This window comes from Anomaloglossus baeobatrachus, chromosome 5 (genome assembly GCF_048569485.1).
Source record: "Anomaloglossus baeobatrachus isolate aAnoBae1 chromosome 5, aAnoBae1.hap1, whole genome shotgun sequence".
NCBI lineage: Eukaryota > Metazoa > Chordata > Amphibia > Anura > Aromobatidae > Anomaloglossus > Anomaloglossus baeobatrachus.
Window position 1 is genome coordinate 595,985,965 of NC_134357.1, and position 71,908 is coordinate 596,057,872.

General features: G+C 51.1%; 1 protein-coding gene across 1 annotated transcript; it reads right to left on the reverse strand.

Moving 5' to 3' along the window:
- Window positions 1–1,437: 1,437 nt before the first annotated feature.
- CACNG4 (calcium voltage-gated channel auxiliary subunit gamma 4) lies at window positions 1,438–52,974 on the reverse strand. Its single transcript, XM_075348026.1, has 4 exons — window positions 52,646–52,974; window positions 18,500–18,583; window positions 5,023–5,163; window positions 1,438–4,799 (listed from the first exon to the last, which is right to left on the reverse strand). The coding sequence occupies exons 1-4, from the start codon at window positions 52,866–52,868 to the stop codon at window positions 4,264–4,266; spliced, it is 984 nt and encodes a 327-aa protein (XP_075204141.1). The 5' UTR covers window positions 52,869–52,974; the 3' UTR covers window positions 1,438–4,263.
- Between the last annotated feature and the right edge of the window lie 18,934 nt (window positions 52,975–71,908).

Sequence of the window (71,908 nt, forward strand, 5' to 3'; positions counted from 1 at the left end):
ATTAGATACACAGCTCAGCAGACAGTATCACACAGGAGAGGATAGATACAGCTCAGCAAACAGTATCACACAGGAGAGGATTAGATACACAGCTCAGCAGACAGTATCACACAGGAGAGGATTAGATACACAGCTCAGCAGACAGTATGACACAGGAGAGGATTAGATGCACACCTCAGCAGACAGTATCACACTGGAGAGGATTAGATACATGGCTCAGCAGACAGTATCACACAGGAGAGGATTAGATACAGCTCAGCAGACAGTATCACACTGGAGAGGATTAGATACATGGCTCAGCAGACAGTATCACACAGGATAGGATTAGATACACGGCTCAGCAGACAGTATCACACAGGAGAGGATTAGATACACAGCTCAGCAGACAATATCACACAGGAGAGGATTAGATACACAGCTCAGCAGACAGTATCACACAGGAGAGGATTAGATACACAGCTCAGCAGACAGTATCACCCAGGAGAGGATTAGATACACAGCTCAGCAGACAGTATCATACAGGAGAGGATTAGATACACAGCTCAGCAGACAGTATCACCCAGGAGAGGATTAGATACACAGCTCAGCAGACAGTATCACACGAGAGGATTAGATACACAGCTCAGCAGACAGTATCACACGAGAGGATTAGATACACAGCTCAGTAGACAGTATCACACAGGAGAGGATAGATACAGCTCAGCAGACAGTATCACACAGGAGAGGATTAGATACACAGCTCAGCAGACAGTATCACACAGGAGAGGATTAGATACACAGCTCAGCAGACAGTATGACACAGGAGAGGATTAGATGCACAGCTCAGCAGACAGTATCACACAGGAGAGGATTAGATACACAGCTCAGCAGACAGTATCACACAGGAGAGGATTAGATACACGGCTCAGCAGACAGTATCACACAGGAGAGGATTAGATACACAGCTCAGCAGACAGTATGACACAGGAGAGGATTAGATACACAGCTCAGCAGACAGTATCACACAGGAGAGGATTAGATACACAGCTCAGAAGACAGTATCACACAGGAGAGGATTAGATACACAGCTCAGCAGACAGTATCACACAGGAGAGGATTAGATACACAGCTCAGCAGACAGTATCACACAGGATAGGATTAGATACACAGCTCAGCAGACAGTATCACACAGGAGAGGATTAGATACACAGCTCAGCAGACAGTATCACACAGGAGAGGATTAGATACACAGCTCAGCAGACAGTATCACACAGGAGAGGATTAGATACACAGCTCAGTAGACAGTATCACACAGGAGAGGATTAGATACACAGCTCAGCAGACAGTATCACACAGGAGAGGATTAGATACTTCTGCCACCCTTTGGTTGTATTAAGGAATCACACACAGATTTTGGACATTTTACTTTATAAATATCACATTTTGGACATTTCCGGAATTTCAAGCTGTAAACCTACTTTTGTATTAACCCTTTACTGTATTCCTGTTGTTACCGGGGATGCTGATGGAGGGCTGGGGTTGTTCCTGGAGGCATGGACACGCTGCCCACCCCTCCACCCTGATCCTGGCTCTTTAGTATGATCCAGAGGAAAACTCGGCACCAAACTCTAGACCTAAACTATGAGGAATGTTCTTCGTATCCTACAGACCCGTTCGGTGACATGTCCATCATCCCAGAGGGCGAAGAAATGTCCATGGGGACTGGAGCCTCTCATAACACACAATGTCCTGGTCACTGGCTCCATAAATAACAGGGCCACCTGACATCCACCATGTCTCACCTGTAGACCACGCTGGTGGAGTACCATCTTCTCTACTTCTGGATTTGAAGACTGCAGTGTCCTGAGTATCTACAGAACGTCATGGGGGACATTACAATAACTTTTGAAGTTTCTACCCTGAAACATACAAAGTTTTCAGAAGTTCACAGTGTTGGACATGTCTATCAAAAGTGAGGAGGCAACGGAGGCTACAAAGTATCACATTGTTGGGGCTACAAAGTATCACATGAGTGAGGCTACAAAATGTCACATTGTTGGGGCTACAAAGTATCACATGAGTGAGGCTACAAAATGTCACATTGTTGGGGCTACAAAGTATCACGAGTGAGGCTACAAAGTGTCACATGAGAGGGGGTTCCTGAGTTTTATAGTAAATGTCTCTTTAGGTTTTTGTCTTATAGGTTTGGCCACCACCAATAGTGGAACAGACCCTGGAGGTGACTGGTTGAAGAGAGTCTTCAATATTTACTGATGACTACCTCCAATGGGTGTTGATTATGCTGAGGCATCTCCAAGGTTGTACAAGTCTTGGTCCATATGGTTGGCCAAACCCGTGGCCACCATATCTAATGGAAGAGCCTTTGATGAGGTGGTTGGAAATGGGTCCGATGATGCTGATGACACTAGTAAGGCAATATCTTTAAGACGCGGATTGATCCTCAAGAAGAACTTCTCATCGATGGGTAGATGAACCACAATACACCCCCCTACCTAAATACTTCAAGTATTAGTCAATGATATGTTTAATTTCTCCAGGGTAGAGGATCATGGTCAACATGCCAGCCAAGTCCATGAGAGACCATAGAGGTGGGGTGGGGGAGGTTCTGAGGGTCTTTTTGAAAGTGTCAATACTGATATGTATTGTGGCGGGAGGACCAAACACTGTCATATTATAGATGAGGTCAAGATGTTTCTGCAACAGGTCTCTGATCTTGATTACCAAAGCCAGGAGGCTGCGAGTAAAGCACCAAGGACTCCAAGTCACTGTTTTTCACTAGTATTACTGGACAATACTTGTAGAGGACTTAGATGGGTGGAAAGGACTTTGAGGGCATGTATACTTTTGCAACAGTTTTGCTTTTTTTTAAAAAAAAAAACAACCCAAAAACAAAACAGGAGTCTCACGTTCCACATATACAGCTCCTATGCAAAACTTTATATCTCCATGGTTACTGCCTACATGCAACCCTCATGTTACTCTCTTCCATCTGTCCCCTAGTGCTTGACAATGGCCATGTGAAAAATGGTTAAAAGGTTCTGGTTACAAAGGGTTTTGGTCTGTAACCATGGCGACACATGGCTCTGCATAGGAGCTGTGAACACAAAACAGTAGACAATTTATAATGAAGAGCATAGTTGCTAAAGTATGCATACCCTTAATTGTATCAGTCTATTGCAACAGTTTTGCCATTGAATAAGTCACATTGATCAAAACAGTCTTAACACTTAGAAAACTTAATAGCATGGCCTTGATGGGATCCATTTAGGAGCCCATTGGGTTTACAGTTGGTGCCAACTTCTCACAAGATCTCCTTAGTCTTATCAGAATCTGAAATAATAATAGAAAGGAAAACTTTCGTAAGCAATCAAGTTCTCCATATGACCTGAAGCTTTTGTGATTTGTGGCTTGTGGTTGAAAATGTCTTATTTGGATGAACAATAATTCCAGCCTAATTTTGAGGGGCATAATCATTTTTTTGCCCCTTCTGTCTCATCTTGGACCTTCACTGCCAATATCTGACTTGAAAATCACAATACGTTACTTTATAGTTTGGAGGGTAGGGTAAAAACTACTGTCTAGTACAAAACACAAGTTGGGGGTCATCTCAGACCCATGGCGGTGCCACTTTTTCCTCTGTTATATACAGCAAAAACTTGGAATCAAGTCTCTACCATCGAACACTCCAAGGACTCTGATTCATGGTGGTCAACCACAATGGCCGACCCCTGATTACCCTCCACATATGATATTTGCCACCCTCTAATAGGCCTTCGTCAAACTGGGGTGGTCCTTCTGTTTACTACACATATATAATAATAATAATAATAATAGAAAACTTCCTTAAGCAAACAAGTTCTCTATACAACCTGTAGTACTTGTGATTTGGGGCCTGTGGTTATTAATGTCTTATTTGGACGAACAATAATTTCAGCCTAATTTTAAGGGGCATAATAATTTTTTATGCCCCTTCTTGCTCATCTTGGACCTTTCCTGACAATATCTGACCTCAAAATCACTATACATTACATTACTTTTATAGTTTGGAGGGAAGGGTAAAAAAACTACTCAGTCTAGTACAAAACATGAGTTGGGGCCATCACGGACCCATAGTGGTGCCACTTTTTCGCGCTATGTACAGCAAAACTTAAAATCCAATCTCTGCCATCTGACCTCCAAGGACTCTGATTCATGATCAACCACAATGGCCAACCCCTGATTACCCTCCACTAATGATATTTGCCACCCTCTAATAGGCCTTGGTCAAACTGGGGTGGTCCTTCTGTTTACCACACTGATGTGAAGACCATCCTTTAGTTCTTTCTGGAAACAGTTGTGGACTTGCATGAAGCTGATATCTTGATCGGGATTAAAACTGGCAGGGGTGGTGATTTTCAGGGGTTCCCTGGAGAGGGTGTACATGGAGATGTCCCCCATGGGGATGGCACTAGCATATTTGATGGCTGCTGAAGACACTTCCCGGGATGGAGAAGCCTCTGTAGACCTGGAGCTTGACCTGGAGCGTCTCCTACGATACCTGTAGCTCGGCATTCTGGCATAAGGCGAGGACAAGGACTTCATGAATTCCCTCCTAGACTTGAACCTTATCTCTTTGTTCCGTTCTATATAGATATTTACGGCCAGGACCCCAATACTCTCCGCCACAATAAAGGACAGCGCCCCGAAATAGAAGGACCAGCCATAGTTGTACTGGTTCTTCTTGTCCTCATCCTTCTTGTCACTGGGGTCTCCAGCATTGCTTGATATGTACACGATGATCCCAATGATGTTGCTCAGACCTGGGTATAGAAGAAAAACATAGAGCACAGCGGCAGTTTAAAGCATGAAACTGAGCTGCAGTCATTGATCATAACTGTGCCTTAAAGGAACTGAACTGCAGTTTAAAGCATGGTGGAGAGATGTGAAAATGAGCTATAGTCACTGATTATAATCTGTCTTAATGCAATGGAGCTGCAGTTTAAAGCATGGGGAAGAGATAGAGTCAAATATAAATGTACTTACCAGCTGCCACAAAGAGTATGCCGGCACTCAGGATGATGTTATTCTGCCGGTTATAGATGCGCCCGGCCCCGACACACAGGCCTCCCAGTAACAGTAGGACGGTGCTGAGGATGGGGAAGACACTGGAGGCGCGGACGATACCTGCGGAGATAGATTGATGTCACAGGCCGCAGGGTCTGACCTCTCCTGGTCAATATACAGAACCCTACAAGGAAACGTTTACTACCATGTGGGGAACGTTCAGGCAACAAGATTTAGGGGGGTTTCTCCATAATCGGGACAGATGTGGGAATGGTTCAATTTTGGGGAATAATGGGGTAAGAAGGCTCAGGGCTGATGGGGGAGTTACTAAAGATGTGACAATTGAAGGTTCAGACATGGGGCTCAGGAGCTGTGGGGTAAATGTTCTGAAAGGCGGGGTTCAGGTACAATAAAGGGTGGGGGCCTTACTCACTGCGGTCGCTACGTGTGATAAGAGGGGAATTAGCGGGAAAAGGGGCTAAGGGCACTTATTCTGCTTCGGGTGAGGTCAGTGTGTACAGAAATAGGGTTACTGTGTTATAAAAGGTCTGATCTACGCTGGGCCATGTACGGAGGCAAAAGAAGGAACACAGAAGTGCCAAAATGGAAAGAATTGTTGAAAAATCACTTCCATTATGTTACATTGTATCCGGTTGTCACAAACCACCGGGGGGGTCACTCAGAAATCCCCCGCGCTGGCTACCAGTACGTCACAATCGGGGGGTAACAAGTGGGGGTCACCCCTCCTTTATACCTCCCGACCGACAGACAGAGCACGTGACGCGCTCTCTAGCGCCCCTCTTATAGTCAGGCCAATTATGGAATTGCCCGACAATAAGCAAGGAGGCCGCTATACTACTTATGCCGATTATTGAAGGGTCCCCGGTGAGAGTAAGGTATATATTCCCCCGACCTCCGCGGGCGGAATATATAAACTCTCCCCGAATCTCACTGGCCTCCCCACAATAATCCTTGGCACAACTCGCTGCCACCAACCGATTTACGGTAACTATTAGCCGAACACACAGACGTGGGATTCGAGATCGAGATAACAGAACAGCCCAAGATTAATTATATAATTTAATCGCCTAAAGCACACTAGAAACTACAATATATACAATAGGGAATCTACAGAATATACAGTTATGTCAGAGTACAGTTACAGATAAAGCATGGTTTACAAACAGGCATACACAGTTCAATCAGTTACCTTGTGCGTCTGGCCACAGGGGGGCGCTGTAGACCAGGTTTCCAGGAACTCTCTCACAGGTCTGTCCCAACCAGGCCCCCGAGCAGAAGAACGCTGGAAAATGGCCGAAGTAGGGTTATCAACCTGGGCAGATCCAGGTCCCCTCCTACCTTAGTGACCTCACAGGGAAGCACTGCCACTCCCCCTGCATGGATCAGAATTATCCAGCAAAGGGGATTTTGGCTATAACTTTGCCTGGGAGCGTCGTAGGCAGACGCCAATGCTCTCATTGTGACAGTTATGAATTTAGCTGCAGAACGAGGGGACTCATGACCTGTCTACGAGTTCCCATATGGCTGATATCACGTTTGGTGTGTTTCCCAATGTCCTACTTCCATAAAAAGGGTGTGCCAGCATCGTCCACATGCGGAGACACCATTGTTATGGTTGCCATATTTATCGGAGATATGGCTTGCGAGATATGAACCATTTTTTACTGGAGTCGTTCTGTCTGGCTATTTCCATAGCCTTGCTAACTAGCTAGCAGCTCCTACTACAGGGTGACGGCAGGGAGTCATCCTGTATCCATTGTCCTAAAGCCACCTAATTTCCATATCACAGGACATGGCCATGGATTTGTTGCTAAACCAGTTGTGTGAAGGGAAGGGGGTAGTGACACCAGGAGAGGGCTTCCTGACATGACTTGAATGTCATGATTTATCGTCATATCTCCGGATTTACCTCACACCTCCCCCCTTTTGAGGGCGCTAGGGGGCAGCACACTCCGGTGTTCCCCCGTGCGCCCGTCCGCGACCTCTCCTTGTCGGGACAGCCCGTCTGCGTTACCGTGGTCACGGCCCCTTTTGTGGCGAATGGTGAAGTTGTATTGCTGGAGCGCAAGGCTCCATCGCAACAATCGCCCATTCGTCCCAGAGACGGTGTGCAACCAGCTGAGGGGATTGTGGTCCGTCTCCACGATGAAGTGGCGCCCGTATAGATAGGGTTGCAGACGCTGCAGGGCCCACACTATGGCCAGGCACTCCTTCTCCATCGTGGAATAGGCAACTTCCCTTGGTAACAGCTTCCTGCTCAGGTACAAGACTGGGTGCTCTTGGCTCGCAGAGTCCACCTGGCTGAGCACCGCACCGAGGCCGAAGTCACTGGCGTCGGTCTGTACTACAAACGGCCGCGTGAAGTCGGCTGCCTGTAGCACGGGCGGGCTGGACAGGGCGTCCTTTAGGGCCCGGAAGGCTGTCTCGCAGTCCATTGTCCAATCGACTGCAGAGGGCAGCTTCTTCTTGGTGAGGTCCGTCAAGGGCTTTGCCAGGCTACTATAGCATGGAACAAACCTCCTATAGTACCCAGCGGTCCCCAAGAAGGACATCACCTGCTTCTTGGTCCTGGGGGTGGGCCAGGATGCGATGGCCTCCACTTTCTCAGGCTCGGGCTTCAGCGTTCCCCCACCTACCCGGTGACCGAGGTACTGGACCTCGCTCATGGCCAGCTGACACTTTCCCGGCTTGATGGTCAAACCTGCCCGGTGGATCCGCCTGAGCACCTGTGCTAGATGCTCTAGGTGGTCCTCCCAGGTGGGACTGAAGACGGCAATGTCATCTAGGTACGCGGCCGCGTACCCTTCAAGTCCCTTGAGCAGGGTGTTGACCATCCGCTGGAAAGTGGCAGGGGCATTCCTCATCCCGAATGGCATCACCGTGGACTCGTACAGTCCAAATGGGGTAATAAAGGCAGAGCGTTCCCTGGCCTTGCGAGTCAGGGGGATCTGCCAATATCCCCGCCTCAGATCCATGATGGTCAGGTACTGAGCCCCGGCCAACTGATCGAGCAGGTCATCGATGCGTGGCATTGGGTACGCATCGGCGACCGTGACAGCATTGAGCCCCCTGTAGTCCACGCAGAACCGAGTGGTTCGGTCCTTCTTAGGGACGAGGACTACAGGCGAGGCCCAAGCGCTGTTGGATGCCTGGATCACCCCCAGCTTCAGCATCTCGTCAATCTCCTGGCGCATGTGTTGCTGCACTTCCAGGGAGACCCGATATGCTGAACGCCGGATCGGGGGATGATCCCCAGTGTCCACGTGATGGACAGCCAAGTCAGTCCTTCCGGGCTGGTTGGTAAACAACCCCCGGAAGGGGTGTAGGGTGGCCCACAGCTGGGACCGTTGGTCCTCCAAGAGCTGGTGGCCAACCTCCACATCCTCAAGGGATCCGCCTGCCCTAACCTGGGCTAGCATATCCAAGAGGGTTTCCGCTTCTCCCTCCTCGGGCAGGTTGCACACGGGGAGCGCACATGCCTCCCGCTCATGATGTGCCTTCATCATGTTCACATGGAAGGGCTTCCGCCTTCCACGGGCAGGGTCCAGGGTGACCAGGTACGTCACAGGGTTGAGCTGCTGGTACACGAGGTATGGGCCTTCCCAGGCTGCCTGAAGCTTGTCCTGTGGTACGGGGACCAGTACCCACACCTCTTGACCCACTTGGTAGGTCCTCTCACAAGCGTTCTGGTCGTACCAACGCTTCTGATCGGCCTGGGCTTGAGCCATATTGTCGTGTACCAGTTGCGTCAAGGCCTGCATTTTGTCCCGGAAGCGCATGACATACTCGATAACCGACACTCCAGGGGTGGCCAAATCCCCTTCCCAAGCCTCTTTCACCAGAGCCAGGGGGCCCCGCACACGTCGCCCGTACAGGAGCTCAAACGGTGAGAATCCTGTTGAGGCCTGTGGAACCTCCCGGTAAGCAAATAACAGGTGTGGGAGATACCGCTCCCAGTCACGCCCATGGGAGTCGACCAACATCTTAAGCATCTGCTTCAAGGTGCCATTGAACCGCTCGCACAGGCCATTAGTCTGTGGATGGTACGGGCTGGCCACCAGATGTCGCACCTGGACTTGCTTACAGAGGGTCTCCATCAGCTGGGACATGAATTGGGTCCCCCGGTCAGTGAGCATTTCCTGGGGAAAACCCACTCGGGAGAAAATCTCCAGCAATGCGGTGGCCACCTTGTCAGCCCGAATGGACGACAAGGCCACTGCTTCTGGGTACCGGGTGGCATAGTCCACTACCGTCAGTATGAAGCGTTTCCCGGAGCTGCTGGGGATGGCCAGCGGGCCGACCAGATCCACAGCCACCCTCCTGAAAGGCTCATCGATGATTGGCAGAGATACCAGTGGGGCTTTGGGGCGTGGCCCCGCCTTCCCCACTCTCTGACAGGTTTCACACGAACGGCAGTAGGCAGCCACATCGGCCCCCATTTTTGGCCAGTAGAAATGCTGGTTTAACCTGGCCTTGGTCTTAGCGATCCCTAGGTGTCCGGCCATCGGAATCTCATGTGCGATCCGCAACAACTCCGTCCGGAACGGATAGGGTACCACCAACTGTCGGTCCCTGGGCCACGCCTCCGGTGAACCCTGCTGGACCGTGGCCCGGTACAGCCGTCCTTGGTCCCAGACCACTCGCTCCGGGTCCGAGTCCGAGGGAGGCTGTGCCGCCTGCTCCTTTAGAGCTTTCAGGCTGTCGTCAGCTTCTAACGCTGCCTGAAACCCCTGACCAGATGTGGCCAGAATCGACGAGACTGTCACATCTTCGGTCAGTACCCCGGGACCTGTGTCCTGGCCTCCACCTGACTCGGCTGCCACTTGGTCAGAAGGGGAAGAGCTATCGGACCTCCGGGAGGCCCCTTGGCTTCCAGCACTCCCACTGCGGGTGACAGCGGCCACAGCCGCTGCGACCGTGGGTCGTGCCTGCTCCTCCTCCGTTCCTGACCAAGTCGCCGGTTCAGGCAGACCTACCTGGCTTCCTGACACCCCGGTTGTGGGGGAACCATGCACCGAGATCTTACCTGGGAGCACTTCCGCTCCTGGACCGGCCCCAATCTCACCTGCCTGTTCCCCTCCTGCAGCAACAGAACCCCGCTGTGAAATCTCTGGGGACCCCACATTTGCTGTGGTAGCCCCCACCCCACACACTGGTCCTCCCCCTGCAGCACCCTGCTCTCTGCTTATCCCTGCAGAGGGCAACAGATCCCAGCTCACAGGCTGGTTACTTGTAGAGGCATTGTCACACCTTTCTCTGACCCCCTCCCCTGTCACAGCTGCAGCTGCGTGTGTGTCTATGGTGTCTGTGCAAGCAGAAATATCAGAGTTCACTCCCTCCTCCCTTACATCATTCATAGATAACACATTAACATTGTCCGGAGGCACGTCAGCACTGGCTGAAGGTTCAGCCTTTGGGGCGGGGCCAAACTGGGAGGTTATTTGCCCCAAATCTGTCCCAAGTAGCACGTTTGCAGGGATCCGATCAGTTACCCCCACCTCCCTCACCCCTCGCCCTGCGCCCCAGTCCACATAAATGTCAGCAACAGGCAGCGCCGGGTCAATGCCTCCAATCCCGGAGACAGCGAGGGTTTTTCCAGGGATCAAGTCTTGGGGGGACACCATCTCAGGCCGCACCAGAGTCACCTCCGAGGCGCTGTCTCGCAGTCCTATGGTCACAGACTGGCCGACGGTGACAGGTTGGAAGCTGTCCAGGGACCTACCACCACCCCCACCCACACAATACACCTTGGGCGGCCCTTGGGACGGGGACGGAGCCGGGGCCTTGGGACGCTGAGGGCACATGGCCTTGAAGTGTCCAGGTAGGTTGCACTGGTGGCACCGTCTTGGTTCCGCCACGGGCCTGGAGAGGGGAGTTGAGGGGGACACCCCCTGCAGTCTAGGGGCAGGTGGGGCAGTCGCAGAATTCATCTTACCCCCTCTCCAGGTGCTGCTGGTGGCCGCTCTCCTGGCCTCAGGGGCCCGGTTGTTGGTGTAGTCATCGGCAAGGGCAGCTGTAGCCGTGGACCCCTTTGGCTTCTGGTCTCGGATGAACTGGCGGAGATCCTCAGGGCAGTTCCACAAGAGTTGCTCCGTGATGAACAAGTCCAGGATCTCCGGTCCGGTGGAAAGCTGCAGGCCTTGGGTCCAGTGGTCGGCAGCTCGGGCAAGTGCCCGCCTGTGGTCAGCCCAGGAGTCCTTTGGTCCCTTCTGTAGGCTCCGGAACTTCTTGCGGTAGGACTCCGGGGTGAGGTTGTACTGTTGGATCAGGGCCCGCTTGATGGTGTCGTAGCCCTGATCTGCCTCAGCAGGCAAGTCCCCAAGGATATCCAGGGCCTTACCCCTTAAACGGGGGGTCAGGTATTTGGCCCACTGGTCCTTGTTCAGATGGTGCTGCAAGCAAGTCCGCTCAAAAGCAGTCAAGAAAGAGTCCAAGTCTCCATCCTTCTCCAGCACTGGGAAGTCCTCAACACGGACCTTTGGAAGTTTGGTGTCTTGAAGGTCACGTGTGGCTGATGAGGGCCGGAGCTGAGCTAGCTGCAGCTGGTAGTCACGCTCTGCCTGGCGCTCTTCACGCGCTGCCTGCCGCTCTGCCCTGCGCTCTGCCATGAGTATCTCGTAGGTATCCCGGTCTCCAGCCTGGAGAAGGGCCATAGCCATTTGAAGAAGGCTATCCGAGCCTCCCAGGCTCGGTGGAATGGCACGTGGTGATCTGCGGCCCGCTGCGGAGCCTGGTGCTTCACTGTCCATTGCAGAGCGGAGGGCTGGCATCTGGCTCGTTGAGGAACCTTGGGCGAGCTCCTCCTCATCTTGTCCAGCAGTCCCAGGTTGTGCGATGTCCTCTGCAGAGCTGTTCTCTGGCGTCGGGCTCCTGGAGGGCTCGTGGACAACCTCCTCATCGTCTCTGGCCTGAGCATCGGCCATTCCTTTGGCTTTGCTCCTGGTGCTATCAGCCATTGTTGCAGACTTTGGTCACTGACACAGAACTGACACCTGATGCCTCCACACACCTTACAGTATCTGCACTCTGACACTCTAGTGTTGAGCTAGTCTGAAGACCCCAGCAGCCACAGCTGCTGCAGGCAGTCTTTAGTGTCTGGGAGTATGGGTCTCACACTCACACACACTATTATCTCGATCCCACCGCTATGCCACCAATATGTCACAAACCACCGGGGGGGTCACTCAGAAATCCCCCGCGCTGGCTACCAGTACGTCACAATCGGGGGGTAACAAGTGGGGGTCACCCCTCCTTTATACCTCCCGACCGACAGACAGAGCACGTGACGCGCTCTCTAGCGCCCCTCTTATAGTCAGGCCAATTATGGAATTGCCCGACAATAAGCAAGGAGGCCGCTATACTACTTATGCCGATTATTGAAGGGTCCCCGGTGAGAGTAAGGTATATATTCCCCCGACCTCCGCGGGCGGAATATATAAACTCTCCCCGAATCTCACTGGCCTCCCCACAATAATCCTTGGCACAACTCGCTGCCACCAACCGATTTACGGTAACTATTAGCCGAACACACAGACGTGGGATTCGAGATCGAGATAACAGAACAGCCCAAGATTAATTATATAATTTAATCGCCTAAAGCACACTAGAAACTACAATATATACAATAGGGAATCTACAGAATATACAGTTATGTCAGAGTACAGTTACAGATAAAGCATGGTTTACAAACAGGCATACACAGTTCAATCAGTTACCTTGTGCGTCTGGCCACAGGGGGGCGCTGTAGACCAGGTTTCCAGGAACTCTCTCACAGGTCTGTCCCAACCAGGCCCCCGAGCAGAAGAACGCTGGAAAATGGCCGAAGTAGGGTTATCAACCTGGGCAGATCCAGGTCCCCTCCTACCTTAGTGACCTCACAGGGAAGCACTGCCACTCCCCCTGCATGGATCAGAATTATCCAGCAAAGGGGATTTTGGCTATAACTTTGCCTGGGAGCGTCGTAGGCAGACGCCAATGCTCTCATTGTGACAGTTATGAATTTAGCTGCAGAACGAGGGGACTCATGACCTGTCTACGAGTTCCCATATGGCTGATATCACGTTTGGTGTGTTTCCCAATGTCCTACTTCCATAAAAAGGGTGTGCCAGCATCGTCCACATGCGGAGACACCATTGTTATGGTTGCCATATTTATCGGAGATATGGCTTGCGAGATATGAACCATTTTTTACTGGAGTCGTTCTGTCTGGCTATTTCCATAGCCTTGCTAACTAGCTAGCAGCTCCTACTACAGGGTGACGGCAGGGAGTCATCCTGTATCCATTGTCCTAAAGCCACCTAATTTCCATATCACAGGACATGGCCATGGATTTGTTGCTAAACCAGTTGTGTGAAGGGAAGGGGGTAGTGACACCAGGAGAGGGCTTCCTGACATGACTTGAATGTCATGATTTATCGTCATATCTCCGGATTTACCTCACACCGGTGTTTCACATTTGTTACATTGTATCCATTGGTTCACCTCTCTGTTACTTTGTATCTGATGTTTCTCCTCTCTGTTACATTGTATCTGGTGTTTCTCCTCTCTGTTACATTGTATCCGGTGTTTCTCTTCTCTGTTACATTGTATCTGGTGTTTCTCCTCTCTGTTACATTGTATCTGCTGTTTCTCCTCTCTGTTACATTGTATCTGGTGTTTCTCCTCTCTGTTACATTGTATCCGGTGTTTCTCCTCTCTGTTACATTGTATCTGGTGTTTCTCCTCTCTGTTACATTGTATCTGCTGTTTCTCCTCTCTGTTACATTGTATCCGGTGTTTCTCCGCTTTGTTACATTGTATCCGGTGTTTCTCCTCTCTGTTACATTGTATCTGGTGTTTCTCCTCCCTGTTACATTGTATCCGGTTTTTCTCCTCTCTGTTACATTGTATCCGGTGTTTCTCCTCTCTGTTACATTGTATCCGGTGTTTCTCCTCTCTGTTACATTGTATCTGGTGTTTCTCCTCTCTGTTACATTGAATCTGCTGTTTCTCCTCTCTGTTACATTGTATCTGGTGTTTCTCCTCTCTGTTACATTGTATCCGGTGTTTCTCCTCTCTGTTACATTGTATCTGGTGTTTCTCCTCTCTGTTACATTGTATCTGCTGTTTCTCCTCTCTGTTACATTGTATCCGGTGTTTCTCCGCTTTGTTACATTGTATCCGGTGTTTCTCCTCTCTGTTACATTGTATCTGGTGTTTCTCCTCCCTGTTACATTGTATCCAGTGTTTCTCCTCTCTGTTACATTGTATCTGGTGTTTCTCCTCTCTGTTACATTGTATCTGGTGTTTCTCCTCTCTGTTACATTGTATCTGGTGTTTCTCCTCTCTGTTACATTGTATCCGGTGTTTCTCCTCTCTGTTACATTGTATCTGGTGTTTCTCCTCCCTGTTACATTGTATCCAGTGTTTCTCCTCTCTGTTACATTGTATCTGGTGTTTCTCCTCTCTGTTACATTGTATCTGGTGTTTCTCCTCTCTGTTACATTATATTTGGTGTTTCTCTTCTCTGTTACATTGTATCTGGTGTTTCTCCTCTCTATTACATTGTATCTTGTGTTTCTCTTCTCTGTTACATTGTATCTGGTGTTTCTCTTCTCTGTTACATTGTATCTGCTGTTTCTCCTCTCTATTACATTGTATCTTGTGTTTCTCTTCTCTGTTACATTGTATCTGGTGTTTCTCCTCTCTGTTACATTATATCTGGTGTTTCTCTTCTCTGTTACATTGTATCTGGTGTTTCTCCTCTCTATTACATTGTATCTTGTGTTTCTCTTCTCTGTTACATTGTATCTGCTGTTTCTCCTCTCTGTTACATTGTATCTGCTGTTTCTCCTCTCTGTTACGTTGTATCTGGTGTTTCTCCTCTCTGTTACATTGTATCTGCTGTTTCTCCTCTCTGTTACATTGTATCTGGTGTTTCTCCTCTCTGTTACATTGTATCCGGTGTTTCTCCTCTCTGTTACATTGCATCTGGCGTTTCTCCTCTCTGTTACATTGTATCTGCTGTTTCTCCTCTCTGTTACATTGTATCCAGTGTTTCTCCTCTCTGTTACATTGTATCTGGTGTTTCTCCTCTCTGTTACATTGTATCTGGTGTTTCATTCCTTTGCTACATTGTATCCGGTGTTTCTCCTCTCTGTTACATTGTATCTGGTGTTTCTCCTCTCTGTTACATTGTACCAGTGTTTCTCCTCTCTGTTACATTGTATCCGGTGTTTCTCCTCTCTGTTACATTGTATCTGGTGTTTCTCCTCTCTGTTACATTGTATCTGGTGTTTCTCCTCTCTGTTACATTGTATCCATTGTTCATTCCTTTGTTACATTGTATCTGGTGTTTCTCCTCTCTGTTACATTGTATCTGGTGTTTCTCCTTTCTGTTACATTGTATCCGGTGTTTCTCCTCTCTGTTACATTGTATCTGGTGTTTCTCCTCTCTGTTACATTGTATCTGGTGTTTCTCCTCTCTGTTACATTGTATCTGGTGTTTCTCCTCTCTGTTACATTGTATCCAGTGTTTCTCCTCTCTGTTACATTGTATCTGGTGTTTCTCCTCTCTGTTACATTGTATCCATTGTTTCATTCCTTTGTTACATTGTATCTGGTGTTTCTCCTCTCTGTTACATTGTATCCGGTGTTTCTCCTCTCTGTTACATTGTATCCATTGGTTCATTCCGTTGTTACATTGTATCCAGTGTCTCACTTCTCTGTTACATTGTATCTGGTGTTTCTCCTCTCTGTTACATTGTATCTGGTGTTTCTCCTCTCTGTTACATTGTATCTGGTGTTTCTCCTCTCTGTTACATTGTATCCAGTGTTTCTCCTCTCTGTTACATTGTATCTGATGGTTCTCCTCTCTGTTACATTGTATCCATTGTTTCATTCCTTTGTTACATTGTATCTGGTGTTTCTCCTCTCTGTTACATTGTATCCGATGTTTCTCCTCTCTGTTACATTGTATCCAGTGTTTCTCCTCTCTGTTACATTGTATCCGGTATTTCTCCTCTCTGTTACATTGTATCCATTGTTTCATTCCTTTGTATCGGTGTCTCTCTTCACTGTTACATTGTATCCGATGTTTCTCCTCTCTGTTACATTGTATCTGGTGTTTCTCCTCTCTGTTACATTGTATCCATTGTTTCATTCCTTTGTTACATTGTATCTGGTGTTTCTCCTCTCTGTTACATTGTATCTGGTGTTTCTCCTCTCTGTTACATTGTATCTAGTGTTTCTCCTCTCTGTTACATTGTATCTGGTGTTTCTCCTTTCTGTTACATTGTTTCTGGTGTTTCTCCTTTCTGTTACATTGTATCCGGTGTCTCTCCTCTCTGTTACATTGTATCCGGTGTTTCTCCTCTCTGTTACATTGTATCCGGTGTTTCTCCTCTCTGTTATATTGTATCTGGTGTTTCTCCTCTCTGTTACATTGTATCTGGTGTTTCTCCTCTCTGTTACATTGTATCTGGTGTTTCTCCTCTCTGTTACATTGTATCTGGTGTTTCTCCTCTCTGTTACATTGTATCCAGTGTTTCTCCTCTCTGTTACATTGTATCCGATGTTTCTCCTCTCTGTTACATTGTATCTGGTGTTTCATTCCTTTGTTACATTGTATCTGGTGTTTCTCCTCTTTTACATTGTATCTGGTGTTTCTCCTCTCTGTTACATTGTATCTGGTGTTTCTCCTCTCTGTTACATTGTATCTGGTGTTTCATTCCTTTGTTACATTGTATCTGGTGTTTCTCCTCTCTTTTACATTGTATCTGGTGTTTCTCCTCTCTGTTACATTGTATCCGAGGTTTCTCCTCTCTGTTACATTGTATCTGGTGTTTCATTCTTTTGTTACATTGTATCTGGTGTTTCTCCTCTCTGTTATATTTGTATCTGGTGTTTCTCCTCTCTGTTACATTGTATCTGGTGTTTCTCCTCTCTGTTACATTGTATCCGGTGTTTCTCCTCTCTGTTACATTGTATCCGGTGTTTCTCCTCTCTGTTACATTGTATCCGGTGTTTCTCCTCTCTGTTACATTGTATCTGGTGTTTCTCCTCTCTGTTACATTTTATCCGATGTTTCTCCTCTCTGTTACATTGTATCTGGTGTTTCATTCCTTTGTTACATTGTATCTGGTGTTTCTCCTCTCTGTTACATTGTATCTGGTGTTTCTCTTCTCTGTTACATTGTATCTGGTGTTTCTCTTCTCTGTTACATTGTATCTGGTGTTTCTCCTCTCTGTTACATTGTATCTGATGTTTCTCCTCTCTGTTACATTGTATCTGGTGTTTCATTCCTTTGTTAAATTGTATCCAGTGTTTCTCCTCTCTGTTACATTGTATCTGGTGTTTCTCCTCTCTGTTACATTGTATCTGGTGTTTCTCCTCTCTGTTACATTGTATCTGGTGTTTCTCCTCTCTGTTACATTGTATCTGGTGTTTCTCCTCTCTGTTACATTGTATCTGGTGTTTCTCCTCTCTGTTACATTGTATCTGATGTTTCTCCTCTCTGTTACATTGTATCTGGTGTTTCTCCTCTCTGTTACATTGTATCTGGTGTTTCTCCTCTCTGTTACATTGTATCCGGTGTTTCTCCTCTCTGTTACATTGTATCTGGTGTTTCTCCTCTCTGTTACATTGTATACGATGTTTCTCCTCTCTGTTACATTGTATCCATTGTTTCATTCCTTTGTTACATTGTACCTTTTTCCTCTTCCTTTCACTCTTTTTGCTGATGGTTTTGTTAACGCTTCAGTTCAGGCCTCCAGGCTCGCACTATTTTTGGAAATCCTTTGTCTCCTGTTTGGTGCTTGCTGAACTGGAAACCTGAAGTCATCGACCTGTGCCAGGTATTGGGCCCCGCACCCACATTTCTGCTGTGTGATGTTCTGTCCGGGGTCACATCTGGCCTCCTCTGACGGTTTTGTCACAGATTGTACAGAGTGGCAATATAAGTGAGGCTGTGGCATGAAACGCGCGGGGACAATGCTGCACCTGACCTGTGCTGTGGGGACTTTTTCCCTATGTAATCACTTTACTGTCTCTATGAAGAACAGAATTTGTCTAAATATTGAAAACCAATGTTTGTTTTTTGCTATAAAAAATAGACCTATATTGAAAGAGTATTATATCCATAAATGAAAAATGTCACAACCTGCCTGTTTACATGTGTGAGAGGTTGTCAGTCCCGCCCCCTAGTGATGACATCACTGGTATGGCATGAGATCAGTCAGGAGGCCACACCCCTTATATACAGCCACACCCCCTGGTGATGACATCACTGGTATGGCATGAGATCAGAGATGAGAGCACACCCCTTATATACAGCCACGCCCCCTGGTGATGACATCACTGGTATGGCATGAGATCAGACAGGAGACACACCCCTTATATACAGCCACGCCCCCTGGTGATGACATCACTGGTATAATATAATAGTCCTCATACTTACGCAACAGATATTCAGAGCTGTCGTGGTCGTAGTCATTATCTTCTGGGAAGTGATTAATCCTGAAGCAGTTTCCCCTGTAGAGACCTGAAGAAACAGAAGAAAACATGGCGGATGAATATTCCCCAGAATTGTCTAAATACTAAGTGAAAATGTAAAAAAGCAATTTCACCCCCCGCTACTAACACCTTACCTCCATAAAGTCAGTTCACTCTCCCTAGTAATGGCTGATAACAGGGAGTAATAGATTGTACTCACCTGTCCTACAGTCTCCTCCCCCAGTAATGGCTGATAACAGGGAGTAATAGATTGTACTCACCTGTCCTACAGTCTCCTCCCCCAGTAATGACTGATAACAGGGAGTAATAGATTGTACTCACCTGTCCTACAGTCTCCTCCCCCAGTAATGACTGATAACAGGGAGTAATAGATTGTACTCACCTGTCCTACAGTCTCCTCCCCCAGTAATGGCTGATAACAGGGAGTAATAGATTGTACTCACCTGTCCTACAGTGTCCTTCCCCAGTAATGGCTGATAACAGGGAGTAACAGATTGTACTCACCTGTCCTACAGTCTCCTCCCCCAGTAATGACTGATAACAGGGAGTAATAGATTGTACTCACCTGTCCTACAGTGTCCTTCCCCAGTAATGGCTGATAACAGGGAGTAACAGATTGTACTCACCTGTCCTACAGTGTCCTCCCCCAGTAATGACTGATAACAGGGAGTAACAGATTGTACTCACCTGTCCTATAGTCTCCTCCCCCAGTAATGACTGATAACAGGGAGTAATAGATTGTACTCACCTGTCCTACATTCTCCTCCCCCAGTAATGGCTGATAACAGGGAGTAATAGATTGTACTCACCTGTCCTACAGTCTCCTCCCCCAGTAATGACTGATAACAGGGAGTAATAGATTGTACTCACCTGTCCTACAGTCTCCTCCACCAGTAATGGCTGATAACAGGGAGTAATAGATCGTACTCACCTGTCCTACAGTCTCCTCCCCCAGTAATGGCTGATAACAGGGAGTAACAGATTGTACTCACCTGTCCTACAGTGTCCTCCCCCAGTAATGACTGATAACAGGGAGTAATAGATTGTATTAACCTGTCCTACAGTCTCCTCCCCAGTAATGGCTGACAACAGGGAGTAACAGATTGTACTCACCTGTCCTACAGTCTCCTCCCCCAGTAATGACTGATAACAGGGAGTAATAGATTGTATTAACCTGTCCTACAGTCTCCTCCCCAGTAATGGCTGACAACAGGGAGTAACAGATTGTACTCACCTGTCCTACAGTCTCCTCCCCCAGTAATGTCTGATAACAGGGAGTAATAGATTGTGCCCACGTGTCCTACAGTCCCTGTGATGGTGTGATACTGTGGGTTATGTAAGTGAGGGGGTCAGAGGTCTGTGTAGACCTCATGGAGTACTCACTTATTCAGAAGGGGGGCAGGTTGTGATAGAGTGATATTGGGGGTTATGTACCATTTTGTGTGGGTTCATGTTTTGGGCGTAGTGGTCTGTCTATTCAATATATTGTTTGTCCTGTTAAATCAGGTTATAACCCCTTGCAGCGCTTCTGTCCCTAGGTCTGGGGGAGGGGGCCTGGGATCCACCCAAACTCTCTGCTTACCTGGGAGATTAGTGATTCTGGGTGAGAAAGACCATAGAGAAGCAGGAAGATTCATCCTCTGAGGGGGACGTTGACACCCTAGAGAGACTGTGAGAAACCCCGAATCCCCTGGAGAAGGACTGCTGGAGGATTGTGACTGAACTCCGAGACATTTATGCCATTAATGGACTATTTTACCCTCTGTGTGGTGGATTATTTGATGGACATTCTGTATTGCATGGAATAAATGCTCTTTGGATTGTACCGCCATCTCTCGCTCTGTTGATTGTGTGATATGGGAGAAGGACCCTGTCACAAATGGTGGCAGCGGTGGGATCAACAGAGCGCAGCCTAATGGAGATCCACCCACAGAGTGAGTACAGAAACTGGATCGCATCCAGTCTACAGGAGAGAGCCAGAGATCTGAGCCTGAGCTACCAGGGACTGAGGAAAGAGGCCTTAATTGATCTACTGGTGGGTGCGAGCCAGTCCACCTCCTCACAGATGTCTGACGGACAAGCACTGGAGACAAGGATCCCTAACTCAAAAAGCCAGTGGTTGGTGTGGTATGAAGAAGCGATGGCAGCTCTTGGCCCCGGTGTATCTCAGGAGTATAAGGAGGAGGCTGCTCGCCGAGCACAGAGGAGACAAGAAGCAATGGAGTCCGGCAGAGGGAGTAATGTGAGTTGGAGTAAACCCAGCGATCCGGGAGTCTGTACGGATCACCCGGGTGGACTTCAAGCCATGTGATGAGGCTTCTGGAGATGTGGAGGGGTTCTTCAAGGACTTCGAGCAGCAGTGTGACATGATGGAGGTTCCCCACTCTGGCTGGAGGCGTTTGTTAGTGGGATTCCTGAACGGAGCCTGGCAGAGGCTTATCGCACCATTGCCTCACAGCAGAACCGGGATTACAACATTGTAAAGCGGACTATCCTGGATTACCATCACCCCAGACTCACATAGGGCACAGTTCCGAGACCTCCCATGCACCACAGGGGGATCGTTTAGGATGTATGCTCATAAGATGTCCCAGGCATGTTGAAGATGGCTGGAAGCGGAAGACGCCTTCACTGTGGAAGACGTTATACAGGTATTTCTTATAGAACAATTTCTTTACAAGTGTCCCTCAGAAATACGGGAATGGGTCAGAGAACGCACACCATGCGCCTTGTATAGATCTGCAGCCCTGCCTGATGAGGCCCTTACTATCCGACCGCAATGGAGGAGGCTTCTGGACAATAAGCCACAGCCTGCTCTGTGACGGGGTATGCAACAGAGAAGTAAGGGACGCCAGGCCGAGGAACAATCCAAAGGGCTTTATTGGAATCACAAAGATAAAGCACGAAACATGAATATAAATCGTTAAAGTCTGCAAGGAGTCCACAACAGGACAACAGAGCCGGGGGCGCCTCCCGGTATTCCGACGCCAGGAAAAATATGGCAATGGTCCTTATATGCGTTCCTTGAGTCCAACAGGGTGAACAACAAAACACAATCCCACATGGCCACTGATCTCCAATCTGTAACAGTCCATACACAGGCTCTAGGATCTAGCCTCAGCTATAGATTTGAGTCCTTCTCTAGCCGAGCTCCAACAAACTGACTAACATGGGTCTCATTATTATCCTCTCCTGGGATCAGCCCCTTAAGTGGGCAGAAGGGCCCACCTCCCCTGGACATTTGATACATGTAAGGATTCTAGACGTCCTGGCTCTGTTCTGTCTACCAAGTTGTGGATTGGAGGAGTCCCATGCTGAGAAGAACAAACAATCTCCCACCAGAAGTAGTAGATACAAGACAGTCAAGGAGGGACAGACTATTACACCATGAGCACAGGCGGGGGAGGGACACGCTGTTACATGCTCCTCCCCCCGACCCTCTCCAGTTATATCTACCCTTCCATGCAGCCGCAGGCCGATGACGCCCACGTCTAACAATTCTGGGCCCCAACAGTTCTGAACACGCCCTGAGGGAATCACAGAGAGGAGATGTTATGGGTGCGGGCATCCTGGGCACATGCAATTCAGTTGTCCCGCAAGGTCTCGGAGGGACCCCCATGCACCTCCACCTCGTCCGGTGCATTTTGTGCATTCCATTCTGCCTTGAGGAAGAGGTACCACCACCTCCACCGGAGTGTACCGCTGACCTCTGCACCCTAGATACCCCTGTTGGAGTGTATGGCCTCCAGCCTTTGTCACCAGGTTCTCCTACTGCCTTCTCCAGAATGCACATTAGAAGGAGTACGACGCAGAGGAGATGTTATCGACATGGGCAGCCTGGGTATCTGCAAAACACTTGGTCAGTTGAAGAATGACCTTTCACCAAATCGACCTGTCCATTCTCTACAGCCAAATACAAGGGGGGAAGAGTTCTCACCCTTCAAGTTGACTTGCCTAATGACTCAGACACTCATGGTCGACAACTAGGGTTTTATGGGGTGTGAGCCACAGCCCCGAGTTCCTCTTCCCATCAAAGTCAGCACTTACAGGAGGTTGTGCTGGATGGACAGAGAGTCACTAGATTTTGTGACTCCGGGGCATTTCTCACAATAGCTGATCCCCGGGTGGTTCGGCCAGAGGCGATACATCATGGACCAGGGATTGTTATTGAATTGGCTGGAGGACAAAGGAGGAATATCCCAAAGGCGACTGTAGATCTGGACTTTGGCTTTGGGGTCAAGGAATGTGAGGTTGGGGTGATGAGTGGCTGCCTGCAGATATTCTCCTAGGAAATGATGTGAGAGATCTACAATGCCGATTTGTGGGGGCAGGAAACACAGTTTGAGTGAAGGAGGACACAAAGGGAAGCTTGTCCTTCCAACCCTACTGCTGTACAAGGGCCTATCCACATCTGAGCAGCATGGACCTAAGTGAGGTGGCCAGAGGTCTGTGTAGACCTCATAGCGTACTCACTTATTAAGAAGGAGGGAGAGGTTGTGATGGTGGGATATTGTGTGTTATGTACCATTTTGTGTGGGTTCATGTTTTGGGCATGGTGGGCTGTCTATTCAATATATTTTTGTCCTGTTAAGTCAGGTTATATCCCCTTGCAGTGCGTCTGTCCCTAGGTGTGGGGGAAGGGGCCTGGAATCCACCCAAACTCTTTGCTTACCTGTGGGATTAGTGATTCTAGGTGAGAAAGACAAGAAAGAAGGAGTAAGATTGATCCTCTGAGGGAGAAGTTGACACCCCAGAGAGACTGTGAGAAACCCCGAATCCCCTGGAAAAGGACTGCTGGAGGATTGTGACTGATCCCCAGGACATTTATGCCATTACTGGACTATTTTACCCTCCGTGTGGTGGATTATTTAATGGACATTCTGGATTAGATGGAATAAATATTCTTTGGATGGTTCAATCATCTCTTGCTCTGTTGATTGTGTGATATGGGATGAAGGACCCCGTGACAGTCCCCTCCACCAGTAATGTCTGATAACAGGGAATAATAGATTGTAGTCACCTGTCCTACAGTCACCTCCCCCAGTAATAGCTGATAACAGGGAGTAATTCCTTACATTCCCCATACATGGTGGTGTCATCAGGTGTCTTCAGTATGTCTTACAGTCGCACTTCATCTCAGACGATGTAATTGATAATCTTTCTCACCCATGAATCATTTTTCCTGTCCGTGTTATTATATACCTCCACCCATGATGTATGGGGTGGGGGTGGAGCACAGGTTACATGTAGTTACATGTAGTTCTCTCCCTGTGACGGTTTGGCAGCTCGCGGACCATCTCACCAGAGATGAGCTGTTGCATTAGTCGACTTCAGCTCCCCATGAATCGTCCTCCCATGACACCTCCCGCTGTTCTCCTGACGTCCCATTGTCTTCTCTTTCACAATATGAGATATAGATACAACCCTGCTGGACGAATGTCAGCTGTGCTAATACTGAATAGTATCCCCAATTCACCATATCACAGTACCAAGCTCAAAAGCGTCAAAAAGAGGGAATGGCTATAATGAAGTAGATGAGTAGATGCCACAACCACCAAAGAGGAGGCCAAAACATCAGAATAGGAAAATGATCGCCCATTCTAGAACACCCAATCATCCTGGTAAAAGACCCAACTACTTGAGTAAAACACACATTATAGTAGAATAACCAACTAACATAACTGAAGACCATATGAAAGCTATGTGTCTCTGTAGATGACCCAACCCTTATGGTAGAGGACTCAACTATTATGGTAAAAAATCCCAGAAATCCTTTATAAACTGGTCTAATAAAGGAGACGTTTCCAGAAGAATATATTAGACTGTGCTGTACTGATTTCCTGAGCGCTCGTAAAACAAATATTAATTTGGAGTTCAAATCTGATAGATTGTATTTTGCTCACAAAACATGGCATCATGAACAGGGACCCAGACAGGTATTCTACATGTGGATCTCGAGTGAGAATGGACCCTCTAGAAAAAGTAATGCTAATAGCTGCAGCACAAGGTAAGAAGCTTATTCTTACAACCTTGCCTTACTTTTTCTGTAAGCTTGGTCTATCTCCATTCCGGGTAAGTTATTTTGTATGAAATAGTCTGGTCCAAGAACTGAGAAAGTGATTAGTGTGTAAGTGGGGATTTATCATTATACTGGTCATTGGTCCTTAGGGTTTGATTGTAATATTAGATGTTGATGATTGCCAGCAGAAGCCTCCTGTAGTACAAAAGAAAGCTCATTAGGTTCCAGTATCCAGACATGAAAGAATCTGACAAAGGACGATGTGAAGAAACTACATGCTGCATGAATTTTTGATAATGGACCAGTACAGTGGACGTCTGCAGTATGTATAGTGTAGAATGTATGATGGAGATTATTGTTTAAATTGTGGAGAGATCAAACCTAAACTCAATTTCTACCTTTCTCTTATCATGTTTCTTCTAACAAAAGAGTAGCTGGAAGAGATGGACACCACTGCCCCCCATCTATAAGGAGGGAGTGTGACGGGGTCCTTTTCCAATATCACACAATCAACAGAGCGAGAGATGGCTGTACAATCCAAAGAACATTTATTCCAAGCAAATCAAATGGTCCATAACCTAATCCACAAAACAGAGGGTAAAAATAGTCCAGAAACACGAATATAATCCAAAAAGCGATAAATGTCCAGGTCTCTCTGAGAAGCCGCAGCTTCAGCCCAGAGGATCAATCTTCTTCCTTCTCTCGTGAAGTTCTCCAACAGACTGCCCAATTCTTCAGGTAAGCAGAGAGTTTAGGTGGATTCCAGGCCCCCTCCCCCACACCTAAGGACAGAAGCGCTTCAAGGAGTTATAACCCTGCAGACAGGATAAACAATATATCAAATAGACAGCCCACCACGCCCAAAACACAAAATGGTACATGACCCACAATATCCCACCATCACAGGGAGGTTGAGCAGCTGCAGAGATAGGGTTTACTATGTTAAAGTAGTTTTTGATACTTTATAATTTAATGCATATTAAAGAGAACTTGAGACTGGCTCTTTCCCTGCTACAGTCATATATCCTGGATTAGTAAGATACGTGTCTGCTAAATGAGAAAGTGAAAAATAGGAAAAAATCTTGTCCTATATGTTATTTGATTAGTTCCTATGTCCAGTACAGATGACCACTTGCTATATCATAGTGAGAGCTAAAGTTATATGAATGGTCTAAATAAGATTTATTTATTTATTTTATATATAAAGAAGAGATTAAGATACTGGTCGATGCTACACTGGTTATGCTGCCGTTACACATGAGGTAATAAAAGCCAAACTACTCTGTCCTGTTCTATCGGTACAGGAGGCAGAGATGAAGATAATCACTGTAGCGTGTAGAGCGGCAAAGGGTAAGATGACCAAATGTGTATATAGGCAGCACATCTTTTCTACTAATGTGTATATATTCAGCAGATTTTTCCTAATGTCACATGAGAAAACTATAAAGTGATTACGATCATGGATGGAGACTCTCCTGTTATCAAATAAGCGTGGCATTGTGAGGATAAAGCTAAGACCTGAGCTGATACTGATGGTTTCAGAGGAAATGCTTACACAGATGCAGCTGACAAGTGAGCAACAAACAGGCCTACAGCTCAGTCTTTTATCCGTGTAGACCAGTATCTCAGTGGTACCGATCATGTCAGTGGCACCTGTTACTCCTCACCTCACCCATTTCTCTGACCATTGAACACCTTGTACTTTTGTACCTTGCTCATTGGTGGTCGGGTTCAGTCTCCCCACCTCAGCTATGTCTCTTATCACTGAACACTAAACACCTACTTCTGTGTATTGCTCAGTAGTGGTCGGGCTCAGCTTTCTCACCTCGGCCGTGTATCTGAGCACTGAACACCTTGTACTTCTGTGTCTTCCTCAGTGGTGGTCAGGTTCAGCCTCCTCACCTCGGATGTGTCTCTTATCACTGAACAGCTTGTACTTCTGTGTCTTGCTCAGTGGTGGTCGGGTTCAGCCTCCTCACCTCGGCTATGTCTCTGACCACTGAACAACTTGTACTTCTGTGTGTTTCTCAGTGGTGGTCGGGTTCAGCCTCCTCACCTCGGCTATGTCTCTGACCACTGAACAACTTGTACTTCTGTGTGTTTCTCAGTGGTGGTCGGGTTCAGGCTCCTCACCTCGGCTATGTCTCTGACCACTGAACAACTTGTACTTCTGTGTGTTTCTCAGTGGTGGTCGGGTTCAGCCTCCTCACCTCGGCTATGTCTCTGACCACTGAACAACTTGTACTTCTGTGTGTTTCTCAGTGGTGGTCGGGTTCAGCCTCCTCACCTCGGCTATGTCTCTGACCACTGAACAACTTGTACTTCTGTGTGTTTCTCAGTGGTGGTCGGGTTCAGCCTCCTCACCTCGGCTATGTCTCTGAGCACTGAACACCTTGTACTTCTATATCTTGCTTGATGGCGGTCGGGCTTAGCTTCCTCACCTCAGCTATGTCTCTGAGCACTGATCAGCTTGTACTTCTGTGTCTTGCTCAGTGGTGGTCAGGCTCAGCCTCCTCACCTTGGCCATATCTCTGAGCACTGAACACCTTGTACTTCTGTGTTTTGCTCAGTGGTTGTCAGGCTCAGCCTCCTCATTTTGGCTGGGGCTCTTATCACTGAACACTTGTACTTCTGTGTCTTGCTTATTGGTGGCTAGGCTCAGCCTCCTCACCTCGGTCATGTCTCTGACCACTGAACAACTTGTACTTCTGTGTGTTTCTCAGTGGTGGTCAGGTTCAGCCTTCTCACCTTGGCCATGTCTCTTATCAATGAACACCTTGTGGTGGTCGGGCTCAGCCTCCTCACCTCGGTTATGTCTCTGAGCACTGAACAATTTGTACTTCTGTGTCTTGCTCAGTGGTGGTCAGGCTCAGCCTCCTCACCTCGGCTATATCTCTGAGTACTGAACACCTTGCACTTCTGTGTCTTGCTCAGTGGTGGACGGGTTCAGCTTCTTCACCTCGGCTATCTCTCTGTGCATTGAACACCTTGTACGTCTGTGTCTTGCTCAGTGGTGGTCGTGTTTCTTGTAGATTCAGCTTCTCCACAACTTGAAGGTGCAGTTTAGTGAAATTTTTAATGCATTTTTTAAAGCTTCTAAAATGTTTACACGATGCACTGTCACATAAAAGTAGGACACATCTTCACCGGGAGAAGTGTGAACAGCGTCATAGTGGTGGAGGAGGATGGGAGACAGCCCGGACTGGCGCTGATCGCGGGTGTCTCCAGCGCCAGGGCTCAGATGTGACTCAGATCTCAGAGACGGCATAACGAGGCTTCCTAATGACGTGACAGGGGCAGAGCTAGGAGCATCTCCTGCCGGAGGATGCCTGTCCCCAATCCCTCACCAAATGCCACATCTCATACACAAGCGCGCCGCGCCGAGTATATGGCTGTCACCTCCAATGAGCATTCACCCCGATAAGCAAACCGGTGGATTAACGGGGACGGAAGAAGATGGCGACTCACGTATATATTCTCACAGCATGAATTGTATATATACACTGAGTGAGGAGGGATAAACCTGCAGATGTGTCTGTATAGAGAGCGGAGGGAAAATCCTGCAGATGTGTCTGTATAGAGAGTGAAGGGAAAAACCTGCAGATGTGTCTGTATAGACAGCGAAGGGAAAAACCTGCAGATATGTCTATATAGAGAATGGAGGGAAAAACCTGCAGATGTGTCTGTATAGAGAGAGGAGGGAAAAACCTGCAGATGTGTCTGTATACAGAGCGGAGGGAAAAACCTGCAGATGTGTCTGTATAGAGAGCAGAGGGGAAAACCTGCAGATGTGTCTGTATAGAGAGAGGAGGGAAAATCCTGCAGATGTGTCTATATAGAGAGCGGAGGGGAAAACCTGCAGATGTGTCTGTATAGAGAGCAGAGGGGAAAACCTGCAGATGTGTCTGTATAGAGAGAGGAGGGAAAAACCTGCAGATGTGTCTGTATAGAGAGCGGAGGGAAAAACCTGCAGATGTGTCTGTATGGAGAGAGGAGGGAAAAACCTGCAGATGTGTCTGTATAGAGAGCGGAGGGAAAAACCTGCAGATGTGTCTGTATACTGAGCGGAGGGGAAAACCTGCAGATGTGTCTGTATAGAGAGAGGATGGAAACTTGTAGTTTCAAGTGTAGATAGATAGGTAGATAGATATTTTACAGCTATTAGACAAATAAATAAATAATTAAATGAAGAAACAACGTGGGATCCCCCTTATTTTAGATAACCACCCAAGACCGTAAGGTTGAAACGCGTAGGATAGCACCTGTTCCCCTGTGTCACTGTGTTCCCCACTGTACTCACATTTTTAACGGATCCCAATAAATTTCTAAGTTTTATATTTATATCTCCGTCCTGATGCTGGATTTTTTCTCTTGCTGATGAATATACTGGTCAGTTCTCTTCTCCACGTTCCCAGTGTTTGTGTATACTGGTCAGGTCTCTTCTCCACGTTCCCAGTGTTGGTGTATACTGGTCAGGTCTCTTCTCCACGTTCCCAGTGTTGGTGTATACTGGTCAGGTCTCTTCTCTACGTTCCCAGTGTTGGTGTATACTGGTCAGTTCTCTTCTCCATGTTCCCAGTGTTGGTGTATACTGGTCAGGTCTCTTCTCCACGTTCCCAGTGTTGGTGTATACTGGTCAGGTCTCTTCTCTGTGTTCCCAGTGTTGGTGTATACTGGTCAGGTCTCTTCTCCACGTTCCCAGTGTTGGTGTATACTGGTCAGGTCTCTTCTCCACGTTCCCAGTGTTGGTGTATACTGGTCAGGTCTCTTCTCCACGTTCCCAGTGTTGGTGTATACTGGTCAGGTCTCTTCTCCATGTTCCCAGTGTTGGTGTATACTGGTCAGGTCTCTTCTCCACGTTCCCAGTGTTGGTGTATACTGGTCAGGTCTCTTCTCCATGTTCCCAGTGTTGGTGTATACTGGTCAGTTCTCTTCTCCACGTTCCCAGTGTTGGTGTATACTGGTCAGTTCTCTTCTCCACGTTCCCAGTGTTGGTGTATACTGGTCAGTTCTCTTCTCCACGTTCCCAGTGTTGGTGTATACTGGTCAGGTCTCTTCGCCACGTTCCCAGTGTTGGTGTATACTGGTCAGTTCTCTTCTCCACGTTCCCAGTGTTGGTGTATACTGGTCAGGTCTCTTCTCCATGTTCCCAGTGTTGGTGTATACTGGTCAGGTCTCTTCTCCACGTTCCCAGTGTTGGTGTATACTGGTCAGTTCTCTTCTCCACGTTCCCAGTGTTGGTGTATACTGGTCAGGTCTCTTCTCCACGTTCCCAGTGTTGGTGTATACTGGTCAGGTCTCTTCTCCAGGTTCTCAGTGTTGGTGTATACTGGTCAGGTCTCTTCTCCACGTTCCCAGTGTTGGTATATACTGGTCAGTTCTCTTCTCCACGTTCCCAGTGTTGGTGTATACTGGTCAGGTCTCTTCTCCACGTTCCCAGTGTTGGTGTATCCTGGTCAGGTCTCTTCTCCATGTTCCCAGTGTTGGTGTATACTGGTCAGGTCTCTTCTCTATGTTCCTAGTGTTGGTGTATGCTGGTCAGGTCTCTTCTCCATGTTCCCAGTGTTGGTGTATACTGGTCAGGTCTCTTCTCCATGTTCCCAGTGTTGGTGTATACTGGTCAGGTCTCTTCTCCACGTTCCCAGTGTTGGTGTATACTGGTCAGGTCTCTTCTCCACGTTCCCAGTGTTGGTGTATACTGGTCAGTTCTCTTCTCCACGTTCCCAGTGTTGGTGTATCCTGGTCAGGTCTCTTCTCTATGTTCCTAGTGTTGGTGTATACTGGTCAGGTCTCTTCTCCACGTTCCCAGTGTTGGTGTATACTGGTCAGGTCTCTTCTCTATGTTCCTAGTGTTGGTGTATACTGGTCAGGTCTCTTCTCCACGTTCCCAGTGTATGTATATACTGGTCAGTTCTCTTCTCCATGTTCCCAGTGTTGGTGTATACTGGTCAGGTCTCTTCTCCAGGTTCCAGTGTTGGTGTATACTGGTCAGGTCTCTTCTCCACGTTCCCAGTGTTGGTGTATACTGGTCAGGTCTCTTCTCCACGTTCCCAGTGTTGGTGTATACTGGTCAGTTCTCTTCTCCACGTTCCCAGTGTTGGTGTATACTGGTCAGGTCTCTTCTCCATGTTCCCAGTGTTGGTGTATACTGGTCAGGTCTCTTCTCCACGTTCCCAGTGTTGGTGTATACTGGTCAGGTCTCTTCTCCACGTTCCCAGTGTTGGTGTATACTGGTCAGGTCTCTTCTCCACGTTCCCAGTGTTGGTGTATACTGGTCAGGTCTCTTCTCCATGTTCCCAGTGTTGGTGTATACTGGTCAGGTCTCTTCTCCATGTTCCCAGTGTTGGTGTATACTGGTCAGGTCTCTTCTCCATGTTCCCAGTGTTTGTGTATACTGGTCAGTTCTCTTCTCCACGTTCCCAGTGTTGGTGTATACTGGTCAGGTCTCTTCTCCATGTTCCCAGTGTTGGTGTATACTGGTCAGGTCTCTTCTCCACGTTCCTAGTGTTGGTGTATACTGGTCAGGTCTCTTCTCCACGTTCCCAGTGTTGGTGTATACTGGTCAGTTCTCTTCTCCACGTTCCCAGTGTTGGTGTATACTGGTCAGGTCTCTTCTCCATGTTCCCAGTGTTGGTGTATACTGGTCAGGTCTCTTCTCCACGTTCCCAGTGTTGGTGTATACTGGTCAGGTCTCTTCTCCACGTTCCCAGTGTTGGTGTATACTGGTCAGGTCTCTTCTCCACGTTCCCAGTGTTGGTGTATACTGGTCAGGTCTCTTCTCCATGTTCCCAGTGTTGGTGTATACTGGTCAGGTCTCTTCTCCATGTTCCCAGTGTTGGTGTATACTGGTCAGGTCTCTTCTCCATGTTCCCAGTGTTTGTGTATACTGGTCAGTTCTCTTCTCCACGTTCCCAGTGTTGGTGTATACTGGTCAGGTCTCTTCTCCATGTTCCCAGTGTTGGTGTATACTGGTCAGGTCTCTTCTCCACGTTCCTAGTGTTAGTGTATACTGGTCAGGTCTCTTCTCCACGTTCCCAGTGTTGGTGTATACTGGTCAGGTCTCTTCTCCACGTTCCCAGTGTTGGTGTATACTGGTCAGGTCTCTTCTCCACGTTCCCAGTGTTGGTGTATACTGGTCAGGTCTCTTCTCCACGTTCCCAGTGTTGGTGTATACTGGTCAGGTCTCTTCTCCATGTTCCCAGTGTTGGTGTATACTGGTCAGGTCTCTTCTCCACGTTCCCAGTGTTGGTGTATACTGGTCAGGTCTCTTCTCCATGTTCCCATTGTTGGTGTATACTGGTCAGTTCTCTTCTCCACGTTCCCAGTGTTGGTGTATACTGGTCAGGTCTCTTCTCCATGTTCCCAGTGTTGGTGTATACTGGTCAGGTCTCTTCTCCACGTTCCCAGTGTTGGTGTATACTGGTCAGTTCTCTTCTCCACGTTCCCAGTGTTGGTGTATACTGGTCAGGTCTCTTCTCCACGTTCCCAGTGTTGGTGTATACTGGTCAGGTCTCTTCTCCAGGTTCTCAGTGTTGGTGTATACTGGTCAGGTCTCTTCTCCATGTTCCCAGTGTTGGTGTATACTGGTCAGGTCTCTTCTCCACGTTCCCAGTGTTGGTATATACTGGTCAGTTCTCTTCTCCACGTTCCCAGTGTTGGTGTATCCTGGTCAGGTCTCTTCTCCATGTTCCCAGTGTTGGTGTATACTGGTCAGGTCTCTTCTCTATGTTCCTAGTGTTGGTGTATGCTGGTCAGGTCTCTTCTCCATGTTCCCAGTGTTGGTGTATACTGGTCAGGTCTCTTCTCCATGTTCCCAGTGTTGGTGTATACTGGTCAGGTCTCTTCTCCACGTTCCCAGTGTTGGTGTATACTGGTCAGGTCTCTTCTCCACGTTCCCAGTGTTGGTGTATACTGGTCAGTTCTCTTCTCCACGTTCCCAGTGTTGGTGTATCCTGGTCAGGTCTCTTCTCTATGTTCCTAGTGTTGGTGTATACTGGTCAGGTCTCTTCTCCACGTTCCCAGTGTTGGTGTATACTGGTCAGGTCTCTTCTCTATGTTCCTAGTGTTGGTGTATACTGGTCAGGTCTCTTCTCCACGTTCCCAGTGTTGGTATATACTGGTCAGTTCTCTTCTCCATGTTCCCAGTGTTGGTGTATACTGGTCAGGTCTCTTCTCCAGGTTCCAGTGTTGGTGTATACTGGTCAGGTCTCTTCTCCACGTTCCCAGTGTTGGTGTATACTGGTCAGGTCTCTTCTCCACGTTCCCAGTGTTGGTGTATACTGGTCAGTTCTCTTCTCCACGTTCCCAGTGTTGGTGTATACTGGTCAGGTCTCTTCTCCATGTTCCCAGTGTTGGTGTATACTGGTCAGGTCTCTTCTCCACGTTCCTAGTGTTGGTGTATACTGGTCAGGTCTCTTCTCCATGTTCCCAGTGTTGGTGTATACTGGTCAGGTCTCTTCTCCATGTTCCCAGTGTTGGTGTATACTGGTCAGGTCTCTTCTCCACGTTCCCAGCGTTGGTGTATACTGGTCAGGTCTCTTCTCCACGTTCCCAGTGTTGTTGAATACTGGTCCGGTTTCTTCTCCCCGTTCCCAGTGTTCATGTATACTGGTCAGGTCTCTTCTCCACGTTCCCAGTGCTGGTGTATACTGGTCAGTTCTCTTCTCCACGTTCCCAGTGTTGGTGTATACTGGTCAGGTCTCTTCTCCATGTTCCCAGTGTAGGTGTATACTGGTCAGGTCTCTTCGCCACGTTCCCAGTGTTGGTGTATACTGGTCAGTTCTCTTCTCCACGTTCCCAGTGTTGGTGTATACTGGTCAGGTCTCTTCTCCATGTTCCCAGTGTAGGTGTATACTGGTCAGGTCTCTTCTCCACGTTCCCAGTGTAGGTGTATACTGGTCAGTTCTCTTCTCCACGTTCCCAGTGTTGGTGTATACTGGTCAGGTCTCTTCTCCAGGTTCCAAGTGTTGGTGTATACTGGTCAGGTCTCTTCTCCACGTTCCCAGTGTTGGTGTATACTGGTCAGGTCTCTTCTCCACGTTCTCAGTGTTGGTGTATACTGGTCAGGTCTCTTCTCCATGTTCCCAGTGTTGGTGTATACTGGTCAGGTCTCTTCTCCACGTTCCCAGTGTTTGTGTATACTGGTCAGGTCTCTTCTCCATGTTCCCAGTGTTGGTGTATACTGGTCAGGTCTCTTCTCCATATTCCCAGTGTTTGTGTATACTGGTCAGTTCTCTTCTCCACGTTCCCAGTGTTGGTGTATACTGGTCAGGTCTCTTCTCCATGTTCCCAGTGTTGGTGTATACTGGTCAGGTCTCTTCTCCACGTTCCTAGTGTTGGTGTATACTGGTCAGGTCTCTTCTCCATGTTCCCAGTGTTGGTGTATACTGGTCAGGTCTCTTCTCCATGTTCCCAGTGTTGGTGTATACTGGTCAGTTCTCTTCTCCACGTTCCCAGTGTTGGTGTATACTGGTCAGGTCTCTTCTCCATGTTCCCAGTGTAGGTGTATACTGGTCAGGTCTCTTCTCCACGTTCCCAGTGTAGGTGTATACTGGTCAGTTCTCTTCTCCACGTTCCCAGTGTTGGTGTATACTGGTCAGGCCTCTTCTCCACGTTCCCAGTGTTGGTGTATACTGGTCAGGCCTCTTCTCCACGTTCCCAGTGTTGGTGTATACTGGTCGGGTCTTTTCATGTTCCCAGTGTAGGTGTATACTGGTCAGTTCTCTTCTCCACGTTCCCAGTGTTGGTGTATACTGGTCAGGTCTCTTCTCCAGGTTCCCAGTGTTGGTGTATACTGGTCAGGTCTCTCTTCTCCATGTTCCCAGTGTTGGTGTATACTGGTCAGGTCTCTTCTCCACGTTCCCAGTATTGGTGTATACTGGTCAGGTCTCTTCTCCACGTTCCCAGTGTTGGTGTATACTGGTCAGGTCTCTTATGTTCCCAGTGTTGGTGTATACTGGTCAGGTCTCTTCTCCACGTTCCCAGTGTTGGTGTATACTGGTCAGGTCTCTTCTCCACGTTCCCAGTGTTGGTGTATACTGGTCAGGTCTCTTCTCCACGTTCCCAGTGTTGGTGTATACTGGTCAGATCTCTTCTCCACATTCCCAGTGTTGGTGTATACTGGTCAGGTCTCTTCTCCAGGTTCTCAGTGTTGGTGTATACTGGTCGGGTCTCTTCTCCACGTTCCCAGTGTTGGTGTATACTGGTCAGGTCTCTTCTCCATGTTCCCAGTATTGGTGTATACTGGTCAGGTCTCTTCTCCACGTTCCCAGTGTTGGTGTATACTGGTCAGGTCTCTTCTCCAGGTTCCCAGTGTTGGTGTATACTGGTCAGGTCTCTTCTCCATGTTCCCAGTATTGGTGTATACTGGTCAGGTCTCTTCGACACATTCCCAGTGTTGGTGTATACTGGTCAGGTCTCTTCTCCACGTTCCCAGTGTTGGTGTATACTGGTCAGGTCTCTCTTCTCCATGTTCCCAGTGTTGGTGTATACTGGTCAGGTCTCTTCTCCACGTTCCCAGTGTTGGTGTATACTGGTCAGGTCTCTTCCCCATGTTCCCAGTGTTGGTGTATACTGGTCAGGTCTCTTCTCCATGTTCCCAGTGTTGGTGTATACTGGTCAGGTCTCTTCTCCACGTTCCCAGTGTTGGTGTATACTGGTCAGGTCTCTTCTCCACGTTCCCAGTGTTGGTGTATACTGGTCAGGTCTCTTATGTTCCCAGTGTTGGTGTATACTGGTCAGGTCTCTTCTCCACGTTCCCAGTGTTGGTGTATACTGGTCAGGTCTCTTCTCCATGTTCCCAGTGTTGGTGTATACTGGTCAGGTCTCTTCTCCACGTTCCCAGTGTTGGTGTATACTGGTCAGGTCTCTTCTCCATGTTCCCAGTGTTGGTGTATACTGGTCAGGTCTCTTCTCCATGTTCCCAGTGTTGGTGTATACTGGTTAGGTCTCTTCTCCACGTTCCCTGTGTTGGTGTATACTGGTCAGGTCTCTTCTCCATGTTCCCAGTGTTGGTGTATACTGGTCAGGTCTCTTCTCCACGTTCCCAGTGTTGGTGTATACTGGTCAGGTCTCTTCTCCACGTTCCCAGTGTTGGTGTATACTGGTCAGATCTCTTCTCCACGTTCCCAGTGTTGGTGTATACTGGTCAGGTCTCTTCTTCATGTTACCTTGTACTGAGGAGAGGCTTCTGTCGGGCCACTCTGCCATAAAGGCCCGACTGATGGAGGCTGCAGTGATAGGTGACTTTGTGGAACTTTCTCCGATCTCCCTACTGCATCTCTGGAGCTCAGCCACAGTGATCTTGGGGTTCTTCTTTCCCTCTCTCACCAAGGCTCTTCTCCCACGATTGCTCAGTTTGGCTGGACGGCCGGGTCTAGGAAGAGTTCTGCTGGTCCCAAACTTCTTCCATGTAAGGATTATGGAGGCCACTGTACTGTTAGGAACCTTGAGTACTACAGAAATTCTTTTGTAACCATGGCCAGATCTGTGCCTTGCCACAATTCTGTCTCTGAGCTCCTGGGACAGTTCCTTTGACCTCATGATCCTCATTTGGTGTGACATGCAGTGTGAGCTGGGAGGTCTTATATAGACAGGGGTGCGCCTTTCCAAATCACGTCCTATCAATGTAATTACACACAGCTGGACCCCAATGAAGGAGCAGAACCATCTCAAGGAGGATCACAAGGAAATGGACAGCATAGGACTTACATATGAGTGCCTGAGCAAAGGGGCTGAATACTTTGACCATGGGATATACTGAGCAAAGGGGCTGAATACTTATGACCATTGGATATACTGAGGAAAGGGGCTGAATACTTATGACCATGTGATATACTGAGGAAAGGGGCTGAATACTTATGACCATGTGATATACTGAGGAAAGGGGCTGAATACTTATGACCATGTGATATTTCAGTTTTTCTTGTTTAATAAATTTGCAAAAATTTTTACACTTCAGTTTTTTTCTGTCAAGATGGGGGATGGGTGCAGAGTGCACATTAATGAGAATTTACCAAATGGCTGCAATGAAACAAAGTGAAAAATGTAAAGGGGTGTGAATACTTTCCATACCACTGTATACTCACTTCTGATAGTCCTGCACACGCTGTATGTACCTGTGTTGTGGCTGCGGGTTGTCGGTGAAGGTTCAGTGTCTGCACACAGGTGGGAGCCGCGTGTCCGGGACCACCAGAGGTCTCTGTGACATTATCCTTTTACCTATATCACTATGTTAATATGTGATGTGTCTCCAGTATTTGCATTTTGTGCCCTCTCCCCCCTGGCTCCGGCTGCTGCGCGCCGTCATTGTCACTTTCTCTCGTTCTGCCTGGAGCCGGCACTGATGACGCCATGAGGATGAATAATGTTAATAGAGGACTGTACAAAATACAGAGTTCACTGGATATGAAGATATGAGAGGAGCTGTCATCTTCATCAAAAACCCCAATTAATCCCGTCAAATGCATCATTCTAACAAGGTTTATTATGTCTTGTGGGTTAAAGGTAACATCCCTGGTGGTCTAGAGAAGTAGAGGAGTTAAAAATAACATCTGGCATGGTCTAGTGCAGTAAGAAGAGAGTAGTAAATAACATTCCTGCTACTCTACAATATTAAATATCTATATATATAATTGCCTTATTCTATCTGTCTGTCTGTCTGTCTGTCTGTCATGCTTCAAAATTGTGTCCTTCCGGTGACATTGTGTCCTTACGGTGACACAAAGCTGATTGGCCGCTGGGCTCGCCATGGCCCCGCCCCCCCACACGGATTGGCCGCTCGCCCAGGCTGCGCCCCCACACGGATTGGCCAGCCGCTCGCCCAGGCTCCGCCCCCCCCACAGATTGGCCTCTCGCCCCGGCACCCTGCAGGCATTGGCAACTCGGCCACGCCACGCCACGCCCCCCTCACGCAATGGACGCTAGCTCTACGAACTGACACGGTCACGGCTCCCAGGTGAGTACTGTACAACCCCCCCCCCCAACGGGAGCCCACATCGGCGTACGCCGCCAACCCAGCCGACACTTACCCTCGCATTGCTGGCCTTGCCGCCGTATGCTGGTGTGGGCTCCCGTGCGAGTGGGAGACGTGATGCGCTGGTAACCATGCTAGCATAGTTACCAGCACATCAAGGTCCTGCAGCGGCGGAAGATCCACACGCACACACATAACAGCACACACACACACATACACACACATCAGATCACACTCACTCTCACACACACCTCACACACACATCGCATCCACACACTCACAGCATCCGGCGATATCGCTTGCTTCTCGGCCTCGATACTGTGCTGTTGTGACCTTCCAGGACCTGCCGGAGGATCACATGGCCAGAAGCATGTGGTATCTCCGGATGTTGTGAGTATGAGCACGTATGTGCAATATAGTCAATGTGTGTGTGTGAGTGTATGCGATCGGGTGTGTGTCGGTGTGTGAGTGTATGCGATCGGATCTGTGAGTGTCGGCAGAGGAGCATGGCGTGCTGGAGGAGGCTGGGAGGAGAGAGGCTGATCCTGGGGAAGGCTGGGATGGGGAGGCTGATGCTGGGGACAGAGAGGCTGATGCTGGGATGAGAGAGGCTGATGCTGGGATGAGAGAGGCTGATGCTGGGGACAGAGAGGCTGATGCTGGGGACAGAGAGGCTGATGCTGGGGACAGAGAGGCTGATGCTGGGATGAGAGAGGCTGATCCTGGGGAAGGCTGGGATGGAGAGGCTGATGCTGGGGACAGAGAGGCTGATGCTGGGGACAGAGAGGCTGATGCTGGGGACAGAGAGGCTGATGCTTGGGACAGAGAGGCTGATGCTGGGGACAGAGAGGCTGATGCTTGGGACAGAGAGGCTGATGCTTGGGACAGAGAGGCTGATGCTTGGGACAGAGAGGCTGATGCTTGGGACAGAGAGGCTGATGCTGGGGACAGAGAGGCTGATGCTGGGGACAGAGAGGCTGATTCTGGGATGAGAGAGGCTGATCCTGGGGAAGGCTGGGATGGAGAGGCTGATGCTGGGGACAGAGAGGCTGATGCTGGGGACAGAGAGGCTGATGCTGGGGACAGAGAGGCTGATGCTGGGGACAGAGAGGCTGATGCTTGGGACAGAGAGGCTGATGCTTGGGACAGAGAGGCTGATGCTGGGGACAGAGAGGCTGATGCTGGGGACAGAGAGGCTGATGCTGCGGGGAGAGAGGCTGATGCTGGGAGGAGAGAGGCTGATGCTGCGGGTAGAGAGGCTGATGCTGGCGCAGCATGGCGGATGGAGCACGTTTGGGAGTGCGTAGCATGGCGGATGGAGCACGTTTGGGAGTGCGCAGCATGGCGGATGGAGCACGTTTGGGAGTGCGCAGCATGGCGGATGGAGCACGTTTGGGAGTGCGCAGCATGGCGGATGGAGCACGTTTGGGAGTGCGCAGCATGGCGGATGGAGCACGTTTGGGAGTGCGCAGCATGGCGGATGGAGCACGTTTGGGAGTGCGCAGCATGGCGGATGGAGCACGTTTGGGAGTGCGCAGCATGGCGGATGAAGCACGTTTGGGAGTGCGCAGCATGGCGGATGGAGCACGTTTGGGAGTGCGCAGCATGGCGGATGGACCACGTTTGGGAGTGCGCAGGATGGGAGATGGAGCATGATGGGGGGTGCGCAACATAGGGGATGGAGCACGTTTGGGAGTGCGCAGCATGGCGGATGGAGCACGTTTGGGAGTGCGCAGCATGGGGGATGCAGCACGATGGGGAGTGCGGAGTATGGTGGATGTAGCACGTTTGGGAGTGCGCAGCATGGCGGATGGACCACGTTTGGGAGTGCGCAGCATGGCGGATGCAGCACGTTTTGGAGTGCGCAGCATGGGAGATGCAGCACGTTTGGGAGTGCGCAGCATGGGAGATGGAGCACGATGGGGAGTGCGCTGCATGGGGGATGGAGCACGATGGGGAGTGCGCTGCATGGGGGATGGAGCACGTTTGGGAGTGCGCAGCATGGCGGATGGAGCACGTTTGGGAGTGCGCAGCATGGCGGATGGAGCACGTTTGGGAGTGCGCAGCATGGCGGATGGAGCACGTTTGGGAGTGCGCAGCATGGCGGATGGAGCACGTTTGGGAATGCGCAGCATGGCGGATGGAGCACGTTTGGGAGTGCGCAGCATGGCGGATGGACCACGTTTGGGAGTGCGCAGGATGGGAGATGGAGCACGATGGGGGGTGCGCAGCATAGGGGATGGAGCACGTTTGGGAGTGCGCAGCATGGCGGATGGAGCACGTTTGGGAGTGCGCAGCATGGGGGATGCAGCACGATGGGGAGTGCGGAGTATGGCGGATGTAGCACGTTTGGGAGTGCGCAGCATGGCGGATGGACCACGTTTGGGAGTGCGCAGCATGGCGGATGCAGCATGTTTGGGAGTGCGCAGCATGGGAGATGCAGCACGTTTGGGAGTGCGCAGCATGGGAGATAAAGCACGATGGGGAGTGCGCAGCATGGGAGATAAAGCACGATAGGGAGTGCGGAGTATGGCGGATGGAGCACGTTTGGGAGTGCGCAGCATGGCGGATGGAGCACGTTTGAGAGTGTGCAGCATGGCGGATGGAGCACGTTTGGGAGTGCGCAGCATGGGAGATGGAGCACGATGGGGAGTGCGCAGCATGGCGGATGGAGCACGTTTGGGAGTGCGCAGCATGGGAGATGAAGCACGATGGGGGGTGCACAGCATGGCGGATGGAGCACGTTTGGGAGTGCGCAGCATGGGGGATGGAGCACGATGGGGAGTGTGCTGCATGGCGGATGGAGCACGATGGGGCGTGCGGAGTATGGCGGATGGAGCACGTTTGGGAGTGCGCAGCATGGCGGATGGAGCACGTTTGGGAGTGCGCACCATGGCGGATGGAGCACGTTTGGGAGTGCGCAGCATGGGGGATGGAGCACGATGGGGAGTGCGCAGCATGGCGGATGGAGCACGTTTGGGAGTGCGCTGCATGGCGGATGGAGCACGTTTACGAGTGCGCAGGATGGGAGATGGAGCACGATGGGGGGTGCGCAGCATAGGGGATGGAGCACAATGGTGAGTGCGTTGCATGGGGGATGGAGCACGATGGGAAGTGCACACCTCCCCCCAACACACACACGCGCGCGCACTGCACAACACACCACACACACACACTGGGAACCACAAACAACTGCCCTACACAGACACCCACACACAGACAACGCTGCACACACAAATATACGCACATACCGCACAACACACACATTGCACAAAACATACCTCCCCCCAAAACACACCACACACACACAAACCGCGCAACACACACACAACGCTACAGACACACAGCGCTCCACAAACAACGCAACACACAAACAACACCGCTCTCACCCCCCGCCACACCCAGAGAACACCCAGAACATGTACAGCGCCCTACACAAACACTTGGTAACTACACACAACAACATATATATATATATATATATATATATATATAGAAGAAAAATCATACATGAACTACACAATACGTAAATTCTAGAATACCCGATGCGTAGAATCGGGCCACCTTCTAGTATTAACTATAATATCCCTGGTGGAATAGGGTAGTAGAAAAGGTGATGATAACACCCTGGTAGTTTAAGGTAATAGATAGTTTGATAGTTGATAGATATTTTTATGTAAAGGACATTATAATCACTTATTTTTAAGAGTTCTCTGTGTGGGGATGAGCTGCAGAAGATCGGAGAAGATGGAAGCCTGCAGAGACAAGCTGTGGATGTAAAAAGTCATCATGGCGTCTAGGCCAGATGGAGATGAAAAGAAAGAGATGACTCAAATCAGGGAAAATGTCACCTATAAAGTACCTAGATATAAATGTTTAATTGTGATACTGACTCTGTCTCTTTAGAGCTGTAGTCTCTGTGTAGTCTGGAGACTGACGGTGGCTGGTAACAACAACAATCAGCATCTCCTAACCATTGTTAGGACATACTAGGAGTAATAGGTTCATGTGATACAAATGTCTGACATTACAATTGATTGCTCTACTAAGCTTTGTTCTTGTAGACAAGTGCTGATGGGGATCCTGATGATGTGCTCATGTACTGATGGTGGTTCTGGTAATGTTTTCCTGTACAGTACCAGAAGCAGCATCTGTACATGAATACATTACCTGAATCACTATCAGTACATTAACTCATTACCAGAACCAACATCAGTACATGAATACACTAGAACTACCATAACTACATGAATACGGCACCAGAATAATCATCAGTAATTAAATATGTCACGGCGTCCTTCTCTGAAATCACACAACCATCAGAGCGAGAGATGATTGAATAATCCAAAGAACATTTATTCCATCCAATCCAGATGATCCATAACATAATCCACCACTCAAAGGGTAAAGTAGTCCAGTAATGGGATAAATGTCCCGGGGATCAGTCAGAATCCTCCAGCAGTCCTTTTCCAGGGAAATCAGGGTTTCTCAATGGCTCTCCGGGGTGCTGCCTATAGCCACAGCTATAACCAGAAGAGGTCGGGGTGCAGGAGCAGGCTGTTTCTTGTTGTCCAGAGGCCCCCTCCATTGTGGTCGGATAGTAAGGGCCTCATCAGCCAGGGCTGCAGCTCCATCCAAGGTGCATGGGGTGCGCTCTCTGACCCATTCCCATATTTCTGAGGGACACTTATACAGAAATTGTTCTATAAGAAATACCTGTATAACGTCTTCCACAGTGAAGGCGTCTTCCGCTTCCAGCCATCTCCGACATGCCTGGGACATCTTATGGGCATACATCCTAAATGATCCCCCCCGTGGTGCATGAGAGGTCTCGGAGCTGTGCCCTATGTGAGTCTGGGGTGATGGCATGGTAATCCAGGATAGTCCGCTTTACAATGTTGTAATCCCGGTTGTGCTGTGAGTCAATGGTGTGATAAGCCTCTGCCAGGCTCCGTTCAGGAGTTCCACTAACAAACGCACCCAGCCAGAGTGGGGAACCTCCATCACCGCACACCGCTGCTCAAAGTCCTTGAAGAACCCCTCCACATCTCCGGAAGCCTCATCAAATGGCTTGAAGTCCGCCCGGGTGATCCGTACAGGCTCCCGGATCGCTGAGTTTACACTCATACTCACATTACTCCCTCTGTCGGACTCCATTGCTTCTTGTCTCCTCTGTGCTCGGCGAGCAGCCTCCTCCTTGTACTCCTGAGATACACCGGGGCCAAGAGCTGCCATCTCTGCTTCATACCACACCAACCACTGGCTTTTTGGGGAAGGGATGCCCGTCCTCAGTGCTTGTTCGTCAGACATCTGGGAGGGGGTCTGGCTCGCACCCACCAGTAGATCAATTAAGGCCTCTTTACTCAGTCCCTGGTAGTTCAGGACCAGATCTCTGGCTCTCTCCTGTAGACTGGATGCGGTCCAGTTTCTGTACTCACTCTGTTGGTGGATCTCCATTGGGCTGTGATCCCACTGCTACCACCAGTTGTCATGGGGTCCTTTTCCAGTATCACACAATCAACAGAGTGAGAGATGAGTGAACAATCCAAAGAACATTTATTCCAAGCAAGTCAGAAGGTCCACAGAATAATCCAACACAGAAAGTAAAGTTGTCCAGTAATGGGATAAATGTCCTGGGAATCAGTCACAATCCTCCAGCAGGCCTTTTCCAGGAAAATTGGGGTTTCTCAACGGCTCTCTGGGGTGCTGCCTGTAGCCACAGCTTCTCCCCCAGAGGATGAATGTTCCTGCTTGTCTCTTGTCCTTCCCAGCCAGACTCAATAATCCCCCAGGTAAGCACAGAGTTTGGGTGGATTCCAGGCCCCTCCCCCACACCTAGGGACAGAAGCACTGCAGGGGGTTATTAACCTGCAGACAGGAGAAATAATACATAGTATGGACAGAGCAGTACACCTAAAATACAAACCTACATAAAATGACCCACAATATCCCACCATCACAACCTCTCCCTCCTTCTTAATAAGTGAGTGCACCATGAGGTCTACACAGACCTCTGGCCACCTCACTTAAGTCCATGTTGCTCAGCTGTGGAAAGTCCCTTTTATGGTGGTAATATTGTAGGGACAAGCTTCCCTTTTTATCCTCCTTTACTTAAACTGTGTTTCCTGCACCCACAAATCGGCATTGTAGATCTCCCACATCATTTCCTAGGAGAATATCTGCAGGTCGGCCGCTCATCACCCCAACCACACATTGCTTGACCCCAGAGGCAAAGTCCAGATCTACAATCACCTTTGAGATATTCCGCCTTTGTCCTCCAGCCAATTCAATAACAATCCCTGCTCCATGATGTATCGTCTCTGGTCAAATCACTTGGGGATCAGCTATTGTGAGATATGCCCCAGAATCACAAAATCCAATGACTCTCTGTCCATCCAGCACGACCTCCTGTAAGTGCTTACTTTGATGGTAAGAGGAACTCGGGGCTGTGGCTCGCAACCCATAAAACCCTAGTGGTCGACAATGAGTGTCTGAGTCATTAGGTACGTCAACTTGAAGAGGTGAGAACTCTTCCCCCATTGTCTTTGGCTGTAGAGAATGAACAGGTTGATTTGGTGCAAGGTCATTCCTCAATCGACCAGCAGGGCAAGTGTTTTGCAAATGCCCAGGCTGCCCACATTGATAACATCTCCTCTGTGTCCTACTCCTTCCAATGAGCATTCTGTAGAAGGCAGTAGGAGAACCTGGTGACAAAGGCCGGAGCCCATATACTCCAGCAGATGCATCTATGGTACAGGGGTCAGCGGTACACTCCAGTGGAGGTGGTTGTACCTCTTCCTCAGGCAGGATGGAATGCACAAAATGCACTGGACAAGGTGGACGTGCCATCATCAGTATATAAATACAGCACCAGCATTAAATAAAAATACAACACCCGAACCACCATCAGTACATGAATAAAGTACCAGTACCACCATAAATTCATGAATACAGTAAAAAAAAAAACACCATCAGTTCACTAAACAGTCCTAGAACTACCAAATACATTAATAAAGCACCAGAGCCATCAACAGTGCATGGATATAGCACCAAAACCACTAGCAATGCATAAATACAGTACCAGAATCATAATCAGTACACAAACACATCACCAGAACCACCATCACTGCATGAAGATATCACCGGAAACACTATCACTACGTGAATATATCAACAAAATAACCATTAGTACATGAACACATTACCAGAACCACCATAAGTATGTGAATACAACATCAGAATAACCATCAGTCTATGAATAAAGTACCAGCACCACCATCAGTACATGAGAACATAACCACCATCAGCACTTGAATAAAGTACCACTACCTCCATCAATGCATGAATACAGTATCAGATCCACTCTCAGTACTTGAATACAGCATCATAATCACCATTAGTACATGAATACAGCATCAGAATTAAGATCAGTATTTGAATACAGTATCACAACCACCATCCATGCAGGAAATAAATATCACAACCACCATCAGTACAGTAATCTAGCACCAGTACCATGATCAGGACAAGAACAACATCACAAATATAAATACAGCACTAGATTCACCATTGGTAAATGATTGCAGCACCAGAACCACCATAAGTACATGAATACAGCAACATAACCATCAGTACATGAATACGGTATCAGTGCAACCATCAGTACATGAATACAGTACCAGAACCACCATCGGTGCATGAACACATTACCAAAACCACATCAGTACATCAATACAGCACCAGGACCACCATCATTGCATGAGCACATTACCAGTACCATCAGTACATGAATATGGTACCAGAATCACAGTTAGTACATTAATACAGTATTACAATTACTATCAGTACTGGAATACAGCATCAGAACCACCATCAGTACATGAACAGATCATCAAAACCACTATTAGTACATGAATACAGCACCAGAATTATCATTAGTATATAAATACAGTACCATCAGGACATGACTACAGTATGACATGCACCATCAGTACAGGAATACAATATCATAACCACCAACAATACATACATTCAGCACCAGAACCACAATTAGTATGAGTACATCATTACAACCACCATTAATACATGAATACAGCACTAGAACCACTATCAGTAAATTAATACATCACCAGAACCATTAGCTGTATATGAATCCAGCACTACCATCAGTACATGAATACAGCATCAGGACCACCATTAGTACATGAATAAAGTACCAGTACCAGCATAAGTTCATGAATACAGCATCAAAACCACCATCAGTTCATTAACACATCACCAGAACCACCATCAGTGCATGAATACTGCACCATAACCACCATCGGTTCATGAATACTATAACAGAACCAACATTACTTCATGAATACAGCTCCAGAAACACCAGCAATACATGAGTACTGTAGCAAAATCACTATCAGTACATGGACACATTAGCAGACCCACCATCAGTACATGAATACATCCCCAGATCCAAAATGACTACATGAATAGATCATCAGAACCATCATCAGTACATGAACACATTGTGCTGACTCAGCATCTGAACAATTAGGTGGGAATGAACTGTTCTTAATTAGGTCACATTTATTGTTCCTTTGTTTGGTAAAGATGAGTAAGCGATTGTTTCATGTCAGACTGACCGGAGCCCTATTGTCTGTTAAATGTGGATTGCTTGCAAAATGTGGATTTCCTCATAATTGTGGATTGACATCCACATAAATGTGGATTGACTACATAATTTAGAGGAAAATTATGCAGTCAGATTGAACTAGCGACCAATATGAGAGCAGCCATCTCCCAACAATCCTGTAAGACACAATACCCTGAAATGAAAACTGAGTGGTATAAAAAGGGCCTTGGTCCTGTCAGCCGATCTCCCAGGTCATCCCCATTTGCACTTGTGGGGTCTGATGGTGAGCTGTGTTTTGGCTACCTTACACGCGTGCTGAAGACTCTCTTCCCAGGTGTCGCTGAAGATAGCCTTTGGAAGGAAGCTGGGCCAAAAGGGGCGATGAAAGCAAACTTCTCAAGGCCCAAAGATTTTGTAAATGCAGATTTTCCTTGACCCTGCTACGTGAGAAGGATTTGCCAGTATCCATTGCTCAGATGGAGGGTAGATATGAATTGAGACCCCCTTAACCTGTCCAGTAGCTCATCCACTCGAGGCATGGGGTAGGCATCTCTAACAGTGTCCTCATTAAGTCATCTATAGTCTATACATAAGCGAATACTCTTGTCCTTCTTGGGCACCAACACCACACTGGCAGCCCCTTGACTATGGAAAGGAACTTTGACCCTCATATTTAACATGTCATCCACCTCGGCCTTCATCAGTACCATCATTGGAGGTGTCACTCGGTAGGAGTGGGGTGGTTGACCCTGTGTTGACATGGCTTTGGCCCAGGGGTATTTGACCAGGGTGACTCGTAAACAGGGGTCCATATGTTCTGACACGGTTTCTTAACTACTGCTTTTGTGATGGACCAAGATCCTCCACAGGGAAATCTGTTACCCCATTTCCCCTTTGGAGTCCACCAATAAGTCTGGGATCTGGTCCCTATCTGGGTCAACTAATGAGGGACAACAAACTGCTAAGTTCCTTTTCCTCATAAGCTTTTAGGCTATTGACATGGCAAGTCCATTTACAAACACCTGCTTGATCCAGGGCCATAGTGTAGTCAGTATTCCCACATCTCCTGGTAAAGGTGAATAGACCTTGCCCACATAACCAAATTCTCCTAGTTGAGCAGTATGATTGTAACATCCTTGTCACCTTTCCTGAACTCCTTCAAAAAGCCGGACTGAGTAGTATCCCACGAGGGTCAGTGGGTGCTCCTGGCCTGACTGTCTTAGATAGACAACACAGACCAAGGCTCATCCTACTGAACCTCAGTGTTGGGCAGTGGAACAGTTCTGTGATCCTCCAGCTGGATCCATGGACCCTAGGCTGAAGTCCAGCAGAATATTATACGGTAACAGGAGCAGTCAATTTTATATCTCTCAGCTCCCATTTCAGGGCATTGTGCCCCATAGGATAGCATTGGTGGGAAAATAAACGTGGCTGTTCCCGCATTGTTCTCTGATTCAATTAGCCTGCACAATTGTCCTCCAAATTCAGACTAGTGCACCGCAGGGGCTGATACAATCCGTAATCAGCTGTCATTCCTCATATTACTATACAGAAAGAGGTATAGGGGGGAAAAAGCGCAATAGGGTCTTACCCGGTATGAGGGTAGAGAGACAGAACAGAAAGAGATACACTCACCTGGTAGGGTTGTGCCAGTCACAACCCCCTATGATCGCATGTGAGTGGTTTTATGTGGTTTAGCAGCGGCCCCGGAAAGCAGGTTATCATATAAATCAAATAGAAAACCGGTTTTAAATGCCGCGCTAAAAACCACAGATGTTGTAGATAAAGAGATTTCCTTTATTTCACAGTTCTACGCGTTTCAGAGACATCTCCGTCTCCTTCCTCAGGAAAAATGTGATATATATATGATTTCTTTTCCTGAGGAAGGAGACGGAGATGTCTCTGAAACGCGTAGAACTGTGAAATAAAGGAAATCTCTTTATCTACAGCATCTGTGGTTTTTAGCGCGGCATTTAAAACCGGTTTTCTATTTGATTTATATGATATACAGAAAGAGGCACTGAGCAGTCTGACATGAAACAATGGCTAATGTCTCTTAATTTACTGAACAAAGGAACAATATGGATGGCATAATTAAGCATAGTTCAGCCCCATACACAAAATCAACCATTCCTTATCAATGCTGAGTCATCACAGGGCTGTAAGGTGTGGAGCCTGGTAGGGAGCAAGGCACTGTTTTGCAGAGTATGGTGCATAGTGCAGTGTGGGTGTGGTACTGTTTTGCAGAGTATGTAGCATGGCGGTGTCTGCTGTGGGGTGTGGTGTTGTGCAGTGTAGAGCGGTACAGAGTGTAGACCGTGGCACTGTGTGGAGTGTGGTGCTGTTTTATAGAGTGTGGAGCGTGGCGCTGTGTGGTGTGGAGCTGTGCACTGCAGTGTGGCACTGTGTGGCGTGTGGTGCTGTTTTATAGAGTGTGGAGCATGGCGCTGTGTGGTGTAGAGCTGTGCAGTGTGGCACTGTGTGGCGCTGTTTTATAGAGTGTGGAGCATGGCGCTGTGTGGTGTAGAGCTGTGCAGTGTGGAGTGTGGCGCTGTGCGGTGTTGAGTTGTGCAGAGTGTGGAGCTGTGCAGAGTGTGGAGCGTGGAGCTGTGTGGTGTGGAGCTGTACAGGGTGTGAATCATGCACTGTGTGGTGTGGAGCATGGCACTGTGGAGTGTGGAGCGGTACAGATTGTGGAGTGTGGCGCTGTGCAGTGTGGAGTGGTACAGAGTGTGGAGCATGGAGCTGTGCAGAGTATGGAGCGCAGCAAAGTGCTGTGTTGAGTTGTGCAGAGTGTGGAGCGTGGCACTGTGTGGTGTGGAGCTGTGCAGAGTGTGGAGCGTGGCACTGTGTGGTGTGGAGCTGTGCAGAGTGTGGAGTGTGGTGATGTGCAGAGTGTGGGGCATTGCGCTGTGTGGTGTGGAGCTGTGCAGAGTGTGGAGCGTGGCACTGTGTGGTGTGGAGCTGTGCAGAGTGTGGAGTGTGGTGGTGTGCAGAGTGTGGGGCATTGCGCTGTGTGGTGTGGAGCTGTGCAGAGTGTGGAGAATGGCGCTGCGTGGTGTAGAGCTTTGCAGAGTGTGGAGTGTGGTGCTGTGCAGAGTGTGGGGCATTGCGCTGTGTGGTGTGGAGCTGTGCAGAGTGTGTAGTGTGGTGCTGTGCAGAGTGTGGAGCATTGCGCTGTGTGGTGTGGAGCTGTACAGAGTGTGGAGCATGGTTCTATGTGGTGTGGAGCTGTGCAGAGTATAGAGAGTAACGATGTGCGGTGCGGCACTGTGCAGTGTAGGGTGTGGCGCTGTGCGGTGTGGACCAGTGCAGAGTGTGGAGTGCGGTGCTGTGGAGTGTGGAGTGCGGCGCACTGCGATGTGGAGCGTGGCGCTGTGTGGAGTGTGGAGGGCGGAGCTGTGCGGTGTGCAGAATGTGAAGTGCGGCACTGTGCGGTGTGGAGCAGTGCAGAGTGTGGAATGTGGCGCTGTGCAGTGTGGAGTGCGGCGCACTGCGATGTGGAGCGTGGCGCTGTGTGGAGTGTGGAGGGCGGCGGTGTGCAGCAGTGCAGAATGTGGAGTGCGGCACTGTGCGGTGTGGAGCAGTGCAGAGTGTGGAATGCGGCGCTGTGCAGTGTGGAGCACGGCGCTGTGTGGAGTGTAGAGGGGGTGCTGTACACTGTGGAGATGTGCAGAGTGTGGAGCTTGGCGCTGTGTAGAGTGTAGTGCTGTGTGGAGCAGTGCAGAGTGTGGAGTGCAGCGCTGTGCAGTGTGGGGTGCGGCGCTGTGTGATGTGGAGCTGTGCAGTGTGGAGCTGTGCAGAGTGTGGAGCTTGGTGCTGTGTGGAGTGCGGCACTGTGCAGTGTCGAGCTGTGCAGTGTGGATGGAGCTCGGTGCTGTGTGGAGTGTGGCACTGTGCAGTGTGGAGCTCGGCGCTGTGTGGAGTGTGGCGCTGTGTGGAGTGCGGCACTGTGCAGTATGGAGTGAAGCGCGGTGTGGAGTGCGGCACTGTGCAGTGTGGAGTGCGGCCCTGTGTGGAGTGTGGAGTGTGGCACTGTGCAGTGTGGAGTGCGGCACTGTGTGGAGTGTGGCGCGGTGTGGAGTGCGGCACTGTGCAGTGTGGAGTGCGGCGCTGTGTGGAGTGTGGCGCTGTGTGGAGTGTGGCTCTGTACAGTGTGGAGTGCGGCACTGTGTGGAGTGTGGCGCGGTGTGGAGTGCGGCACTGTGCAGTGTGGAGTGCGGCCCTGTGTGGAGCGCGGCGCTGTGTGGAGTGCGGCTCTGTGCAGTGTGGAGTGCGGCGCTGTGTGGAGTGTGACGCGGTGTGGAGTGCGGCACTGTGCAGTGTGGAGTGCGGCGCTGTGTGGAGCGTGGCGCTGTGTGGAGCGTGGCGCTGTGTGGAGTGCGGCACTGTGCAGTGTGGAGTGCGGCCCTGTGTGGAGCGCGGCGCTGTGTGGAGTGTGGCTCTGTGCAGTGTGGAGCGCGGCGCTGTGTGGAGCTCGGCGCTGTGCAGTGTGGAGCACGGCGCTGTGTGGAGTGTGGCACGGTGTGGAGTGTGGCGCTGTGTGGAGTGTGGCGCTGTGTGGAGTGTGGCGCTGTGTGGAGTGTGGCACGGTGTGGAGTGTGGCGCTGTGTGGAGCTCGGCGCTGTGCAGTGTGGAGCACGGCGCTGTGTGGAGTGTGGCACGGTGTGGAGTGTGGCGCTGTGTGGAGTGTGGCACTGTGTGGAGTGTGGCACTGTGTGGAGTGTGGCGCTGTGTGGAGTGTGGCATGGTGTGGAGTGCGGCGCTGTGTGGAGTGCGGCTCTGTGCAGTGTGGAGTGCGTCGCTGTGTGGAGTGTGGCGCTGTGTGGAGTGCGTCGCTGTGTGGAGTGTGGCGCTGTGTGGAGTGCGGCACTGTGTGGAGTGCGGCACTGTGTGGAGTGTGGCGCTTTGTGGAGCGCGGCGCTGTGTGGAGTGTGGCACGGTGTGGAGTGCGGCGCTGTGTGGAGTGCGGCACTGTGCAGTGTGGCGCTGTGTGGAGTGCTGCTCTGTGCAGTGTGGAGTGCAGCGCTGTGTGGAGCTCGGCGCTGTGTGGAGTGCGGCGCTGTGTGGAGTGCGGCACTGTGTGGAGTGTGGCGCTGTGTGGAGTGTGGCGCTGTGTGGAGTGCGGCTCTGTGCAGTGTGGAGTGCGGCGCTGTGTGGAGTGTGGCGCTGTGTGGAGTGCGGCGCTGTGTGGAGTGTGGCGCTGTGTGGAGCTCGGCGCTGTGTGGAGTGTGGCGCTGTGTGGAGTGCGGCACTGTGTGGAGTGTGGCGCTTTGTGGAGTGCGGCGTTGTGTGGAACGCGGTGCAGTGTGGCGTTGTGTGGAGCGCGGTGCAGTGTGGAGCGCGGCGCTGTGTGGAGTGTGTTGTTGTGTGGAGTGCAGCACTGTATGGAGTGTGTCGCGGTGTGGAGTGCGGCGTTGTGTGGAGTGCGGCACTGTGCAGTGTGGCGCTGTGTGGAGTGCGGCGCTGTGTGGAGTGCGGCACTGTGCAGTGTGGAGTGTGGCGCTGTGTGGAGCGCGGCGCTGTGTGGAGTGTGGCACTGTGTGGAGCGCGGCGCTGTGTGGAGTGTGGCACTGTGTGGAGTGCGGCTCTGTGCAGTGTGGAGTGTGGCGCGGTGTGGAGTGCGGCGCTGTGTGGAGTGTGGCACTGTGTGGAGTGCGGCTCTGTGCAGTGTGGAGCGTGGCGCGGTGTGGAGTGCGGCGCTGTGTGGAGTGTGGCGCGGTGTGGAGCCCGGCGCTGTGCAGTGTGGAGTGCGGCTCTGTGCAGTGTGGAGTGCGGCGCTGTGTGGAGTGTGGCACTGTGTGGAGCCCGGCGCTGTGTGGAGTGCGGCACTGTGTGGAGTGCGGCTCTGTGCAGTGTGGAGTGTGGCGCGGTGTGGAGTGCGGCGCTGTGTGGAGTGTGGCGCGGTGTGGAGTGCGGCGCTGTGTGGAGTGTGGCGCGGTGTGGAGTGCGGCGCTGTGTGGAGTGTGGCGCGGTGTGGAGCCCGGCGCTGTGCAGTGTGGAGTGCGGCGCTGTGCAGTGTGGAGTGTGGCGCGGTGTGGCGTGTGGCGCGGTGTGGAGCCCGGCGCTGTGTGGAGTGCGGCACTGTGTGGAGTGCGGCTCTGTGCAGTGTGGAGTGTGGCGCGGTGTGGAGTGCGGCGCTGTGTGGAGTGTGGCGCGGTGTGGAGCCCGGCGCTGTGTGGAGTGCGGCGCTGTGTGGAGCCCGGCGCTGTGCAGTGTGGCGCACTGTTGTGCACTTACCTCTGGTGCCTCTTTCTGCCCGATCCTACATTATTATCTGTGCAGTTATTGAACTTTGCCTCCATTGCAAAAGTTTTCACACCCCATGAAGTTGAGAGCTGTTGCTGTGGGAACCAGTAGCCCGCAGTGTGAAGCCCCCAGTATCGTCTCCATCCATCAGTGCATGATCCCCCGGTTACACATGACACACACAATGCAGCTATTGCTCTCTGGTGTCTGCAGCACTTACCCTCTATGCAGCAGATCCTCCACAGCCCGGAGTGGGTGAGGTCCCCCTTGGTCTTCTTGGGTTGGCTTTGGGGGTCTTCGGTGGTGACGTTGGTCCCGTTGCAGATGTGAGCCCTGGAGTACAGCCAGTAGTCCGTCCCAATGGCGATAGTCATAAGGCTGAAGGCTGCGAAAGCCCCCACTGTGGTGAGCAACATCTGCACCCCCCGATCACACCACCCCATGGTGCTTCATACTCCACAGCGCTGAGCAACAGGGGCTCCACCGAGGGTGGGTGAGGCTGCAGACAAAGGACTCCAGGAGGGGGGCACCGGTGCCCTCCAGAGGACGCTCAGGTGCTCAGCACTCACAGAAGAGGAAAGTGGCAGAGACCCCCGAATGTAGAACTCATCAGGACTGACAGCGAGACCCTCCCCCCGCCACCGCCACCAATCAGCAAGGGCTATGCAAATGGACATGTGGGGTCTGCCTGCCTGAGACCCCCAGGGAGGACAAGACTGGAAAACAAGCCGCCCCCTCTGATGTGTGCTGACAGCACTGATGGCAGAGCAGCGAAGAGTATGGTCAGAGGATGCTGGAGAGGACGCGGGGCCCCCCGAATGTACGCCCCGGAATGTGCCCCCCGAATGTACGCCCCAGAATGTGCCCCCCGAATATACTCCAAGAAAGTATGCCCCAGAATGTGCCCCCCGAATGTACGCCCCGGAATGTGCCCTCTGAATGTACGCCCCGGAATGTGCCCCCCGAATGTACGCCCCGGAATGTGCCCTCTGAATGTACGCCCCAGAATGTGCCCCCCGAATATACTCCAAGAAAGTATGCCCCGGAATGTGCCCCCTGAATGTACGCCCCGGAATGTGCCCCCCCGAATGTACGCCCCGGAATGTGCCCCCCGAATGTACGCCCTGGAATGTGCCCTCTGAATGTACGCCCCGGAATGTGCCCCCCCGAATGTACGCCCCGGAATGTGCCCCCCGAATATACTCCAAGAAAGTATGCCCCAGAATGTGCCCCCCGAATGTACGCCCTGGAATGTGCCCTCTGAATGTACGCCCCGGAATGTGCCCCCCGAATGTACGCCCCGGAATGTGCCCTCTGAATGTACGCCCCAGAATGTGCCCCCCGAATATACTCCAAGAAAGTATGCCCCGGAATGTGCCCCCCGAATGTACGCCCCGGAATGTGCCCCCTGAATGTACGCCCCGGAATGTGCCCCCCGAATATACTCCAAGAAAGTATGCCCCGGAATGTGCCCCCTGAATGTACGCCCTGGAATGTGCCCCCCAAATGTACGCCCCGGAATGTGCCCCCCGAATGTACGCCCCGGAATGTGCCCCCCGAATGTACGCCCCAGAATATGCCCCCTGAATGTTCGCCAAGAAAGTATGCCCCAGAATGTGCCCCCCGAATGTACACCCCGGAATGTGCCCTCTGAATGTACGCCCCGGAATGTGCCCCCCGAATGTACGCCCCGGAATGTGCCCCCCCCCCGAATGTACGCCCCAGAATGTGCCCCCCCCGAATGTACGCCCTGGAATGTGCTTCCCAAATGTACGCCCCGGAATGTGCCCCCCGAATGTACGCCCCGGAATGTGCCCCCCGAATGTACGCCCCAGAATATGCCCCCTGAATGTACGCCAAGAAAGTATACCCCAGAATGTGCCCCCCGAATGTACGCTCCAGAATGTGTCCCCCGAATGTCCCCCAAGAAAGTATGTCCCGGAATGTGCCCCCCGAATATACGCCCCGGAATGTGCCCCCCAAATGTATGCTCCAGAATGTGCCCCCCGAATGTACTCCAAGAAAGTATGCACCGGAATGTGCCCCCCAAATGTATGCCTCAAAATGTGCACCCCGGAATGTACGCCCTGAAATATGTTCGCCAGAATGTGCCCCCGAAATGTTCACCCCAAAATATGAGCTCCGAAATTTGTGCCCCGAATTGTGAGCCTCGAAATCTGCACTCCAGAATGTGCACTCCAGATTGTGAAGCCCGAATGTACGCTCCAGAATGTGCGCCACGACATGTGCTCCTCGAAATGTTCTCCCTGAAACATGCTCCCCGAAATGTATAGTCAGAAGATACTGGAGAGGATGCGGGAACCCCCAAAATGTGCACCCCGGTATGTGCCCCCAAAATGTCAATCCTGGAATGTACACCCCGAAATGTGCATCCAGGAATGTGCACCCCAGAATTTATGGTCAGAAGATGCTGGAAAAGACTCAGGGCCCACCAAAATGTGCACCCCGGAATGTACACCCGAAATGTGCACCCAGGAATGTGCATCTCGAAATGTGCTCCCCGAAATGTGCACCACAAAATATACTCCTCAAAATGTGCACCCCAAGATATGAGTCCCAAAATGTGCTCCCTGAAATGTACGCCCCAAAAAATGCTCCCTGATATGTGCACCCTGATATATGAGCCGCAAAATGTGCACCCTGAAATGTGCTTCCTGGATTGTACTCCCCAAAATATGCACCCCAAGATATGAGCCCCCAAATGTGCTCTCCAGAATGTGGCCCCGGATAGTGCACCTTGGCATTTTCTTCTAGAAATTTGCTCCTTGGAAAGTTTGCCATGGAAAGTGCTCCCCAAAAAGTGCTCCCCATAAAGTACACCTCGGAATGTGCTCCCTAAAATGAGCACCCCTGATTGCAACACGAATTGTTCTCCGAGAAATGTGCTTCCCTGATTACCCCGAAATGTGCTCCACGAAAAAAGTGTTCCCCGGAACGTGCTCCCTGAAATAAGCTTCCCTGATTGAGCACCCCAAAATGTACTCCCTGAAAAATGCTCCCCTGACTGCACCCTGAAATGTGATCCTCAAAATATGCTTCCCAAAATGTGCTCTCCTGACTGTGCGCTCCAAAATGTGCACCCTGGAAGTGTTCCCCTAAATGTGCTCCCCGGGATGTGCACTTTCTAACTGTGCAGCTTCTGACCACTCCCACTGGATGTGCCCCCTGTGATGGTGGGATATTGGGGGTTATGTACCATGTTGTGTGGGTTAATGCTTGGTTCACTGTCCATTATTTGTATTGCTTGTGTGTACATTGTATTGTCCGCAGGGTTATAACTTCTTGAAGTGCTTCTGTCCCTAGGTGTGGGGGGGAGGGGCTTACAATCTACCTAACTTCTTTGCTTACCTGGGGGATGAGGCAGTCTGTTTGAGAACTTGAAGAGAGAATAACTAAGATTGATCCTCTGGGCTGAAGGTGCGGCTCCTCAGAGAGACCTGGACATTTATCGCTTACCGGACTATATTTGTGTCCCTGGACTATTTTACCCTCTGTGTGGTGGATTATTTTATGGACCATTTGATTTGCTTGGAATAAATGCTCTTTGGATTGTACCGCCATCTCTCGCTCTGTTGATTGTGTGATATGGGAGAAGCACCCCATCACAACTGGTGTCAGCGGTGGGATCAACAGATCACAGCCTAATGGAGATCCACCCACAGAGTGAGTACAGAAACTGGACTGCTTCCACTCTACAGGAGAGAGCCAGAGATCTGGGCCTGAGCTACCAGGGACTGAGTAAAGAGGCCTTAATTGATCTACTGGTGGGTGTGAGCCAGTCCACCTCCTCACAGATGTTTGACGGACAAGCACTGGGGACGGGGATCCCTGCCCCTGTCTCGGGCGGAGGGGACGCTGCGCTCGCTAACGCTCGGGTCCGGCGCTGCTGCTGCTCGGTGGCTCGAGCGGTGGGCCGGGTCCGGGGACTCGAGCGGCGCTCCTCGCCCGTGAGTGAAAAGGGGGTAGTTTATTTGGGGATTTAGTCCGTGACACCACCCACAGGTTGTGGTGAAGATGGGCACCACCGCTGCTGGTGACGGGGATCCCGGGAGCGATGGTAGGGAGCAGCTGGGATGTTGTTTTCCCCCTCCGTGGGTTGGGGTTGGTGGTCCCGGGGCCCGGTGGTGTGACGGGGAGGCAGCGTCGGTGAGGTGCAGGGTTGCAGGGACAGCGCGGCGCGGTGCCGGATGGCACGGGTGTACTCACTCAGCAAGAGATGCACAAAGTCTCCGGTAAACCAAACGGCTGGATGGACGGGTCCTGCAGCCGGCTGCAGTGTCTCTCCCTGGACAGGTGATGGCGGCTGTCTCTCCCTGCACCTTTGTGTACTGTTTGACTCCAATGGCTTCCCAACGGTAGTCCGCTCCCCGGTGTATAGATACCGGAGGAGCCCGTTTGGCCCTTGGACTTCTAGCCGGTGGCGGAGGCTGTATGTGCTCACGGTGTGAGCGGTTGCCTTCAATCGGGACTTGGTTGTTAGGGAACCCCGGGGGTTCCTGTCACATTCGGATTTGACATTTGACGGCGGCTCCAAGCCTGGTCGGGGTCCGATGGCCTTGCCTGTGTGTGCTTAGCTTCACTCCGTTCCCCGGTCCGGTACCGGTGGGCCACCGCCCAGCCCCGGTCCTTAGGGCTCTGTGGAGTTCCACCAACTCCTGCAGACGGCCACCACCATCTGCCAACCTTGCTCTCAGTGCCTGGGCTCCAACCCAGACACTCGCAGTACGTGACCTCTCACTTTCACCTCCTGAACTGAACTCCTCCAAACTCTAACTCCCACTGCTTTTTCCAACCTCCTGGCCTGTGAACTCCTCGGTGGGTGGGGCCAACCACCTGGCTCCGCCCCACCTGGTGTGGACATCAGACCCTGGAAGGAGGCAACAAGGGTTTTGTGTCTGACTAATGTTACTGTCCGAGGGTGGAGGTGTGTGTGTTCTGTCTTTGGCTACCTGGCTAGTCCAGGGCGCCACATTCCCCCTTGGTGAAATGCAGACCATCCGCGGGCTGCCCGTCCATCACCGGTTTTATTTTTCAACTGTAAAAATATAAATAACATGTAAACGGTAAACATATCAACATAAGCATTCTTCTGGTCACTTTAAACGTTGCACATATAAAACATTTTTAATACTGACGGACAGACGGACGGATGTCTTCCGCTCTCCCACCCAAGCAACCTAGCCCTGATGCTGCCCCTAAGAAGTGGGCCCTTGACCCCAGTTCAGGTTCAGGCTGCCCGAGCGGGAACGGGTACGGTAACTGACACCCGACTGTCACTTCAGGGGACCCCACGTCCAAGGGGAACCCCTGACCCCCGGAGGATGGCCACCGGTCCTGGTGGTTGCCGGGCCCCAGCCTCCTCTGCTGCGGGCCCTTCCTCCAATCTGCCTCTCCGGAGGCGGCAACGGTATCCATCCCACAACATTATTTACAGGCCCACAAGTTCGTGGGTGGCCTGCTAGTTCTCGGCCATGTTCATGAGGAGTTCCTCATGTGGGTATGGGGGTGAACTTATCAACAGGGCTACTCCAGTCCCAACGGGGACGGTTCTCTTCTCGGACGGTAATCAGATGATTTTTCGGATTGATTTAGTGTTCATCTTGCTGAGGGTCCCACAGGGGGACAACAGGGTGCAACGGCGGACCGCTGCCTTTATTGCTCACTTCCGTACTCCTCACCCGCCTCCAGGTGAAGAAACACGGGTTCCAGCCCCTCCAGCGCACGGCAGGCGCGACGAGGAAGGGCTGCCCAGTATCCATTATTTCCGCTCCGAGGGATGTAAGTGGCCTCCATGTCATACAAGCGGAAGACTCCCTCCTCCTCCGAGACAGGCTCCGTGTCAGCCCCCGAGCCGCTGTCATCTGACTCCAGGGGGTTAATGATGGGACCCGGCAGGACAGCAACGGTTTCTAGCTGAGCCCAGACTTGTGGTTCTTTAGTGGCAAGTGACCCGTCATCGGCCGGTGTACGGAGGTCCGCCATCTGTTCTTCTAAGTCAACCGCTCCAGCTATTGGTTGGCTGGCGTCCTCTCGGGCATCCGGGCCCTGGCGGGGCAGCACGGACTCCGCCACCTCCATCGGGGACAGTGGTCTGAGCGGGGTTGTACGGGCAGTCAGCACAGGCAATGGGTCGGGCCCTGCTGGGGCCAGGGGTAGACCGAATCCTTCAGCCGCAGCGGCCGGTCCCTCAGGGACACAAGGGCGTGGGTCACTCACCAGCTCCTCTAGCATGGCCTCTATTTCATGCGCCCGCACGACCGCAGCCAGCTCCTCCATCTCAGCGGTCCAGCGATCCAGCAGGTCCCGTACCTGGGCCCGGTTACGACAGCACAGCAGCATCACTTGCGTTTTCAGCCATGCCGCCGTCTCGGGGGCAGGCTCCGGAGACTCAGGCCTCTCAGGCGGTGCGGACATGTTGCAAGCCGCTTCCAGGAACTATGAGAAGTCAGATTTGTCATGCGCACACTGCAGTTTATTTGTCAGCGTTCTTTTTGTCAAAGGTATGTGACAAAAAAAATGCAGCATGTTCATTCTTCCTGCGTTTTTGTCAACATTTGTCACCCATTGAAATCAATGAGGGCATCAAAAACGCAGGAAAAATGCATGCTAATCAAAAGTGGTGCATTTTACCTGCCTTTTACCTGCGTTTTTGGTACCAAAAACGCAGGTGATTTGTCAGGAAGTGAGGTCAGGCAAGTGGTCCCGTCCCGTCCCGTCCTCCATGTGTTCCCCGAAGTACCGCTGTCCCCAGGGGAGATGATGTGGAGGACGGGACTAGCAGCGGCGGCAGCGAGAGGGGGATGGACATTGGCAGCTGAAAACATTGATTTTTCCCTCTCGCTGCTGCCGCCGCTGATAGTCCCGTCCTCCACGTGTTCCCCAAAGTACCACTGTCCCCAGCGTGCACGCACAGGGGAGATGATGTGGAGGACGGGACTATCAGCGGCGGCAGCGAGAGGGAAAAATCAATGTTTTCAGCTGCCAACGTCCATCCCCCTCTCGCTGCCGCCGCCGCTGATAGTCCCGTCCTCCACGTGTTCCCCGAAGTACCGCTGTCCCCACCATGCACGCACAGGGGAGATGATGGACCCCTCTCGCTGCCACCGCCGCCGCTGAAAGTCCCGTCCTGTCAGCTCCACGCTCCTGTCAGCTCCACGCAGTAGCGCGATCACCTGAGCTGTCACTGAGGTTACTCGCGGCCACCGCTGGATTCAGCGGTGGCCGCGGGTAACCTCAGTGACAGATCAGCTGATCGCGCGGCTGTCTTCATTAGCTGCAAGGAGGTGACAGGAGCGGCGGTGTCTGCTGCTTCTCCGGTCACCTGCATGCAGCAGAGCTGGATGCGACGCTCGACGTCCGTGGATTACGCCGGACATGGAGGGCTTTGTCGGGGTTAATAAATTGGTAATGAGGGAATATGTTTGTGTTTTTTATTTCTAATAAAGGATTTTTCGGGGGTGTGTGTTTATTTACTGTAATTTACAGATTAATCATGGAAGGTATCTCGGGGAGACGCCTGACATGATTAATCTAGGACTTATTGGCAGCTATGGGCTGCCAATAACTCCTTATTACCCCGATTTGCCAACGCACCAGGGCAAATCGGGAAGAGCCGGGTACAGCCCCAGAACTGTCGCATCTAATGGATGCGGCCATTCTGGGCGGCTGCTGACTGATATTGTTAGGGTGGGGGGCTCCCCATAACGTGGGGCTCCCCATCCTGAGAATACCAGCCTTCAGCTGTATGGCTTTATCTGGCTGGCATTAAAATTGGGGGGGACCGCACGCCAGTTTTTTTTTAATTATTTATTTATTTCTAATTTATTTTTTTTTCAATTCAACAAGCTTTATGGGCTTGTTTGAACTGAAAAATACATGAAACAATTGTTGACAAAACTGCAGCCAAAAACGCACCAAAAAAGCAGCAAAAAAGCAGCAAAAATGCACCAAAAAAGCACCTACATTTGTTGAGGATAAAGAATTGAGTATCCAAAAATACTTAATTCAGCCATTTCATAGACTCAGTTATATAGTTCAGTAGATGTGAACTAACACACATATTTGTGAATGCTTTTGTTTCTTACTAACATGTATATATGTATATTGCATATTCAGTGTATTTTCCTTAGACACAGTATATACCACCACATGTAATTGTAAAGATGGCTGCTATTTCCTGTTCTACACCCAACACAGATGGACAAAGGAAAATTCCTGGAGCCTGGACTGACCAATCCAAGAAGAATATGCAGATCTCTCTACGTCATGAAGCCCTGACCTACGATACTTGATTGGACTAAAACTTTTGTTTACACCCCCTTACTGTTTGGTCTAGAGTTTCTTTCAAACAATAAAGAACACACTTGGTGAAGAGCCAGTCATGGAGATAGATATAACTGACTTGCTGTGCAGTTATTTATTCTCGTGTGCACACATGACATTTTTAATTAGAAGCAGCAGCCGGATATCGAGAGATCCTTTGAGTCTCATCATCATCGTCTGTGAGGCAAATCCTGGGATATGAAGAGGAATTATGATTTCCAGTCATAATCGCTCTCATCACTCCATGGCCGTGCCCCCTCCCTTCTTGTTCTCAATGTCCAACATCTTGGAAGGTGTCACATCCTAGCAACACATCCCATGGCCATCTCCTGTGATATGGAGATTAGATGATGTGGGAACAATGGACACAGGATGACTCCCTGCCGTGACCCTGTGGTAGGGGCTGCTATCTAATTAGCAAGGCTATGGAAGTATCCAGACAGGACGACTCCAGTAAAATATGGTTCATATCTCGCAAGCCATATTTCCGATAAATATGGCAACCATAAAAATGGTGTTTGCGCATGCGGACGATGCTGGCACACCTTTTTTATGGGAGCGGGAGCTTGGGAAGTACCCCAGGCGTGATATCAGCCAATGGGGAACTAGTAGACAAGTCATGAGTCCTCTCGTTCTGTAGCTAAATTCATAACTGTCACAATGAGAGCGTTGGCGTCCGTCTACGACGCTCCCAGGCAAAGTTATGGCCAATATCCCCTTTCTGGATAATTCTGACTCAAAGCGGGGGGAGTGGCAGTGCTTCCCTGTGAGGTCACTAAGGTAGGAGGGGACCTGGATTTGCCCAGGTTGATAACCCTACTTCGGCCATTTTCCAGTGTTCTTTCACCAGGGGTCACGTGTAGGAAACATCTGTGGGAAGGATCCTAGAATCCTGGTCCACGGCGCCCCCCTGTGGCCAGACGCACAAGGTAACTGCTGGAACTGTGTATGCCTGTTTGTAAACCATGCTTTATCTGTAACTGTACTCTGGCCTATGTATATTCTGTAGATTCCCTATTGTATATATTGTATTTTCTAGTGTGCTTTAGGCTGATTAAATTATATAATTAATCTTGGGCTGTTCCGTTATCTCGATCTTGAATCCCACGTCTGTGTGTTCGGCTAATAGTTACCGTGAAGCGGTTGGTGGCAGCGAGTTGTGCCAAGGATTATTGTGGGGAGGCCAGTGAGATTCGGGGAGGTTTTATATATTCCGCCCGCGGAGGTCGGGGGAATATATACCCTACTCTCACCGGGGACCCTTCAATAATCGGCATAAGTAGTATAGAGGCCTCCTTGCTTATTGTCAGGCAATTCCATAATTGGCCTGACTATAAGAGGGGCGCTAGAGAGCGCGTCACGTGCTCTGTCTGTCGGTCGGGAGGTATAAAGGAGGGGTGACCCCCACTTGTTACCCCCCGATTGTGACGTACTGGTAGCCAGCGCGGGGGATTTCTGAGTGACCCCCCCCGGTGGTTCGTGACATCGTCATTCTGACCTTGACACATTTTTTGTGACATTTCCAGGCTCTCTCTGACAAGGTGCAGTTTTGGCTGCATTTTGTGAACATGAAAAAGAAGCAGCGTGCGCATGTAGCCTAACTCCCACTGCTTTTTCCCACCTCCAGGCCTGTGAACTCCTCGGTGGGTGGGGCCAACCGCCTGGCTCCGCCCCACCTGGTGTGGACATCAGACCCTGGAGGGAGGCAACAAGGGTTTTGTGTCTGACTAATGTTACTGTCTGAGGGTGGGTGTGTGTTCTGTCTGTGGCTACCTGGCTAGTCCAGGGCACCACACCCCAAAAAGCCAGTGGGTGGTGTGGTATGAAGAAGAGATGGCAGCTCTTGGCCCCGGTGTATCTGAGCAGTATAAGGAGGAGGCTGCTCGCCGAGCACAGAGGAGACAAGCAGCAATGGAGACGGCAGAGGGAGTAATGTGAGTGTAAACCCAGTGATCCGGGAGCCTGTACGGATCACCCGGGAGGACTTCAAGCCATTGATGAGGCTTCCGGAGATGTGGAAGGGTTCTTCAAGGACTTTGAGCAGCGGTGTGCGGTGATGGAGGTTCCCCACTCTGGCTGGAGGCGTTTGTTAGTGGGACTCCTGAACGGAGCCTGGCAGAGGCTTATCGCACCATTGACTCCCAGCAGAACCGGGATTACAACATTGTAAAGCGGACTATCCTGGATTACCATCACCCCAGACTCACATAGGGCACAGGCTGCGGCCTGCTGCTGCTGCTCGGTGGCTCGAGCAATGGGCCGGATCCCGGGGACTCGAGCGGCGCTCCTCGCCCGTGAGTGAAAGGGGATTGGGATTTGGGATAGTTTATTGTCCGTGACGCCACCCACGGTTGTGGTGATTTGTTGACACCACCGCTGCTCTGTATGGGGATCCCGGGGACTGATGACAGGGAGCAGCAAAGTTGTTGGTTCTCCTCTCCGTGGGTAGGGGGTTGTTGTCCCGGGACCCAGTGATGAAGTGGGTGATGCAGGGCTTGGTGGGGTGCAGGGACGCGGGGGCAGCGCTGTGCCTTGCGGCACTGTGGTACTCACTCAGCCTGAGACGATGACACAGTTCTCGGTAAAACACACGGCTGGAAAGACGGTTCCCACGGACGGCTGCACTTGCTTTCCCCAGTAGTTGACGGTGACGGTCCCTTTTTCCTTCACCTAAGATGATGATGGTTGCGATGGGTTCCCACCGGTAACCCGCTCCCCGGCTTGGATATGGGCCGGAGGAGCCCTACTTTGCCCGCAGGCGCTGGCCCTGAGAAACTGGTGCCCTGGCGGTGGCGGTGTCTCTCTGTAACGGTTGGACTGTTGCCTTCAATCGGGACTTGGTTGTTGGGAGACCCAGAGGTCCCCTTCACTAACAGATTTGGCAAATTCACGGCGACTCCTAGCCTTGCCGGGATCCGAAAGGCCCCTGCCACTGGTGCTGACTGCTCTTCGTATACCGCTCCGGTACCGCCGGGCCACCACCCGTCTGCGGTCCTTCCAGCAACCTCCAAGCAGTCACTCCTGCAGACAGTCACCGCCGTCTGCTGACCTTGCTGTCTCAGTCCGGGGCACACACCCGGACCAGCTTCAGGCTGTCTTAACTGTCACTTTCCCTTTTCTTCAGCTTCTCTCCTTAGCTCCTCTACCACTTCCTTCTACTTCCTCCTCCTAAACTGCACTGCCTGGTTCTCCCGCCTCCAGGGCTGTGAACTCCTCGGTGGGCGGAGCCAACCACCTGGCCCACCCCCTGGTGTGGACATCAGCCCCTGGAGGAAGGCAACAAGGATTTTAGGTTAGCCTTGGTGTTCCTAACTGGGGTGTAGGGTGTGGTGGTGTTATGACCTGTGACCCCTGGCTTGCCCAGGGCGTCACATTCCCCCTTAGCAAAATGCAGACCGTCCGCGGGATGCCCGTCCAACACCGGTTTTATTTTCTGTAATTATATAAAAAGGTAAAAACATAATACAACTTATGACATCATCCCACATCGGGAGGTCCGGTTCTTAAACGTTGCAAACATTTTAAACGGTTGCGGCTGCCGCTCTCTCCCACCCAAGTATCCTGGCCCTGATGCTGCCCCTAAAACCCAGGCAGCACCCCTTGACCCCAGTCCTGCACCAAGTTACCCGAGCGGGATCTGTCCTTCCCCTCCAGAGGGTAGCCACCAGTTCCTGTGGTGGCTGGGCCCCATCCTGCTCTACTGCGGGCCCCCCCTCCAACCTGCCTCTCCGGAGACGGTTACGGTAGCTGCACAACATATTTTTATTTACAACCCACTTAACGTTTGTGGTTGCCCTGCAAGTTCACGGGCTTGTCCATAGGAGTTCCTATGCAAATTTTTCAAACGGTCCCCACGGGGACAACGGTGCCGGCAACGGCCGGTTTTCAAATCACGGTAGAATCAGATAAATCCTCGGTTCCGTTCTCTTATCATCAGCTGTAGAACTTTAAACAAACACACTGGTGGTCCCAACGGGGACGGTGCAACGGTGCTCCGCTGCCTTACTCAGATTCTTCTGCTGAGGCGGACCCATCCTCCGCCACCAGCATATCAAACATGCACTGACATGCCTGCTGTGACAGGGGTACCCGGTACCCATTTCCACCGGTACGCGGGGTATGGAAAACCACGGGGTCTCCTACATAGCGGGAACGCTCACTTGCCTCTTCAAACTCAGCAGCGGACCCGGGGCTGGGGCTGGAGTCATCATCTCTTGTTCCTGCGTCAGGCGGGTTACCGCCAGCTGCCGCAGCCTCCTGGCCTCCAGCATCTAGCACTTCAGACCCTTCTGCGGTAGCAAGGAGCAACAGATCAGGCGAGTTCACACTGAGGCGCCCCATAAGTAACGGCAAAGGTGATGCATAGGCCGAGACTAGGCCGGGCCCCTCAGCCGCAGCAGACGGTCCTGGTAGGACATAGGGACGTGGGTCACCAGTCGGTTCTATTACATCTGTTCCCCTCCCGTACATCGGGGCAGTTGCAATCAGCATCTCCACCTCGTTGGTCCACTGCTCCATCATCCTGAAGATCTGATCCTGCTGACGTTGGTGGAATTGAATCACCCGGGCTTTCATCCATGCCACGGTCCCGGGCTCGGGGTCTGGCACAATCACTTCCGGGGCTTCTGGCACATTTTCATTAAGGGGCCGCGGTCCTAGCGGTTCCCCTGGGAACGATTCGGGGACGTCCTGAGTGTCTGCAGCCGGTTGGTCCGCCGGGGCGGATTGGCAGGGTATCGCTACCGGTTGGGCAGGTAGCGGGCCTAGTGGTGGGGCGGCAGCAGCTAACGCGGGTAGCAGGGCGAGAGACAGGGTGAGCGGAGGCAGGCCGGGCCCCTCAGCTTCAATGGCCGATCCCTCGGGAATACAGGGGCGTGGGTCTCTTACCCGCTCCTCCAAATCCTCTTCCACCTCGCGTCTCCGCATAGCAGCCACCACGTCCGCCATGTCGGTCTCTCACTCCTCCAGGAGGAGTTGCATGTGGGCCTGCAGACGGTTACTCAGCGGGACGGTCCGGTCCCTCAACCACGTCGCCGTGCCGGGCGCGGGGGCTTCCTCGTTGGGAGTTGGGTTGTACATCTTGGCAATCGTGCCTTCCAGGAACCCAGTATTGCTGCAGAGTCCTGGCGTCTCTGCTTTTATAGCCGCGCTCACATGCAGCTAGCCGCCATTCCGTCTCCTTCAGCCTCTTTCCGGCCCCTCCTCTATCGGGGCGGGGTTTTGGCCTTCGCGCCTCTACTACTCGAGAAGACGCTCGAGCGGGAACTTTTCGCGCCAAAGATGGCGACTTCTGAAATTTTTCTGGCCGGATACCTCCGGCGGTCACAAGGCGCACCTCTACCCAACGGCAGAGCGGTAAGATCCTGTTCGTAACGCCAAGTTGTCGCGGGCGGAGGAGGGGACGCAGCGCTCTCCCACTGCTCGGGTCCGGCTGCCGCTGTGGCTGCTGCGGCCTGCTGCTGCTGCTCGGTGGCTCGAGCGATGGGCCGGATCCCGGGGACTCGAGCGGCGCTCCTCGCCCGTGAGTGAAAGGGGATTGGGATTTGGGATAGTTTATTGTCCGTGACGCCACCCACGGTTGTGGTGATTTGTTGACACCACCGTTGCTCTGGATGGGGATCCCGGGAAGGATGGTATGGAGCAGCAAAGTTGTTGGTTCTCCCCTCCGTGGGTAGGGGGTTGTTGTCCCGGGGCCCAGTGATGAAGTGGGTGATGCAGGGCTTGGTGGGGTGCAGGGACGCGGGGGCAGCGCTGTGCCTTGTGGCACTGTGGTACTCACTCAGCCTGAGACGATGACACAGTTCTCGGTAAAACACACGGCTGGAAAGACGGTTCCCACGGACGGCTGCACTTGCTTTCCCCAGTAGTTGACGGTGACGGTCCCTTTTTCCTGCACCTAAGATGATGATGGTTGCGATGGGTTCCCACCGGTAACCCGCTCCCCGGCTTGGATATGGGCCGGAGGAGCCCTACTTTGCCCGCAGGCACTGGCCCTGAGAAACTGGTGCCCTGGCGGTGGCGGTGTCTCTCTGTAACGGTTGGACTGTTGCCTTCAATCGGGACTTGGTTGTTGGGAGACCCAGAGGTCCCCTTCACTAACGGATTTGGCAAATTCACGGCGACTCCTAGCCTTGCCGGGATCTGAAAGGCCCCTGCCACTGGTGCTGACTGCTCTTCGTATACCGCTCCGGTACCGCCGGGCCACCACCCGTCCGCGGTCCTTCCAGCAACCTCCAAGCAGTCCCCCTGCGGACAATCACCGCCGTCTGCTGACCTTGCTGTCACAGTCCGGGGCACACAACCGGACCAGCTTCAGGCTGTCTTAACTGTCACTTTCCCTTTTCTTCAGCTTCTCTCCTTAGCTCCTCTACCACTTCCTTCTACTTCCTCCTCCTAAACTGCACTGACTGGTTCTCCCGCCTCCAGGGCTGTGAACGCCTCAGTGGGCGGAGCCAACCGCCTGGCCCACCCCCTGGTGTGGACATCAGCCCCTGGAGGAAGGCAACAAGGATTTTAGGTTAGCCTTGGTGTTCCTAACTGGGGTGTAGGGTGTGGTGGTGTTATGACCTGTGACCCCTGGCTTGCCCAGGGCGTCACATATGCCCATAAGAAGATGTCCCAGGCATGTCGGAGATGGCTGGAAACGGAAGACGCCTTCACTGTGGAAGACGTTATACAGGTATTTCTTATAGAACAATTTCTGTACAAGTGTCCCTCAGAAATACGGGAATGGGTCAGAGAGCGCACCCCGTGCACCATGGATAGAGCTGCATCCCTGGCTGATGAGGCCCTTACTATCCGACCGCAATGGAGGGGGCCTCTGGATAATAAGACACAGCCTGCTCCTGCTCCCCGGCCCTCTCCAGTTATACCTGCCCCTCCACCCAGCCACAGGCCGATGACAACCACTACTCATAATCCTGGGCCCCAACAGTTCCGACCACGCCCTGGGGGGATCACAGAGAAGAGATGTTATGGGTGCGGGCAACCTGGGCACCTGCAATCCAGTTGTCCTGCATGGACTCGGAGGGACCCCCATGCACCTCCACCTCGTCCGGTGCATTTTGTGCATTCCATCGCGCCTGAGGAAGAGGTACAACCACCTCCACCGGAGTGTACCGCTGACCCCTGCACCATAGATATCCCTGTTGGAGTGTATGGGCTCTGGCCTCTGTCACCAGGTTCTCCTACTGCCTTCTCCAGAATGCACATTGGAAGGCGTACGACGCAGAGGAGATGTGGGCAGCCTGGGCATTTACAAGACACTTGCCCTGCTGGTCGATTGAGGAATGACCTTGCACCAAATCGACCTGTTCATTCTCTACAGCCAAATACAATGGGGGAAGAGTTCTGACCCCTTGAAGTTGACTTGCCCAATCACTCAGACACTCATGGTTGGCCACTAGGGGTTTATGGGGTGCGAGCCACAGCCCCGAGTTCCTCTCACCATCAAAGTAAACACAGGAGGTCATGCTGGATGGACAGAGAGTCATTGGATTTTGTGACTCCGGGGCATTTCTCACAATAGCTGATCCCCGGGTGGTTCGGCCAGAGGCGATACATCATGGACCAGGGATTGTTATTGAATTGGCTGGAGGACAAAGGAGGAATATCCCAAAGGCGACTGTAGATCTGGACCTTGTCTTTGGGGTCAAGCAATGTGTGGTTGGGGTGATGAGCGGCTGCCTGCAGATATTCTCCTAGAGATGATGTGAGAGATCTACAATGCCGAATTGTGGGTGCAGGAAACACAGTTTGAGTGAAGGAGGACACAAAGGGAAGCTTGTCCTTCTAACCCTACCGCTGTACAAGGGACTATCTACAGCTTCTCCATCCAATACAAGTGTGGAAGCCAACACCAGAACGCTGATGGACTGTCCCGGCAAGAAGAACCATAGACTAACCACAGCTGAGCAACATGGACTTAGGTGAGGTGGCCAGAAGTCTGTGAAGACATCATGGCGTACTCTCTTATTCGGAAGGAGGGAGAGGTTGTGATGGTGGGATATGGTGTACTGTGTATCATGCTGTGTAGAGTCATATTTTAGATGTGGTTCACTGTCCATTATTTGTACTGCTTGGGTGTTCATTGTATTGTAAGTAGGTAATTACCCCCTGTAGTGTTCCTGTCCCTAAGGGTACCTTCACACTTAGCGATGCAGCAGCGATCCGACCAGCGATCTGACCTGGTCAGGATCGCTGCTGCATCGCTACATGGTCGCTGGTGAGCTGTCAAACAGGCAGATCTCACCAGCGACCACTGAACAGCCCCCAGCCAGCAGCGACGTGCAAGCGACGCTGCGCTTGCACGGAGCCGCCGACTGGAAGCTGCGGAGACTGGTAACTAAGGTAAACATCGGGTATGGTTACCCGATGTTTACATTAGTTACCAGCGCTGTGTGCAGAGAGCAGGGAGCCGCGCACACTGAGCGCTGGCTCCTTGCTCTCCTAGCTGCTGTACACATCGGGTTAATTAACCCGATGTGTAATGCAGCTACATGTGCAGAGAGCAAGGAGCCGCGCACACTGCTTAGCGCTGGCTCCTTGCTCTCCTAGCTGCTATACACATCGGGTTAATTAACCCGATGTGTACAGCAGCTACATGTGCAGAGAGCCGGAGCCGGCAGCACAGGCAGCGTGAGAGCTGCGGAGGCTGGTAACTAAGGTAAATATCGGGTAACCACCTTGGTTACCCGATGTTTATCTTGGTTACAAGCTTACCTCAGCTGTCAGACGCCGGCTGCTGCTCCCTGCTTGCTTCATTTGTCGCTCTCTTGCTGTCACACACAGCGATCTGTGTGTCACAGCAGGAGAGCGGCTTGGAAGAAAACGAACCAGGGCTGTGTGTAACGAGCAGCGATCTCGCAGCAGGGGCCAGATCGCTGCTCAGTGTCACACACAGCGAGATCGCTAATGAGGTCACTGCTGCGTCACAAAAAGCGTGACTCAGCAGCGATCTCGGCAGCGAGCTCGCTGTGTGTGAAGCACCCCTAAGTCTGGGGGAGGGGGCTTGGAATCTACCTAACTTCTTTGCTTATCTGGGGGATGAGTCAGTCTGTTTGAGAACTTAATGAGAGAAAGACGAAGATTGATTCTCTGGGCTGAAGCTGCGGCTTCTCAGGGAGACCTGGACATCTATCGGTTTCTGGACTATATTCATGTTTCTTTACTAATTTTACCCTCTGTTTAGTGGATTATGTTATGGACCGTTTGATTTGCTTGGAATAAATGCTCTTTGGATTGTTCAGCCATCTCTCGCTCTGTTGATTGTGTGATATGGGAGAAGGACCCCATCACACCCCCCTTACTGCATGCACTGGTTCTGCCCCAACTCCTTACTGTATGCACTGGATGTGCCTTCCTGACTGTGCATAAATAATTGGGCTCCCCTGGATGTGTAATCCCTAAAAATATAATGCTGACCGTTGTCTGACTCCCACTTGATGTGCTCCCACTGGAGGTGCCTCCCTGACTGTGCACCCCCTCACCGTGTACCTACTCACTGTGTACTCTGACTATGCACCCCCTTACTATGGACTCTCTGACTCTGCTCCCTTCACTGTGCACCCAGTCATTGTGCACCCCCTGCTATGCACTCTCTGACTGTGCCCCCTCACTGTGCACCTCCTGATTATGCACTCTCTGACTGTGCCCCCCCTGACTATGCACTCTCTGACTGTGCCCCTTCATTGTGCACCTCCTGATTATGCACTCTCTGACTGTGCCCCCCCTGACTATGCACTCTCTGACTGTGCCCCCTCACTGTGGCCCCCCTGACTATGCACTCTCTAACTGTGCCCCCTCACTGTGCCCCCCCTGACTATGCCCTCTCTGACTGTGCCCCCTCACTGTGGCCCCCCTGACTATGCACTCTCTGACTGTGCCCCCTCACTATGCACTCTCTGACTGTGCCCCCCCTGACTATGCACTCTCTGACTGTGCCCCCTCACTGTGGCCCCCCCTGACTATGCACTCTCTAACTGTGCCCCCTCACTGTGCCCCCCCTGACTATGCCCTCTCTGACTGTGCCCCCTCACTGTGGCCCCCCTGACTATGCACTCTCTGACTGTGCCCCCTCACTATGCACTCTCTGACTGTGCCCCCCCTGACTATGCACTCTCTAACTATGCCCCCTCATTGTACCCCCCCGACTATGCACTCTGACTGTGCCCCCTCACTGTGCCCCCTCAGACTATGCACTCTTTGACTGTGCCCCCCCTGACTATGCACTCTCTAACTGTGCCCCCCTAACTGTGCCCCCCCTGACTACGCACTCTCTAACTGTGCCCCCTCACTGTGTCCCCCCTGACTATGCACTCTCTAACTGTGCCCCCCATGACTATGCACTCTCTGACTGTGCACCCCCTGACTATGCACTCTCTGACTGTGCCCCCCTCACTGTGCACCCCCTGACTATGCACTCTCTGACTGTGCCCCCCTCACTGTGCACCCCCTGACTATTGTCACGTCCCCACCGGAGCCCGCTCCTGCGACTTCTGCTCTGATCGCCAGACGACGCCGTGTTCCCACCATGGATAGTGCTGGTGATGGGAGAGGAGTCGTTGCCCGTGGCTCTGCGGAGCACAGGCTCCGCTCATCCACTAGGCTGGGTTTCCCTGGAACCTGCAGTACCGCTGGCTGACTGTAGGTGGCGTGTGTCTCCCGGCTGAAGTGGCCAGCATTCACCTGCAGCCAATGGGAAGACACCACACCCTTCTTATTCCCCCCATGTCACATGACCACTGCCAGAGATAGTTCTGTTCTCCTGGCTCATGTGCTGTTTGTATTGTGATTCCTGTGCGCTGACCTCTGCTTGTTGTTTGACTCCCCTCCTGCCTGTCGTTTTTGTACCTCGCTGCCAGTTCCGGATTTGACCTCTGCTTTGTCTCCTCGCTACGCCCTTGCCTGATGATTCTGTTCCTGTTTTGCATCTTCTGGTTTTTGACCCTGCCTGATGACCACGGACTGCAGCCTGCCACAGGTAGCGATCTCTGGGGCTCTGTGTAATTCCAAATCCCTGTACAGGGGTTAAAGGGTTGCGGAGTTCTCGGGGTCCTGCTTTGTGAGCGGCTTTTCTCTAGACGACCCCCCCCCCCCCCCCACACTCCTTACAGCCAGTCTGAGTCTGTGGCTCCAATCA

Coding starts and splice junctions, on each gene's coding strand:
- CACNG4 (XM_075348026.1), bottom strand. CDS start 52,868: ATGGGGTGGTGTGATCGGGGGGTGCAGATGTTGCTCACCACAGTGGGG. Junction 18,584..52,645: donor GAGGATCTGCTGCATAGAGG/GTAAGTGCTGCA, acceptor CTGTTTCTTCAG/GTCTCTACAGGGGAAACTGC. Junction 5,164..18,499: donor CAGCTCTGAATATCTGTTGC/GTAAGTATGAGG, acceptor CTATCTCCGCAG/GTATCGTCCGCGCCTCCAGT.